Raw genomic sequence first — 60948 nt, forward strand, 5'->3', positions numbered from 1 at the left:
TTTCCTTCAGGCTTGGAAACTACTTTCATGTAGCAAGTATTGAGCAACAGAAAGCTGCATCGGGAATTTGCTAGGGTTGTCTACAATTTGCGCATTCACGCTTTTGCTCGGAATGGAATGTTTCAGAAGTTTATTAATTAATAAAAAAACTAGTTATGCAATTAGGCGAAATACAAAAATAGTCTGACGGCAAACAATACTACCTTGGGTCTGTCCAGCTATGTGACACTCGCATATTTTAAAATTTTTGCACAAGTAACGTGGGGCTCATGGTATATATATCCGGCCCTCCGTCCTCGCAGATGGTCACGTTACTTCGATTTTTTTACAGCGAAGCTGTATATGGCTAGTTTCCAGCGGATTGATGTTTGGAGATCAAAAACCGTGAGTCGATCCCGAAGCTAGCGCAATACTGGGCCGATCCGCGGCGGAGGTGAAGCAGGTTTCAAGCACTCCGACAACTTGCAAAAATAAGTTCAATATCTTGGGTCTAAATACAACCCGTATCAGATATTAAGCCGATAAAAACAGGTGCTACACTTCGAATCAGCGTTACTTCGAACCGCGTCGGGCAGGTCTACGTTCGCACCGCCCTCTCTTTGTCGGCGTTCCAAGCACTTGCGTATCTCCTTTCCTTCCGCTCTCCCGTGGTGGCGGTGCCGTCGAAACGTCACGCGTGTTTAGTTTCCTCTGGCTCCTCGGGGCGGCGGTCTCGTTGTCCACGCGAATGTATATAAAATTTACGGTAAATGAGTCCGTACCTATGTTGAAAATTCTGTGCCACTTCTGTGTCGTATGCTAAACAGCTTCGCTGGTCATCCACCTTCATAGAGTGGAATGACTCATGATTTTTTTAGCTAACGTTGCGACATAAATCTGAGTAATATCTGGTGATTTAGTACTTTGTTGTGGCAAGGCAGATTCAGTTAAATCGAGACAAAAAGCAATGTAAGGTATAATTTATCCATTTCTACGAAAAACACTCTCTTACCGCAAGGAGAGGCTTGGCAAGCCATAAAAGACGGGCGGTGACGCCCATTTGAAGACCCCACGTATACCAGCTCGACGTGACGTCATTGATTCTGACGGCGTCTGTCCCCGGTCTAGTTAACTTTACATCGGCAACAATGGATTACGGTGCATTCTATAAGAGAGCCAGAGACTGCATTTGGCAACTTCTGAGAACTTTCGCTCTGTGGTCACAACCGCCGAAGCATGAAAATATATTTTGAAATCAGTGACGTCAAACTGACACCGGTACAGGGGTTCCGGCTCGAATTAATTAAAATTAAATTTTTGATATTTTGATTTTACATTATAATAATGGACATCTCACCGCGACATTAACGAAGATATACTTTTGAAAGAATACTCTATCAGTTTAAAATGAGTTGGTGTTTCTTTTTGTTGCTTCTTTAAGTGATGACTTCCTCCTAGCGTGTGCGGGAAATGACGATGTCCGATAGCAAAACTGTATCAGTTCTAAGGTGAAGTTTCCGCCTGAATCTGAAGAGATTCAAATGTACTGTTTATTCTCATAACGTCATCTACTAGCTACCCGCTCTAGACCTCAGCTAAGGTTACTAAGTCATCACATCGGTATTAACCTTACTTTCTACAGAATGTGTATGTGTCACTTCTCTGATGAGTTGTTTGTAGTCTTCATGATTATTTTTCAGTATTTCTCTACAGAAAAAGAATAACTGTCTAATTTTACACCTGCATTAAAGTGAAGTAATATTTCGGAAACTTACGTTAATCTCACATGTATATTATGAAGCACAGAAATCAGTTAACTTACAGTAGTCTTACACACTACTCACATAATGCATGCGTCAGTGCTCTTTTTTTAATGCAGAGGCAAGCACAATATGTCTTGTTTCTATTCTACATGTTTTTTTTTCCAGTCCTCCTAACAGAAAAAACGAATAGCTGATTATACCCATGCAATGAACTGATGTGCCTTTCAATTAATCTTGCAATCAATCGCAGATGTATTTAGGGATGTACGCAAATACCAGCTGATTTAAAGTCTTTGGCGCTACACGTATTGGAGTTGCTTCTAGTTCTAACAGAAGGAAGTTCTACCTCTGGCAGAAGAAAGCAGAAAAGACTCGTAATTAGCGTGTTTTATACTTGATCGTTTACCATGGTCTCTTCTGAATGAAAAGTGTCCCTTTTGCCCGCCTTGAGTACAAGAAAGAAAGCCGCTAAACTCCCACGAAATGTCCAGTTTTGTCTTTCTAAACAACCTTGCACCAGAATGGGGTGGGCAAGCATACTTGTGTGTTTTCGATTGTAAGAATGCTACTCATTAGAGAGGTTGAATGCAGGTCGAAATTTGAGTCGAGTTCTTCAGACGCTTTGCCTGGCAACTTTTCTTTGTTTTTTGCTAAAGATGTCTTTAGAAGTGCCCCACTTGTGTTTGGCAGCTTCATCTCCCTTTCCGGTGGCTCAATAAGGTAACTAGCAAAGTTTGCAAATAAAACTATTCGGGACGCATCCTCAGCCTATGTCTGAATTTTTATTGCAGACATGCATTTGCATATAAATAGCGGCAGAGAAGGAGAGAAAAGGCCGCTATATAGTGGTTTGAGGGTACTCCCTTCCCCAAGGTATACACCGGTATGGCGGTACGCACCAAACAATCAGTACAGACCCAAGCGAAATGCCATATTACGAAACAGCTAAATCATAAAAAAAATACACATTGTATCAACTGAAAATAAGGTAGTAATATCGCCATGACATGTTTTCAATACAAATTAAAGAAGAGTGCAGGGCAGCACACAACAAAAATAAAAACGAACGAAAAAATTTCGCGGAACCAATCTCCCGATGACACAACGCAGTGCCACCGTGGAAACGAGTTATGTACGCGGTGTGCGCTGATTCCACTTTCGCGCTGCCCTAAGAACACTGGGCGCCATCTATCGCAGCCGCCGCGAAGCCCGTGCGTCGCCTCCGAGACGAGCAGCGTCGCGTGGCGGTCCTTGCGAACGCTGAGAACAGTTCGCTCGCTTGCCGCACACTCGGTGGCGAAAACTCAGTGATCAAGTTGGCGAGAGGTTCGCTGAAGAGCGGCACATGCCCAGTGAAGTTCATGGCGCAGCTCGCTAAAGCGTTGGCGTGAAAGCCGTTCGCTGAAAAGCGGCAGACACCCCGTGCATTTGTGGCGCAGTCTGCTAAAGCGTCGGGTTGCTTGTGACGTGAGTTCCATTCCGCTCAGCATCGGAGAAATTGTAGCGATTTTTTCGTCATTGTAGAGCGGCCCATTCTTAGTGGCACATACCTGTTTATCTAAGTTGGCGTCCAAGACATTCATTGAACAGCAGCACATGCCTGCAGGCACATACCCAGTGCTCCAAGTCAGCGCCGAATAGTTTCCTCGAGCAGCGGTGCCTACACAGTCTCGCATCGTAAGGTGACTCACGTCGGCGTGAAAGAAGTTCGTTGAAGAGCGGCACGTACGTACCCATTGCCACATACTCAGTGAACCATGTTGGTACGATGGTTGGCTTAGAACCCTGCTTTGACCCTAGTAAGCGGGAAAACGGTTGGATACAAACGTACATAGATACAAACATAGATAGTCGACCCCCAAAAAGTGCGTAAAGTATACTCTAAGAACGCTAGCGCATTAAAAAGTTTTTAAGCGTGTAAGTTAGTGAGTGAGAGATAAGAATGAAGGCATGGATGTTAATCAGTCAGGAGTCTGATTGGCAACCCTACGCTGGGGGAAGGAGAAAGTGATAGATCCTGGGGTTTTACTTGCCAAAACTGCGATATGATTATGAGGCACGCCCAGTGGCGTAGCTAGGTCGTCTGGCACCCGGGGCCCATAGGTCTTCTGTCACCCCTCCCCCCCTGATGTAGTCGAGGAAGGCGAGGATGTCGACAATTTCCACTTTTTTAGCACCAGCACAGCCGCCTTGGATACCGCGCACGTTCCCCGGGTCCCCCTCTCCTTTGCTTTCTTTTCCAGAGATCGCGAATGCCGCAAATATACACGCTGTCTTTCCTGCGCCAAATAACACAGGGTGGTGCACTGATAACGTGTCATAAGCCCATGTGCACATCTTCTGTCAGACTGTAAGGCTTGGCAGCCAATACAAATGCGGCATCGTGGAAAATATGGCTCACGTCACAATAACAAAAATATCTTTATAATAAAGTTTTAATTACCAACTTTAGCGGCAATATTGTATTTGCAAAATTGAAGCCCGACATTCATATCTTGCCCAACAACAACTTCACAAAAATCGTCGTAGGTACTGTGGCACGCAGTATTTTGTCTGTGGGCAGCACTGAACGAAAACGAAAATTAAATTGTTTGTCAGTGACGCTGGTCACCCTATTGGAAAACGCTACCTGCCTCCCCGCTGCGCGGGCGCCAATGTTGTGACAATTACGAGTTCTTTTCATTCTGATCAATAAAGCCTTGTTTTCATTTGCTGCTATACGGAAAAACGCGATTATCCGAGCTGCGGTGCCACCGCAAGATTGGGAACAGAATACAGCACGCTTCGCGTCGATTCTTGGCGTCACCATAAAAAAAGAAAGAAAAGGCCGCGATGAAGCCCGTGCCAGCGAAAGCCTGCACTACTGTTGGTCTGCACTCGCAATAGAGAGGATTAAGGGATCAACGTCACTGGTCCACTATTCCATATTTCTTTCGCTGCTGCCATATACTGGGCGCCGCCCGCAGTGCCAAAGTACTGTAGGTTGTAGCATCCAAAACTATTTTGTTTAATAAGTTTTTGTTGAGTTAATAATATGAGTTTGAGTCCTCAATTCTCGAATTGAAGTGCTTCCTCTATAAGTACTAATTACAGGATTATTAAGGACATGGTTATTACTTATCTGCCATACCTTTCGCGCTACCGAGTTCCTAGTAATCACAAAAAGACATAACTTCATAGAATCTCGATCGGAAAATATCCTTTGCAAAATTCAACTTTTTTTAAAATAAAATTCTGTGCAGCTGATACAGGCATTGTACTTGTAACATGAAGTCACCCAAGAACAACAGTTTTCTGAAACTGTCGAGGTTAAGAAGGAAAGCGTGAAACATAACGGCAGGTTTCGCAACGGCTTCTCGGAGCGAGCGGGAGAAGGGAAGTAAAAGCGAGCCGGACATCGCGGTGGGCCCGCGACTACAGCCTGTCGAGTCATACGGCGCCAAACTCTTCGGCCGAACCGAGTCTGAAGACGATCCAGAGAATCCCATTCGCGACTTTTGACGGCCCCACTTATGCAACGTCGTTCTCAACGAACTCTTCGCCGTAAACGCGAGCGCCGGGGGCGCTGTTTGAACGCCCTCTTGCTGCTGTCTTTGTTCGTCTTCGCTGCGCCTTCTGAACGGAAGAGGGACCCAAGAGCCCCAACGCCTTACAACGCCTCACTGTATGTTTCGCGACTCCTGCTCCCAGCATGAACGCACAGCACGAGCGCACCCCACATGAAACGTTCCGCTAAGGCGAGTATTTTAGCGACCATTTCGCGATTTAAATTTTTTTAGCCCTCACATTCGTGCAATTATTTCGTGGGGCGTTGATAGAGCTGCAGCCGACAATTCTGCGGCGCAACGCATCGGGTGCATGAGCTCGGGCTACTGGATACCGGAGCATTCTTTGCAATTTGCGCCCAGTCAAGCCGGCGGAAAGAGGGGTGTCTTCAGGCGTATATGACACCCCCCCCCCCCCCCCCCCACTGGCCCCTTGCACCCGGGGCCCACGGCCCCCCGGCCCCCCCGTTGCTACGCCACTGGGCACGCCGTAGTGGGGGACTACGGATTATTTTTGACCACGTGTGGTTCTTTAACGTGCTCCTAATTCACGGGACACGGGCGTTCTTGGATTTCGCCACAATCTAAATGCGGCTGCCGCGGAAGTATTCGATTCCGTGACCTTGTACTTAGCAGCGCAACACCATAGCCTCTAAGCCACACCGGCGGGTGGGGAAGGAAAAAGGGGGATAGAAGAAGGAATGGAGTGAACTGTGAGAGATTTCAGGGATCTAGGTGTGACATTATCCAAAAATGTTTAGTACGGAAGGCCATTTATATTTTAGAGTTAGAAAACCATATTTTTTTTTGTGGAGGAGGAGGATGTTGTAGGCTGTAGGCGGATTTAGCCTCGCGAGGCATGAGCATGGCACATATACCAGTATTCATGGTGTCTGTCTTGATGTGCAGTAGATTTTGTTGGTGTGTAGGTGCGCAATGTCGGATAAGGATGATGTACCACGTATGCGATCTTGCATAGTTGTAAAAGGCGAAAATCGTACTAGTGAATAAGTGCACGATGCGATAAACCGAAAACACAAGTAGAGAGGCCGTTGCGAAAAGTGAGATTGCAACTGCTTTAAGCAGAACCAAGAGTTTTGTGACGTCTGTTTGGCTAGTACTGACCCTCGCCGAAGCACCGTACTTGTGACTCAAAGAGTGAGTGGCAGAACGTAAGTTTTGTTTTACAGCGAAGCTGCTATGGCTAAGATCCCAGGACTTCTCCGTGGCGTAACGTCGGCAGAAAACTATGATCATCTATGGTTTATACCCCCAAATGCAATGGCTTATACCCCCGTAAAGCAGAGGCTACAAGCACTCAGCAAAGTGAAGCGAACAGTGCATACATTCTTAGGAATCCCGCATTCAACATACAGAACAGCATACGTTTAAATAAAGAACAAGCTCAAAACAAGCATCCGAACTACACAATTGATCATAGGCACTCCTGCGCCTGCATACATTGCGAAGCACGTAGCGCTTCCCGCATACGTTTCCCGGTAAAAATTACTGTTGCGCAAGCTGCCGTGGCGACGGCAGCTTGACTGTAGCATACGAAACAGGGAGCGACGTAACTACGCTTTCGCACGTAAAAGAAGAACCCGCCTGGCCACTGATTTGTGCTGTGACAGTGCTATGGGAAGTCCACGTATAGTGAGGACTGCTGAAGAGCAGCGTGCAACGAGGCGCGGCAAATTTCCCTTCTCTCTGGTACACTCTTTGTAGGTGCCCGAAGCAGCGGCGCAAGCGAAGTCGCAGGTCGTCGAAACGCCTTAGGCTAATAATTAGGTAAAGTGCATGTGAATGTCGCAACGTGAACAATTTCAACCTACGCCGCAATGGGTACTCGTTCTAGTCATCGCTAACAGCTTCGCTGTCGAACCACCTTCACAGCGTGGTTTGGAGACCGTTTTTTTATAGGCAATGAATAAAATTTTCTGAGCGTACCGATCCCGCTGGCAAACTTACATTGGAGATGGTAGGCATGGGCGTCCCAATCTGTGTTCATTGAAATATACCGCTAACGTTTTGACTGTGTGGGAATCTGTATTGCATTTCCTCCGAAGATAAAATCAACGTTGGGAGAATAATATTTGTTCCTAGCTCACGAAAATGTGGCTTTAGATTTGTTACAGCTTATAACGAGAGCATTTTTAACAGACCACGGATGCAACTTATCCAGCACAATAGTTTCCTTAGCGACCAAATCGTCCGCATCAGTTCCTGACAAAAATGAACTCCTGTCTTCTCCGTACATCACGTATTCGACATCAGTATCTACTTCTATTAAATCATTTATATATACGATGAATAGCAAGGGACCTAGTAGACTACCGAGGAACGCCGTGTTTAACAGAAAATAGTTTCACATGAATATGTGATTGTCACCAATAGTGACATATTTAACACGATCGCGCATGTAGCCATAGGAGGAGGAGGAGGAGGAGAAACATATATTAAAAAAAAGAAAGAACAAGCAGGTGTCTATAGATTAAATCTAATAAAATACCCTGCACACCATATGCTGGAAGCTTGAAAGTAAGCGTTTTATGGTTGATTCTTTCGAAAGCCTTTCGAGAAGCCTGAATATTCCTGAAATGATCATGTTACTTCCTAAACTAAAAAAAAATAAGTTCTTTTTGTTTTAGTAATGCAACTTCAGTGGATAACTTTTTTATGAAGATAAATTGTTTATTGGTTATTGGATTATACTTTACAAAAAACATTTTTACGGACGCACAAAATTATTCGTTCAGCTCCTTTGGAAAAAATTATTAAAATGGATATAAGTCCACCATTACGAATAATATAACCGCCCTTATTAATAATAATCCCTTTCACCTTTCTCATTTCGAATGGAAAGATAGACGAATGCAGAGGCAACTTATAAATATACATTAGGATCGGGCAGACAGCATTTATAGCAAGCAACACAGGTTGCATTGCATCGTGGAGCCTCCTTCTACGAAGTTCCACATTCCCGCGCTGATTTATACCTTTTTGCCATCGATGACGTGGGACTGCGTCTTTGGAATGTCACCCATCGTGAGAATGGCCGTCACGAACGCGAAATTTATGCGCCAGTTTCCTGTTGAGACGAAGAATCGCTATATCATGCGCCGCACGGAGATACTGGTAGTGCGGAGCCTAAAAGATGACTTGGTATTTCTCGCGTCCTGTAGCCACTCGTACAGCCAGGCACACGTCAGGTTGGCGTGGTGAACGCATGCACGTTGAAAGCACAGTCGGGAACGGATAGCGCGACAACTTTTTACGTAGACTGTCAAAATCGCACGTGGCAACAGTTGACGGCAACTGACATGCTAGTGAAGCCTGCTGAGACGGCCGCGCCACAAACGTCGCCGGCATGGCGGCTGACTTCGGTCCTGTAAACGTTCTTTGTTACAGCGCGCCGCGGCACGGCACGAAAGACACTCCTCACAAAAGAAGCAGAGTATTGGCCTCGAGCTCCACCACTGGCGCCACCGTCGGAGTGCGTACTAGGAGGGATCACGTGGACATAGCGGCCGAGTCGGCTGCTTCGGGCGCGCCGAAGGGAGCTGAAAACGAGTTTAAATTCCCTCGAACGCTGCGGTCCTCATTAAGAGGCGAAATTTTCCCGCTTCGAGTGTCTCCTTTACAACGCTTGAAAGCACTAAAATAGGTAGTGGCTGCCTTTGAAGGCGCGCAACATGGTAGGCTACTGCTCGGTGCCGCAGGGCCGGACGCACGTAACGGAGGCCGGTGTCAGCCTTATTCACACGTAGCCGCAGGACAAGAAGCTGCGTGAAGCTTGGCTCGCGAAACATAAAACCGGCAAACAGTCATCGGCTGCAACTCGGGTATGCAGCAAGCACAGAAGCGAGGAAGATTTCTGCTACGGCGCGCGGCCTGCGATGTTCTGAAAACGCGCACTGAGACGCTCGCCCGAGTCCACTGCCCGACTAATGTCATGACGGTTTGGTGTATGAACTTGTCGATGCTATAGATACTGGCAAGTTCAGTGGAGTGGAAAGGCAGCGGCAAGATAGCACATTAAAAAAAAGCATGGCATATGGTCATGTTTGTGTTATGAATTAATGTACTGGATTACAAAAAAGGAGCAGAGGGAAATTGCACGCTGAGAGCACCGATAAACATGCAGTGCGACGCAACTCGAGAAATAGTATTGAAAGGTCAAAGAATTTAGAAGAAAAAAAAGATTGAATCGTCGCGACGGCACATCACAGTCCCCGTAGGCGTCGAAGTCTCTACAATGAAATTATTTTTGAACAGCTCTGATAGCGCCCATGCAAGAATGGTTGCTTGTATACTGTCAAATGCTCATATTCTGCGGCCTAAAGCTCATGGCACGGTGCGAAAACGCGCGCGTGGTGAAAGCGAAACAGCGCGCGGACAAGCATGCTGACGCGCACTCGGTCGCTGCGAATTTGCGCGATCGCTGCATTGAGGCTTCGTTCTATTACACTCCATTTAGTTATACAAACACTATAAGAACATATTTCACATAGTTTGCTCTCAGCATTTGCCTACCTTGCACGCAAGAAGCCGGTTCGGGAGACTCCATCGCGGCGACCGCGCGCAGTGGCGTTCACTGTACGTATTCGGTAAAGAGATAGCGTCTGTAAACAAGTGTGTGCTTTCAGTTTGCCCAAGATTATTATTTACACAGTAAGAAACTTCTCTCGTTTTGAAAGTACTTACAGAAATGTACGGGAGAGCTCACGCGTGGTGTTTTCAGTGAGCGCTGACAGCAAAACCTATGAGGAGCGCGCCACGTGATCCCTCATACTACGCCAGCGAGGCGCTTTCGATAGATGGCGACTCCGTAACTCCTCGCCTCCAATACGTAATAAATAAATCATTATTGCTGTGGCTGCTATTCTGAAGGAAAACTTGGCGTCAGCTGCTGTTTTGTTGGATTTGCCAGCGTGCAGCCGACAGTGCTCCGTTTAAAAAGTGGGGAGAAATGGTAGGAAATGGAAACTTCGCGCTACTCGGATTAACATGGCTTAGCATACTGACGCATTTTTGTCATGGCAACGACACAGTGATTGGAGGCAACTAAAAGGGCGGGAGTGAAATGCATAAACTCCAACGTGTTTAAATTTAAATGCACCGCCATACGATATCCGTAAAGCTCAAACAAACGTTCTAGGACGATAACCTTGGTAATCAGAGCTCTCTGACGATGAACTCTACAATGTTACGCGTCCGGTTCGCCAATAACAGGAGCTGACAACAGAGAAACGATTCCACACACACACACACAGAGAAAGCGAGAGAGAGAGAGAGAGAGAGAGGAAAGAAGTAGTGGAAGAAAAGAAAAGAAAAAGAAAGAAAGAAAGAAAGAAAGAAAGAAAGAAAGAAAGAAAGAAAGAAAGACTGCAAAATCAAAACAGAAGAGCTGTGACGCTTCTTTTTCAACATGCCCAGAGGGCGAGGGAATATGCATACGAGGACGGCGTGCCAGCAACGACATGACTCTTATTAGCGTGCCCATAGAACATGGAGCGTGCTACGCGATGGCCGTTGCCCTTTACTAGTTCGGTAAATGACAGCCAAGCAGCCGGTCGCATACTCTGAAGCCGATACAGTATTGTTGTTCTCAGGTGAAGATTTTACTGACGCTGTGGCGCTCTCCGGCATGCTACGACGCGCTATACATCACAAAAGAATAATTTTAGTGGGCACACAGACGGTCCGAGCCATCTCGCTCGGAATGGACACGCGCGTCATGTCGCGAGACGGAGGCTTTTTGACGCATTCGGGATAAACGACAATGCGTCCCTCCATAGCCCCAATACCAGCGACTTCACGGATGAATGAACCTTAATTAGCGTCCTGTCATGTTGCTTCTGTGCTTTGTGTGTTTTAGGTTGCATACGACTTTGAACAGCCACTCGAGTAATGCGCGCCCTACATAGCAGCAAGCGGCAGAGAACATTCCAGAGCAAGTGGGCCAACCAGCTGTGAGGTCGCTGAGGCGGCAGTTCTGGCTTAAAAGCCGCCTTCTGCTGCTCAGTTCTCGCGAGGACAGTATAGACTTGGCGTTTCGACTCCTTCGCGTTGATAAATTTCCTGGCATTCACCGTAGAGTTCGTAAAAAGCACCAATCTGCTATTCGCTTCTCATTTCGCCATTACGTTACCCGGGATGGTAGTCGAAGCCTTTTCACAGCGAGATGTACATGGTTTCAAAGATGATGAGGCGGATGTTTCTTTGAAAATTGACAATGGTGTTGTGGGGTCATACGTTGAAGGGGTAGCCCTTCCGGACATCAACTTTTCAGCTTTCTTTGGCGATGTTTTTGCCAGACGCAAAAACGAGACTGCCCTGGTGAGTAACTTTTCGTTCTTTAAATCGGTTTACTTGCCGATTTGATCTTAAGCAATTGTACCATGGCATACCACTGAGTACCCGCGCAATCTTTGACAATGCATTCGGATGTCCGTCATAATGGTGCAGAACGGGACCGTATTCTAGGTCTCAGTTGTAGCGCGAAGCGTAAGGTGAAATACAGTCGGCAATACATTTCACTGTCGCGACGATTTTACTGACAGCTTTTGCCAAATTAGGGCGTCCTGTTAAATCTAGCAATCGCGCAAATATAGTATATGCACGAACATAAAAGCGTCGTTTCCTGTTTCTCTGCGACATGGCTTCGCGTTACAATCGTATATATATATATATTTTTCGTATAATATATATATATATATATATTTTTCGTTAAGCTCGCCGACATAAGACAAGGTCTATTGAAGATTTAGTTCGTCTACCCTTCCTTACCGCTCGACGACGAATCGCGCGGAGCCGTTCATACTCAATATCAATTATCGTTCTTGACGTAAGTGCGCTGATAAACTTTGTTGTCCTGTGCACTGACGATAAAATAATGTCTTCTAGATCAGATGGTGAAGTGATTTATGTCTCTAGAATACTCTTCGACAAATGTATGGAATGTGGACACTCAGTACAGCGTACAGCAGACGTAGTTGATTGCACAAACCACAGGAATTTCATGCTATCCATAGTTTACTAAACTGTTTTGTGTGTTCCACATACTATTGTGTTTCGAGAATGAAAAATTATATTCTGGGGTGTTACGTGCCATACCGACGATCGATCTCATTATGAGGCACACCGTAAGGGTGGGGGGGGGGGATGGCTCTGGGTTAATTTTAACCACCTGGGGTTTTTAACATGCACCCAACGAACGGTACACGAGAGTTTTTGCATTGCACCCCCATAGGAATGCGGCCGCCGCAGCTGTGATTAAACCATTGACCTCAAGCTTAGCGATGCAAAATTTACAGCGCAGTTCTTTATGCGAACCCCATCGGACTTCGCTAAAGAGAGGCCATTTGAATTTAATTATGGTGTTTTACGTGTCAAAACCACTTTCTGATTATGAGGCACGCCGTAGTAGAGGACTCCGGAAATTTCGACCACCTGGGGTTCTTTATCGTGCACCTAAATCTAAGTACACGGGTGTTTTAGCATAAAAAGAGGCCATGTGACCTGTGTGAGGAAAAGAAGAGCTCAACAGGGGGAAAGGGTTTGGAGTGACCCCTTTTCCCCTGCGAGAATCGTATCTTATACGCGAATCTTAGAGGGTTGTCACATGGTGCATTTTCAGTGATCGAGCCAGATCGGCATTGAATTTATCGACGATTGATTCCACCCTGCCTCGAAAGAAACAAATGTTATGCTGACGGTTTGCGGCCAACGAGCGGTTCCCAGCGATTGAAACGCGATGCTAGGAGCGCGTGTCTGCCGGCACTTATTGAGCCAGCAAGAAGTGCCGGCAGCCACGTCAATCGTCAAACAAATTCAACCAATCATCAAAACAATTACAGCGCCCGCATCTCCAGTGGTGGGCTATGCGCCCAATATACGGAGCTTTGGATTAGTGGTTCCGCATATTCCATCCCAGCTACAATTATGGGAAGACCACAAGTAGTGCGTACTCCTGAGGAAAAAGCTGCATACCGCGCGCGTCAGCGCAAGAAAGGGGTGGAGCAACTTGCACGCGAAAAAAAAGCACGGCAAAACACACACACACACACACACACACACACACACACACACACACACACACACACACACACACACACACACACACACACACACACACACACACACACACACACACGCACACACGCACGCACGCACGCACATATGCAAACACGCACACGCACGCACATATGCAAGCACACACAAACACACACACACACACACACGCACACACGCACGCACACACGCACGCACGCCTCACGTGCAAAAAAATAAATAAATAAAATAAAAACACTGGGAGAACCACACACGAAAAAAAAACTCCTAAATCATGTTCACCGGGCGAAGCACGCGAAAGCGAAAATGATGTGAAAGAATGGTGAAGCAAAAGATCTACAGCATAGACTGCTTGCGTAGTTTGACTTGCATGGTGTAACACTCGGCGTAACTAACACAGCTTCACTGTTCGACCATCTTCACGGACTGTAAGGGGCGGTGATATTTTGCAAAAGAAAACAGAGCGTCTATTTGAGACCAAAAATCGCTTTCCTCGCCGGGCTAGAGAGCGTGGAGTACATATAACTGATTATTTTAGATTTATGGTATTAGACATGCTGGCAACATGTGCCATCGACCTCTCCCCAACAATTGGTTGTCACATGAAGAAGAATTGACGTTATATTGAAAAAGTGAAGACCATTTTAGCAGTGACACATTGGGTGCAATACTAACATATAGAGTTTTTTTTTGCACTAACTATATGGGTTCGAACAGGAAATGTAAGAAAACGACCCGTAAGGTACATGGTGTATACGTACAAGCTTGGACCCACTGCAATAACAAGACTACCACTATTCGCAGTAATAAAACAACAAAAAAGAAAGAAATAGGTATGCAACAAAGTCAGTGCCACTAATTAGAACCAATGCCACTATTGTTGCAAAATAATCGAATCCGCCAGACTTCGCTGTGCTTGAGGCTGGGTTAGTCAACATTCAGTGCTGTCCACGCGACAGGCCGCAGTAACAAAGGTAAAGACGCATGGCTTGAGCGACGGCTGAAACTATACTTTCGAGTGACGCGAATATAGTGGCTTTTGTGTAATGTTTAGATTGAATTGATTTCCCATCCTGTTATGTCTGTCAGTAGAATCAGGAGTACGAGCGCGTGGAGCAGTAGATGGGTGGTTGACCTCATTCTGCCTTCTTTAATGTTGCCTTTCAATGTCGATCGAGCGATTACCTGCGTTAATGCATTGTCTAAAAAGAGCAATGGAGGTCTCTGTTGTTCGCTTGTCTGCCAAACACTTCAGATGCTTCGGTCTTTCGCGGTGCAGGAGGAAAGCCGAAAACTTTTTTGCGAAACGAAAAGCAAACTCACAAATAACGGCATCGCCAGCAGCAAAGCAATAGTTATTTGAGGTGACAGTCGCACTGCTTCCCAAAGCTTCAGCATACTGTACACGGCACCTTTGGTTCTGAAGATCACTCTGTGAATACGCCCTCGTATATTAGACACTAAATAGTCTAGTGCCTGCCAACTATGAAAAATCAAATTATGGGGTTTTAAGCGCCAAAACTATTATCTGATTAAGAGGCAAGCTGTATTGAGGGACTCTGGAATAATTTAGACCACCTGGGGTACATTAAGATGCGCTTAAATCTAAGTGCAGGGGCGTTTTTCGCATTTAGCCCACATCGAAATGCGGTCGCAATAGCCGGGACTCGATCCCGCGACCTCGTGCTTAGCAGCTTAACGCCATAGCAACTAAGCAAACACAGTGGGTCCTGCCAACGATGCCGAAGCTTGCATAACTACCCAGGAATTTCGGACATTGTTCCTGCGGCCATCTGTCGAACTTGACCGCAAATGCGCCAGCGTAACTTATTGGCATAATTTAAAACAATAATATTGACACGTGTACTTATCTTTTTCGGGTGACCGCTCTTCACCGCCTAACAAATGTTATCGCTCAACTTTGGATGCGCCCGCACGTATCGGAAGTTTGCTCGAACGTTATCGATGGTTCTCTTTGCTGTCTGTTGTGATCGAACCTTGTGTAATCTGATTTCATGTATGCGCTACGCAAATGGCGTAGAACATTTTGGAAGACACGCGTGCACCAGCGATTTCTCTGGAAACTTCTATGACTGATGTATAAAAGCCGACGCGCTTGACCCGCTGATCAAATTTTCGACAATCGCCGACTGTGTTCGCCGCTGTCGCCGTTCTTTGAATGTAGCCTGTTTTTGAGGGCATAAGTTTGCCTAATAAAACGCTAGTTTCGTCATTTCCAGTTGCGCTGCTTTCTCCACTGTCATTACTAGTGACAGTATGCGTATTTGCGGCACTTATTTGTAACTTTACTGGTGCGTTATAGCAGCGTTTTATTCCTGACCAAGAACATGCTATAACGCAGCAAGGACATTACGACTAAGTGTCGTAAATACGCATGCTAATAAAAGGGCGTACCCTCTCGACGTTGATAACTGCAAGTTGTTGAAATTCCGATGGCCTTGTGAAATAGAATTTTCTGAAAATTCTGCCTATTGAATTACTCTGGTACGCTATGGGGAAGGCTGACAGATAATCAAAGGGGCAATGTTTTAAATTCCTGGATTTGATTGCAGTATCAGTCCAGGAGATTACGCCCAGAGCTCATGCAATCCATCAAAATACTACAGTTAAAACAAAAAGTGATATTCGCACAGAATACTACTTTTATCGCTATGTCGAAGAGGAAGATCTTATTTTTCTTCAGCGTAGATTTGCTGTTTCAGTTATGGTAGAACTATAGCCCGCAGAAAGAACGAAGGACACAGGAAGTTTACAAACAAATGCTGTGTCGTCGTGTCCTTAGATTTATGTGCGTGCTGTAGTTTTACCATGAATAATCACTAACTTGTTCAGCTTTCAGTGCTGCTGTTTCAGTTTCACTATTCAGGCGTTTCACTCCTTATTTCGTCCCGGTTTCAACTCGCACGGCGTGCTGCCACCGCTCCTTGTCATTATGAAGGCGCTGCCTTTCTGTGATGCTCCGAGGAACATCAGTAGGCTGTCCGGCGACCCATCCCGCTGATAGATATTTATCCTCGTCTTCATTGTCACCTCCGTCATCGATGGGCTGAACACGCGCCTTCTTAGGTTTTTTCTTTCGTGCGTACGCCCTTCTTGATTTTGAATGAAAAAGCATCAAATGGCTCACTGAGTGAAAAAGCCGGCGTCCATCGTGTGGAGCAGCGAGACAGTACCTGAATTACCATTGGCTGCGACGCCACGTCTTGAGCGGGCGAAAGGGGACAGAACGGCCAAAAGGGGACACCTGCTGCCCCGCTAGCGCGCAAGGTGTTGCGTGACAGAAGAGGGCACCACCGTGACGCCAGGTCCTCCTCGCTCTCGCGCTCGGCACGAGTGCGCCTCCACGGAGCAAAACGGGCAAAAAGGTTCCCCTATTGCTCCATTGGCGTGCTGGGTGTTGCGTGAGGGGAGAGGCTCTGGTCGCGAAGGACACCGCGGTGGCATGCATGCGGCATTTGCACCGCAGGCTGCTGCTGCTGCTGCTGCTGCTGCATGCTGGCTCGGGCACCGCCCCTACCGCTATGGTACACTACTCGCAGCGCAAAACTCGGGCTGCTCAGCGACGTTCAATTGGACATAAAAGCTTTCGCATTTACAGCTCATAAGATGTGCTTCGGTGTCCTCAGATTTTTTTCTTCCGCGGTGGCTGGGCGCTTTCATCCCTTATCTGTGGCTCAAGTGGAACTAAAGCCGAGATTGATAGCACTGCAATATCGTCACTCCAGTCACTATAGACGCATCGCTTTCCGAGTTGTCCGGTGTGCTGAATAACACCTGTGAGCCCTCTTCAGCAGTGAGCTTTCGGCAGTGAGCGGAAAACAGCCATTCTGGGAGAGTTTGCATGTGTTACAAAGGAGCGGGCAACACGCGGCAACCCTTCCGGAATGCTTTCCACAGCTGCCGGCAGGTAGTGACAAAGTTACATGTTAGCGCAGCCTTGGCAGCAGCTAACTTGCTTTTAGACGAATACAACTTGGCTATTTATTCTTAAAACCCAGGCTAACAACTGTGCTAAGTGTTATATTGAATGATCTGAACCATAAAAGGCGATATTTTTGGGTAATTTGAGCAAGAACAGAGCAGTGGTAAGCGCAAGACGTTTCTTCTGCGATTTTCAGCTTTAAACGCACATTGCCGGTACAATGACATCAAGTATACAAATTTACTCGTGTGCTCCTGACATCTTTATAAGCATGAAGAACACAAGATGCATCTTACCTGGCATTCTGGAACAAGAATATTGTCCTGAGAAAGTCGAGTACTGAGAGCTCGGTCCTTTGAAACTAAAATCATACCGAGCTGAACTGTACTGCGCTTGTAACCGTACCCTTTGTAACGGGAGAGTGATACACTCAGGCCGAAGGCACTTTGGACATGATTTGTGGCGTTAATGCGATTAGTCTTATGATGGGTGCGTAATTGGGCGATGTTATGTTTTACATGTTATAACGACTATTATGATCTACGCCCGTTTCGGCACGCGGTGTTGGCGGTTGGTCGCCCGCATTTGCTCCAAGCGAATGGCCCGCGCCTCCACGGGCTCCTCCGCAGAGCGGCGTCGAAAGACATCGGCGTGTCCGCGTTTGCGTTCATCAAACTCCTGCGCGGCAAGAAGCTTCTTTGGGCGAGGCTCAGCCAAGGAAGCTCACCGCTGTAAGATGACTCACCGAACCAGGCACGAGGAGGGGCATCATGTATGAAGCGTGTACTGCAGTCGGGTTCCTTTCTCGCGCTTTCCTCTGGACACCCTGCGCCATCTAGCCCTGCTCGACGCAGATGCATCAATTGTGGGGTATTGGCTAAGAATGGGCATTTTGCACTGTGTAGCCGCAGGAATCGCTGTTTGTATGCGGCATAGCTTGTGAACTGTGTAATACATTGATATTGCATGAGGTTAGACATTGCAAAGGATGAAAATGAACACAACTTTAGGCATCAAATTTAGTTGTACAGCATTTAATTAACCGCTTAAGTAAAGCATCGCTTCATGTAAATTCCAACATGTGTGTGGGATCTGAATATTTATTTATCCATTTATTCTATAATGAATACTGCACAAATGTCGTGGCTCCTTCGCTAACGGTGACAGGAGCTATCACCTGACTATAGACCGTTAGAGCTACCAAGCGCAACACAAAAGTCTTAGCTACCGACAAAATTTTTAGTACAGTAACTAGTAGAAACTGCAATACAAAACAGTAACTCAGCTCGACATCAGCATGTTCGTACTACGAATAAACGAGAGAACGCAGCAGCGAGAACGCATACGCTATCAACACAAGTGCTGGCAAGTACATTCGTATGCTAATACACGAGGAGAGAAAGGAGAGAAGACGAGAAGAACACAAGGGAAGGTTTTAAAGATCACTCAGAAGCTGACATTGCTTTTACAGAGGAATATTTTTAGACTCCTTCTCAATGCAAACATAGAATTTGTTTGGTCCATAAGTTTGTTATGTTCAGCAGGTTGAGTATTGAACATATTAATAGTTGCCAGCCGTAATTAGTTATAATTCCTGGCATAAAAAGTTGGTGCGAATAAACTGACGTAAGCACACTAAAATTCCTCGTGGTTGCTTTTAATTCGCGGAAATATTTCTGACAAGCGGTGCTTGCGTAACTTCTGAATAAACAATATACGGTGGCGCTTAAATTATGCTAATGTGTGGTAACACCTTGGGCGATTCTGAGGGGACCCAGCGTATTTATTTTGGTTTAAAACGCAGACATTAAGGTTAGATGAGGACGTCACACCCACATACTAGTAAGAAGCAATTTAGGTATGCGTGAATTGTACTAAAATAATACTGCCGCGTTATTTCAGCTACCGAAATATGTTTATTAAGCCAATTGACTGAGCAGCTTTACGCCTGACGTAAGTTATGTACGATTACCACCTAGCGTTCTCGTGAAACTGTGCTAAAAATTTACATTCGAAAATGCGTTCCACGGATTGCGGTTTGAAAAATATGGTTTCCGCAAGGTTGTTTGGTTTGTTAATAGTAGAGATATTATATACACACATTTGTTTACATTTAAAATAAGAAGTTCATTAACTTAGACTGTTCTGACAAGTTTCTAAGCCATGAAATTGCAGCTAAGGTGAGCGATGGTAAATCAGGAAATGAGAAAAATAATTTCTCTCATATGAAAAAAAAAGCACTATACCGGGAGTGCGAGGAATGGAAATAATGTCATTCGCATATAAGCGAAGTAGCATTGGTCTTAATATAGATCCTTGAGGTACACCACAAATAATTTCCCTTTCATCTGATACCACGTTATTGAATATAACAAATTGCGACCAGTTATACAGGTGACTTCGGAGGAGGTTAAACTCTACATTATCTAGTAATATTACAGTAATTTATTGAAAAAGTATGCGTTATGTCCACAGAAGAGAAGCCTGATAATTTCGAGCCGTTAAAGCTTCTGGATCCTCTGGCTGGTCTCTAGCTAGGTAGTGCGCCAATTTCATGGATCGAGGGCACATTCTTTCACCGCCGTTGAATAATTTTTGTTGTTTTATTTTGGTTTTGTTAAAGGGAATACATGGTAAAACTTGCGAGCAAAAATTACGCTGCGAGCTACTCCCGTCCTTCAACAACGTTACATTTGCTACATGCACGTGGCACGCAGTGGGATAAAAATCCAGTAAAACAAATTAAGCAGACATGCAAAGACGCACAGTAAAGGAGTACATTGGCTCGAAAAACGGTAATCGTCTTGTCGTTTCAGTGGCACCAAACGCCTCATATGGAGGCTACGCAGAGCCCCACGCCTGCGTTGCACTCTGCACTTTATATTGTAGAGGCCTGTCGTGGAGCTCTGTGGCAAGCTGTCAGTTGAGTGTAGAGCAAGTGTCAGAGACTTTGAAACATGGCCTTTTTGACGCTATTTCATTAATGATTTCTAAATGCTTTGAAAAGATGTCGTTCTTTTTTTATTTAACTCGTAGCCAGGCTGCTTTTTCTTTAAAATGGGATAACAGTTATTAGAACACACCAGGCGAATTTTTGCCGCCGTAGTCTTCGCCGCGACGTTCCGTATGAAGTTTAACTGCGATAAGATCCTACCACTCTCCGCACGCCGTATGCTGTGGGTGCGAGAGAAATTGTGCCAGCGTGAGCCGAGAAGGATACTGGCTTGATGTGCGCCGTTCTCCCGCGCGCCACCCATGAACCTATGAACCGGTTCGAATCACATTTCTTGCTTTGAAAAGAAAACACTGTGATGTCGTGACCGAGGGCTGGCAACTTTCCTTTTTTATGTCCTCATTTTTTAGCGAGAGTTACAGAAAATCGGTTAATGTCTTAATAATAGGAAGAAAGAATGAAACAGAAGGATAACTCTGCAACCGTGCAGGAAACAAACATAACTCGCGAATTGTTTTAGTTACGTTGCTTACTCAAGTATTACAGAAGTTGCGCTCCCATGTTACTGGTGTATTCTTTAGCCCCAATATACTATCTGTTTATTATCTTTAGTTTATTTCGAACCGATATAGAAATAAAAAATTCGCCTGCGGCAGACTCTGCTGTTCCCCATTTTCAGGTGCACTTCTGAAAGGGCGGGCATCACCTGCGCGAAAATCGTACTGTGCACCAAGAAAACTTAGAAACTTAACTAATCTTTAAATTATGCACGTTATAGTGGATGTTGCAATATTAGAAGAGTATGCTGCGTGATAATGAAGTCTTAGCCACCGAGCACAAATTCCAAGACTATAGCATCAATTTCGAGATGTACGTCTCCAAAATCTCTGAATAGACGCATTGATATTGCAGTTAATATCGTAGAGGGAGGTCTTTGGGAAACTGTTTGGACGCAAGGACGTCGGCTTTGCTTGACGGCCATGTTGGGGGGGGGGGGGGAGGGGGTAAAGGGAAGGAAATGGTCACCGTACAGCCCACTACTGTGCTGCCTGACGGTGTATATATACACAGGGTCTCCCAACTATCATGCACCAATATTTGAAAGTATGCAAATGCCACATAGCTGGACTGTTGTTTTCCGTTGCTTGGAGATACTCAGACTATTCTTGCATTTCGCCTTATTACATAATTAGTCTTAATTAATTAATAAAAGTGTCTTTCAGAGCGCGAAAGAAGCCCGCGAATAAATAAAGCTTTTACAAACTTTTCTATTCCAATTCTGCAATCAGCCATCTGCGATTGGTTAAAAACATTTTTGGGCCACCCCACTTCGCCTGTCTGTCACGTCACGAAAACCGCAATAGCTCCCCATCTGATATGACGTGTACACACTGATTATGCATGAATGGACTCAGCAAAAGAAAAATAGTTATTTCTGATTCGACGCCTTTTCGCCATTAGCCTTCGGCTATTGGTCAAGAGTTTTCGGGCAGCACCCACTTCACCTGCCTATCACGCGACGTCACAAAACGGGGAAAACTCACCCAGTCAAAGTTATGTGTACGCGTTAAAGATGCATTAATATGCCAAACAAAACTGAACTTTTTTCTGAATAGCCGCAGGCTGCCGCGTTCCGAGAGGAATAAAAGATGGCTGCCCACCAATTGCTCTGGTACTAGCTACTCACACCATGTGTATGGCGCTCTTTGGCCATATCTGGCCCTTGCGCCATAAAACCTCATACATCAATCAATCAATCCTGCCGGAGAGCATGGGCTTATTCACGTATAATAAAATTTCTGCGTGGCCATGTACCGTTTTCGAGCACTTTCGGCACGTTTACGACCTCACTCTGCCAACTCTTACTTGCTGAGGAGTTTTAGCGGCATTCTTAACCTTCCGTGACATGCCGCCTCGATTTTCGATCAGCCACCACAAGCTAAGTAAGGGAAGCGGACCAATCTCAGGCGCCGGCATCAGCCTTTTCGTCCGGTTATCTATGTTCAGTGCGCTGGCTCGGCCCCATCAAAACCCTCCCCACTTGAGCGTGCTCCTCGCCTCCTGGCAGCCAATTACAAACGAAAAACCGCTCAATGTAGGCAATATTATTCGTTTTGAAATCAAAGAATAGTGAGCAGCTGCTATAAAATAAGAGAGCATTTTATTGAGCTGTTTAGGCAACGCTGCGGGTCACCGCCCGATGCTTGCGTCGGCGGTTGTGCAAATTTGACGTCAGGAGATTGGAATAAAAACATGGGCCCTATAACGTAACACTATTTCAATGTGTTTTTATTCCAATCTCTTGACGTCAAATGTGCGTAACCGCCGACGCAAGCATCGGGCGGTGACCCGTAAGGTTGTCTGAAAAGGCCAATCAAACGCTCTCTTCATTTATAGGAGGCAACTTTTGTTTGCTTTAAAAACGAATAGCGTCGCCAAAACAGAGCGGCTTGTATTATCTAATTGTCTGACAAGAGGCGAGGCTCAAGTGGAGGGGGATTCGATGGGGCCGAGCCACTGCACTGAAAATCGATAACTGGATGAAGAGGGTGGAGTCGGCCTCTGCGATAGGTCCGCTTTCCCTTACTTAGCTTGCGGTGGCTGGTCGAAAATCGAGGCGGCATGCAACGGAAGGTTAAAAATGCCGCTAAAACGCATCCTCAGCGAAGAAGAGTTGACAAAGCAAGGTTGTAAACGTGCCGAGAGTGCTGGAAAACGTTACACTGCCACACAAAAAGTTTTATTGCACGCAAAGAAACCCAAGCTCTCCGGCAGGTGCGAGGAGCCCGTGCCTGAGCGATCCGCTGCAGCCATCTTGGATTCCTTTCGGAACGGGGCAGCCTGCGGCTATTAAGAAAATAGAATTAGTTTTGTTCTGCATATTAATGCATCTTTAACACGTACACGTCAGTTTGACACGGTGAGGTTTCGCGGTTTTGTGACGTCGTGTGACAGGCAGGTGAAGTGGGTGCAGCCCGAAAACTTTTGACCAATAGCCGAGGGCTAATGGCGAAAAGGCGTCGAATCAGAAATAACTATTTTTCTTTTGTTGAGTCCGATCATGCATAATCAGTGTGTACACGTCATATCAGATGGCGAGCTATCGCGGTTTTTGTGACGTGACAGACAGGCGAAGTGGGGGTGGTCCCAAAAAAGTTTTTGACCAATCACGGAGGGCTGATTGCAGAATTGGAATAGAAAAGTTTGGAATAGCTTTACGTTATAGCGCGCCATATTGAAATAGTTTTACGTTCCCCTCATCGTGCTCCTGGTTAGTTTTCATTTTTCTTTTGTTATCGAAACAGAGATAACTAGAAAGGTGCTACAGACGGCACTGACATTTTTGCGAATGAAGAAATCCTTCAAATACGTGACTTTGGTCGGATCCACAGGAGTGTACGGATGCCCTGGCCAATGTTGCCTGCGGCTGGCTGTTTGCTTGACAATCATTCACGTGGGTTTTAAAACGGACTTTCTGATTTAGAGGAAACGTATTTATTAGTGTGTGACCACGGCACATTTCCAAAGTAGCAAACATTTGACGTATACAGAGGCTTCCGGCGCTTCCATATAGCTTCACCATAGGTTAATCGAACGGCTGAGGCATTCCGCAGCTGCACACATGATCGCGGATTTGGCTAGGAAGATAATGATTGGAGCAACTATATTGGGCAAAGAAAACAGGGCTTCATGAGACAAGGGCTGCTACGCACATTTGCTGCCGCCTCTGGCAGTGCCAGCGATCGTGACGGTGACAACTGAGTGAAAGTGATGTGGAGCCTATGGACGCTGTTCTAATTCCGATGTCAAAGAAGCGGTAACGGAGACGATGGCGAAAACAACGAAGTGGAAAATGAAACCATGTGACAGGGAGTTCGTGTCTGTTTGTGTTAATGAACTACTTAATTGAAAGCTGTCATGAAAGTCTAATTCTACGTCAGTACGAAGGCCTAAATCCTCATACTGACGTGCAATGCACGGATAGACAGCAAACAGCTGTTGCAGTTCTGGCAGCGATGGGCATAAGGTCCTTGTTTTCTTTATTAGAATAGGTACCGTGATAGTCTTGGCACAACGCACAGCGGTGACACAGTGGATTTTATGGTTATGGCATTTTGCTACTGAATACGAGGTCACGGATTTGATCAGCTGCATCGCGGGACTACAAAACAGGAACATCGAGGTCAAGGAACGTAGTTTTCTTTCGATAAAGTTTAAGGTTATTGCAGAGAGAAGTTATTTGGCACGATGAAAGCATGTCAAGAACAGAAGTGCGGTAAACATCCGCAAAAAATAGTTATGCTTGAACATAATGAGATAGCTCATTACATGCACCTAACTTTCAGTTTGTGACCGAGGAATATTAATTCGACTAAACTTTGGTTGAGGTGAGAAAAAACATTTTCGATATCCACAACCAATCTCACCGGTATAGGCCCTCCCGAACTGTGTCTTCACTGGGGAACACGTATGCGCCGCCGGCTGTCTTTCTGGCACGCATACGCACTGTGGCTATCGTCCAGCGAATGTGTGCTGTGTCACTTGCCACCAGTGCAAATATATCGGAAACGGCATATGTTCGGCAGTTTACCACTTATAATTTTGTGGGGCTCGGTATATATGGTTGCGTGTAGGCGAACACGGCATAAATGCAACATTTTTATAGAGAAAGCCTTACATGCCCATGAAGTGAAAAATCCGGCCTCCGTCCGGTGTTATCTTATGATGGTAGCAAAACCATCGTGACCAAGTGATGACGTCACATTCCCAGCGCTGGACCTGCTGCGGCTCGCACTGTGAAATCCCACGGTTAATAGTCACGGCGTCGGACGGACGCCGTCGCCCACACCCCCCAAAATTGACTTGACGCACTTTAAAAACCGACTAGACCCACTTTCGGAATGGACTCTGATACACCCCCCCCCCCTCAAAAAAAAAAAAATTTGGTGGCCCACCCCTAAAACTGACTTTGCCCAATTCGAGCGCATGACCAAGGGAAAAGTATCGCGCGGAAGACTCATACTGCTCTCGCATTCAATGCACATAAGGAGACTTAAGTGCCCCGGCAACGTTTGCAGTGGTAGATAGTGGCTAAGTTAAGCTCACGCTCTGTTACGTGGCGGTAGAATAATCCCACAGTAATTTCTTCCTTGCTGCTTCACACCAGAACGAAAACGGCGCTTGACCAAGCCCGCGGTCACTCACAGCAGATTACAGCCTGCAAACTAGACATTTCTTGACATATCTCTCCTACACCATGGTTGGCGCGGAGCTTTGATGATTCAGTTTCTTGCATAATTCTGTAATCTGATCTGCAGTACTTACAAAAAATTGAATCAGCGCCGTACACAATATATGATCCGGTCCTGAGGACGACCTCGAATCAGTCATGGTTTACGTTCATCGCACAAATATATTATCGTAAAACGTTGTTGCACGGAAATCAGCATTAGAACAGCGTAAACGGGTATACCTTACTGCCCTTTACCACGCGTAAAAAACATGCGCTCATATTTTGTGTATACAGACTTCATAAGCGAGGCAAGAATTGAACTGTGGCCCGCACGTATTTTGCAGTGAAGACACAGTTACCATCTGAACCATCTACCAGTTCAGTAGTGCCTACTCGAATTATAACTTCTAGATCATAAGCTGAAAGGCTGGTGCAAATAATGAGCTACCTCACGCATTTTTATCAAAAGGGCCTGAATGCTTAATTTAGGTCAGAACATCGTCAAAAAGGGACTTTTTGGCAAACTCGGAAGTAATACTATGGAAAAATACTTAATTTGATTGTCTAGCATAATTTTTAGCAGAGACTATAACTACTTGAAGAAGCAGTAACAAATTATTGTGGCTACGACAGTGTTGAGTAGTTGAGCGACTTGGATTGATGTGGACCATAAAATGGCACTTCAAACCAAACTCTTCTAGCACAGACTAAGTGAACCATTTCTTGTCTGGTTATGAAATGCCCACAATGAAGCCTCTAACGGTGATCACAGGGGTAATGTCACCACGGTTAACCGATGCGAAGTACGTGTTCATGAACTTTTCGATATCACACTTGCGTGTGCCAGGAGATATATACACAGTTATGGGGACTCGCTGGATCAACTTTTCAAATTGTACACGGAGTTCTGTGTCGTAGATTAGAAAATAGCAAATAGAGAGAAATAACAGCTACAGACAAATAAAAGGAATATACGGCTGCATTAGTGCAGCCGTATATTTCGGTGTGGAGACCACAAGTTGCAGATTTTGATTGAGCGCTGCTGCGCCTCTTGAAGGCCAAGGAATTGTGCGACTTCTGACAGTGTGCACCAAATCGCCTGTCGGTTCTTACCCCTGTCTTACTCCAAGGTATTCAGCCATGAGAGATTATTGTGATGGACTTCATCGCGTTTTCTTCCCTCGTCCGCTTTCTCTTGATTCCTGATACGTTGCTCTCACTGTTTTTAATACAGAGACTAGCAAGGGGTTTCGAAAGAGGGGATCGCATGACATGCTGACATGTGGTCCTGTCTTTCGAAATTGACGTGTTTGGGGAGACTTGTATTTTCATAGCAAGAACTAATTTATTTTCTAATCACCTCGTATGTATTCGTTATGTATTCGTGCATGACTTCTAAACCACGCAGCTAACATACGTCTCTACTGTTAAAATCAGCAGATAATAGAGAGGTTACATGCAACAACCTGCTACAGAGATAATAGGCCACAGAACATGTATGTTCTTGTGAGAAAAATCGTAACAATACTTGTAATGTTGCTAAGACTTCAAATGAAGTTTTTAGTGACTAGGAACGCAAGTGGATGAGGGTGGGGGGCAGAGTCCAGCAACTTGGTTCCTCCAAGGTGAATAATATTTTGCGGTCGCTGGCATTCGCACCCAGCTGCACAAGTTCAATTTGGTCGTCCCCATGCTGTCCTCAGCCACCACATAGCCAAGGTTAACGATAGCTCAGCGCTTCGCCATATGACGACTTCAAAGCTGCGCTGCTCCAGCACACTACTCCGTCGTGACGCAGTCGTCTACAGCAGCTGCTTTCTGTAGAAGAAATCGGAGGCTGTCGGCCTCAGCAACTTTTTCGGCACTTGCGTTCGCTGCAGGGCCAACCACGGCTACCATACACGACTCACTTCTGCGTGATTTGTTGCTGCAGCGTGATACGATCACGACCGGGTGACGTGGGTCTTAACCGCAAGAATCAGGAAACGACGATGAAGCCGGGCATCGTGGCGATGAAAAAAAGCAGAAAAGATTGCATTCACTTCATTGGTTGTGGCTCTTATCCGAGTCTTGAGCGGTTCTGATTTAATACGGGGGCCAGGAAGGTCTTAAATAACCTCTCTTTCCCTCGTTGAGGGAATCCACTGGCCAGTCACAAACGCCGAATTGTTCACCATCTCTGTCGCCCCTCACTGGTCTCCCCTGTGCTGCTCGTGCATGGTGCTCATGTCTTCTACGTGCTGCTCGTTGTGCTCCCGTCTTCTATGCGCTGCCCGTTGTGTTCCTGTCTTCTATGCGCTGCTCGTTGTGCTTCAACGTGGCGCATCTGTCTCCGACGTGGCACAAAAGGAGGCAACCACCTGTCGTCGACGCTTTCTCCCTGGAGTTCTCGACGAGGGCCCTTTCACCGATAAGTGGCTACTTTGTGACGGTCAGGAGGGCGACGGTCCTGTGTTGAAGCGAAGTGAATGATGAGGCGTTAACATCAACCGTGAGAGATGCGGTTGCTGGTGGAGCATCACCCCGTCGCCAGATGTGGTAGTCGATGGCTTCTTGGAATACTTAGGTCAATCATAACAAGCGCCTGCCAAAGAGCGTGCAGGTTGTCCTTGCTCCTCTCGGTAACGTTATCGAACCTGCCAGACCTCCTTACTTTGACCGACAATGTGATGGAAATCACTACATCGTCACTCTCGTCTCTGACCTACTCTAATGACCCCATTTCGGCGAGCCGCCAGTCGACGTCGGCCTGTCCCGCCTCTCCATCACCGCTGGCCAACCTCTGTGACCACCTTGGGCCAGTCATCTGTGTCGCAGAACGTTAGCGCCTTTCGCTTTCTTAAGGCCAAACAACACGTACGCTTGCCGGCGCGCAACACCTCGTGCCGGCGCGCCTTGCGTTCGCCGCGCCTCGCGAGGAATGGCTGTTTTGCCCCTACATGAGACGCGTGCCAGAGCGCGGCCGCTTGGCTCACTCATAGACGTTTTGACATACATTGTCTTTTTTTCAAGTTTCAAGTTCATTTCCTCCAAAGTTAGTACAAATTGTGTGCAAACACTGTATGGCCCCTTAGCCCGAGGCTAGTAGTGGGGCCATTTACAAATATATAATTGGTAGTAAGCTTGTCTGTGACACATAAATGCACAGTACTATAAATATAACGAACACATAGAGCATATAGAAAAACAGTATAAAATGAAAGGAACACTTGATTAGTACGAAAAAGAACCTCGTTTGCAACTTAGCATAAACACATATTTGTATATAAGTACGTACTATTCGTCGCGTTCATGGGAGGTGCATATTCAGACAGGTTCCGCGGATATTTATTGAAGACAGTATTTTTAACTATTGTGATACATTTTTGCAGCACAAATATCTTTCTGTTACATATATCCGCGCTTTCGTAATTTGTTATTGACAGTGTTTCGAAATGCTGAAATATTGATAAACAAATTTGTGTTATTTTTAGAGTCGTTAAATCGACGCAAAAGCTAAAGAAAACGCATATTCTCGCATTGCATAAATCTGCCTCACTGAGTGTTGATTGTACCATGACGTAGCTGCTCAGCCATGCGCGTGGAAACGGGAGGCAGTCAAGCACAAGTACCTTTCTGGAACATATATCCGTGCTTGCGCCGTGCTTGAACGCGTACGTTCGCATGCGTAGGAGCACCGGCGCGAGCTTTCGCCCTCCGGCAAGCGTACGTATAGTTTGAATGGTACGCGTGTCGGTGGCGCACCAGCATTTCTCGGTGCACACCTTCCACGCTCGCCGTCTCAACCCGGTTTGTGCTGGTACCATAGCCGTTTCGAAGAGACTGCGCGCTACTGTACGCTCCTCTGCTTGTACTAGGAAAACTGTCCGGCCTACTTCTAGAGGGGAGAACTCGTCCGGCCCACGGTGAAAGTCGCCTGTTCCTCGTGCGCGACCATGCCAAGGGTCAGCAGTTCCTGGTTTACTTGGGCGATGACGTAAGTATGGTCCTGACGCAACACTCCGATCGTAAAAGGCCGCCAACCGTGAGTAAGTCAGTCGACATAAGGCCCAAGAATTCGCGCCTACACATCGCAATCGCTCACCCTGAATCTGGGCTTACGCCGAGCTTCCCGGTGGGTTTCCCTTGTTGCCGACGTTCGCCGTGCCATCATCTTTACTAAATTCCTGACGAATCATGGCCTGCTGGTCGAGGTCAAGGGCGGACGGCTGCTCGACAGCGCCACTCATATGTCCGCCGCAGGCTCAGCCTCTGCCAATGTGCTTCTGGTCGAGCGACTGACTATACTGTTCCCAACAGCCATTTCGCCGCTATGCTTCAAGAATTTCAGAGCCATACACGACAACTTTATTGGACGCAAGCTGTATGGTACGACGTCATCCACCATGTCGTAGGAAGCGGTTCTCCTGCACACATGCGTCCACGTCATCTGGTGCTAGAAAAACTCAAGATCTATCGAGCAGAGTTCGAGCATATGCTCGACATCGGCATTGTAGGACCATGTAAGCGACTGGGCATCTACATTGCGCATAGTTCGCAAGAAGACCGGGGACTGACGACCTTGCGGCGCCTACCATGGATTTAACAGAATCACCAGTTCCCGAAAGGTCTCCTCTCTGAAACATTAAAAACTTGACATTAGTCCTTCCCGGTGCGACGATTTTCTCGAAGATCGACCTGTTCCATGCCTACCACTAGCTACCTGTAGCGGAAGAGGACATTTCGATGACCACCTTAACTACCCCATTTGGCCTCTTCGAATTTGTTCGGATGACTATCGGCCTTCGCAATGCTGCCAGTCGTTCTAAAGATTTATAGACTCGGTCATTCGAGGGCTACTTTTCATATTTACTTACGTGGACGACCTGCTCATTGCCACCTCCTCTACTAACGAGGATATAGGGCACCTCAGAATGCAGTTCTCTCGGCTTTCAAGCCATGGCGTCGTGATAAATGCGTTGAAAGGTCTAGTTGGCAAGCAGCAACTCGACCGCCTGAGACATCTGGTCGATGCGTCTGGTATAAATCAGTTACCAGCTAACGTTCGTGTTATCGAAAAATTTCCTCTCCCCACGTCCGTCACCAAGTTGCGTCAGTTTCTAGGTTTCATAAATTTCTACCGCCATTTCATCCTAAAATGCACTCAACTAGTCACTCCTCTTGACGCCATGCTCTTAAAAAAGATGATTCGACATCGCAGTTGACTGAAGAGGCCCTGAGGCCTTCAGTGAAGTGAAGATCACGCTAGCCAAGGCCGCACTGCTTGTACACCCCAAGCTTGACGCGCCAAAACCTTTATGACTGACGCGTCGAGAGTGCAGTACACTAACGGAACATGAAATGGATGGAAAGAACTTTATTTTAAATCTGGCAAAGTTTAACGACCCGGGCTAAGGACTCCCATGAGGGGACTTCGAGGCCTTGCCTCGTCGCCGCTTCTCGGGTTTGCTGGACTGCCCACTCTTTTGTCTTGAGGTTGGAGCTGCGCAGAGCGGCGGCCCACTTCGACGCAAGAACCTTCGGAGCTACTGCCATTTTATCTGATTTAACAGGGCACTACCACAAGATGTGTGAGAGCATCGCTGGAAGCCCCTCGCCCATTGCTAAGAAAACAGACTGAAGCCGGCACAAACATGGTACAACGTCTTTTGGCAGGAGCTCCTTGCTACCTACCTCGTTGTAAGGAAACTTGAACACTTCGTCGAGGGTCGGCACTTTGTGTTCCTGACTGACCCCAAATCACTCGTCTATGCGGACAACTGGTCAGCATCTAGCTACACTCGCATACAAATATGCCAGCTTCCTTTTAACGCGGAGTTTATGACCGATTTCCAGCACGTCAAGGTTACAGAAAACATTCGTACTGGCGGTGGTGGTACCAGTGGACTGAGTCACGTGGACGCCATTTTCAGTCTCTCCAATGCCGCACTGCCCTTGGAAGCAGAATTTTCAACTCGCCAGCAATGCGATGACTCGGAGATTGGCCTCCTCCGTCAGTCGTGAACGCCACTGCGACAAGACGACCTTGGTTTTCCCGGCGATTTCACCACAACCTGTGACTTATCTACCGGCTCACTTTGACCATTTATGCCTCTTCACCTACGTCCTCGGCTTTTCGAAGATGTTCCCAAACAGTCTCATCCCCGCAATTAGGCTGCGCAGAGACTTCTTTCTAGCCGCTTTGTCTGGCATCAACTTAACGCTTATGTACGGGACTGCAGGTGCGTTCATGTCTACCGTGCCAATGATCTAAGGTCCACCATCACTCGTCCCTCCTTCAAAGACCTTCCTTTCACCTTCCACCTGATGCTGAATGCGACACGATTAATTTGGACATTGTCGGCCTACTTCTTCCCTGCTAAGGTCATCGCTACCTCCTTATCTGCATCGACATGTATACACGATGGTCAAAAGCTACGCCAATCCGGGACATTGACTGCCTACCAGCGCGGCCGCTTCCTTGTCCACTTGGGTTTCCCTCGTCGGCTGTCCATCTACCATAGTAATAGACCGAGGTCGCCGATTTGAGGCCAGCTATATCGAACTGCTCCATCGTCTTAGCACCACGCGACTCCATACCGCCTACCACCCACACTCCAACGGCTTCGTCGAGCGTTTCCACAGTCAATTGAAAACTGCGCTCACGGCTCAAGACTCACCGTCAAAGTGAGTTCACCACGTTCCCGTCATCCTTTCTGACATATGGACGGCGTTGAAGGCTGACTTGGGATGCTCGAGTGCCGAGCTTGTGCCGATGTGCGGGCTCGGGCTGCATGCGTTTGCTCTGGAGTTCGCCGGCGCTCCTGGCACCTGTTGACGCAACCAGAACCAACCTGGTTCGCTAGGGCCTGACGTTTTATCTATACGCTTCGCTCCATTCAAGACCCCACGGAACCAAACACACAACCTGTAAAGTTTGAGAACTTTTCTGTGCCAAGAGGCGAAACAACGCGTTGAAATACGTGACGTTACACTGACGCATCGACGCTGAGGTTTCGGCGCGCTAATCATGGAAACATAATTTTCGCCTTAATTGCCTCCGCACACCCAACAGTCCTCTCGCAGCACTTTTATACAGCCTCGAAATAAACATGGGCAATTCATTACCGAAACTGACATCGTTTCTTACGCGCACCTAATTTACCCAGACACTTGTAACTTTGCTCACGGGTCACCCCTGTCATCCACCAGATTGCCCCCAATTTACAGTATACTTCGACGTTTCGTTCCTCAAATAGGTGAGCGCTTGCAGTTACTCGTTGGTGTTCCGCGTCTCTCATTTACGGGTTTACGTTTACGCTTATACGCATCTGCATACACGCTCACGTTTTCGAACGCTTCTAGCCGCAACAGCAACTCATCTGCAAAATATAAGACGTTCGTGCACCCGTGCACTCACAAACACCGAAAAATATAGGTGACGCTTAATAAAAGGAAAGTCGATAGTACGTATGAAAGCCCATTCGAATCGACTTTTAGCAACAGGAACCTGTCCGGAATTTTGTGCTGATTCTTTCACCGCTGACTGATGCGCACCTGTTGTACTCTTCTACGACGGACTTATGGTGCCGTCGCTATAGATACCTCTCCGAGATCCATGACTGAGTGCCCGCGCACGTGTGTTCGCAGGTGGACGCCAGGACGGGCGCGCAGTACACCTTCGGCGAGCTGCACGATGCTTCTCTGCGGGTGGCCGCCGGTCTGCGCCGGCTAGGCCTGCGCACGGGCGACATCGTCTGCTTCCACGCCGCCAACGGGGCTGACCTCGTGATCGCCATGTGTGGAACGTTCTTCGCGGGCGGCACGGCCGCCATGGCAAAGACTAACCTGACCGAAAGTTCGTGGTCTCTCTCTCTCTCTTCTCTTCTGACTTGCCCCAATGTTCCACGTGAGAAGCCGGGCGCGGCGCTTTTCGACCAGAGGGATTCTACAGGAAAAGATCAAGAATCAAGAAAAGTCAGGACGGAATATTACACCCCGCAGCCTGCAATAGCAAAATAATAGGCAACTCTAACTGAGAGAAGAGATGTAGTACACCGAATTAAGGTGAGGTAAAAGGGGTGGATGACTGGGGAATGCATTGTGACCTTCGGGTTGCCAAAGCACTTCCCTATGGCGTAACACATCATGGAAACAAGTGGCCGAAGCTAGTTAATTGCTCATCGTACAAAACACAAAAGAAATACTCTGCATTGAAAAAAAAGACCCTCTAGAAGCTTTTATGGACGTTCTCTTTAGAAAAGGAAAAGCAACGGTCACTGTCGCGTTTAGGACGAATTCAAACGAGACAGTTCAATTCTTCTGGGGTCGTTATCTTCCTGCCAAAAAAAAAAGAAAAGCTGGAAGGATGTTACTATTTCGTCCGAATGTTGGTCAGTCCCCATAACAGGTATGCGCCACCAGAAAAGAGAAACGAAGCCAGCGTTCAGACAGCGCCCTTATTTTATATAAATTTTATTCATAGGAAAGAGAGAGAGGATTACACGCAGCGTTCGGCTCAGCATCGCTTAGAGCGTATTCAGTTCAGCGAAGTGAACCATAGCTTTACAGACGAAAGGGAATCTGAAAACCGGGGTATCGGCAGGACATCAGAGCTGCAAGTGTCGCTGTGGGTTCGTACCAACATCGTGAACGCGTAGATGACACCGATAAGTCATCTATAGCTTCACGGCGTCCTTGCCCTCATTGATTTCTGAATGGCTTCCAGGTCAATTCTCCTCAGTGAATACTCTCGTTTGTTTTCTGCGGGATAACTAGCTAAAGAGGATGACAAACTTTAGGCACACGGCTGCGTTGTTGACAGTGGAGTCTGCATTAGTGAGAGCACCAGAGGTCACTTAAAGACTTGGTGCTAGCTGTAATCGGCTGATATCTATCTGCTCGTAGTAGCGACACCATGCTCGCGCATCAATCACGTCTCGCGCCGTGTTGCTCTGTTTTGTTTTTGAATTTTAAGCACCATCTTCGCTGCTGCCCGGCTGCTTTCTAATTTGCAAATTTACCAGGAGGGGTTAGTCAGCATTTCTGGCGCGCGTAGGTCAACTACTGTAACGGACTTATCTGAAATGTTATGGACACACAGTGTGATGAAACGGAGTATGCAGTTTCACACTCGCGCACGTGTGCGGATACGTACATAGTCGAACAATTAAATGCATGCGTGCATTGCCTATGCATGCATAGGTTACGCACGCACGCGCGCTCACCTGTTTTGACTGACTGGCGCATGTTCGCCGGTCACTGAAGACAGCTGTCGTGTCGGCATTCTGAAATACGTGCCGGAGACTTACAATTAACTTCAGTCGCTGCTTTATTGAGTCGAAGCCATGATCTTTGGTGTTTATTAAGGCGAAGTTAATTAAGGCACTCGAACCCACGATCCAACCCGATGATATGAGCGAACCGGGCGCGTATTTCCAATTGCTAGTAGGTACAGCGGGGCGTGGTACTTGCGGAGACGACGGATGTTTGCGCGCATGCGCGAGTAAGAGCGGGTGCGAGAGGAAATGTGGAGACTTTTGCTCCTTGAATATACGACTCTGCCTAGGCACTACGGAGGAGTTTCTTAGCGCGTGTTGTATGCGTTTGTCCCTAGGCGTGCCGACAGAAGTCGCGGGGCGCGGTAGTGCTGAACTTAGCATCGCAAGTTGGCGGTTGGATGCAATTATATTTATTCAATCGTGTTTTTTTACAAATTAAAACAACGTGTAATTATTTCGCATAACTGGTGGCGCCTCCAGGACACCAAAGCGGCAACGGGGACATCAAAGCTAGAACCCGGACTGGTCCGTAGGTTGGGTCTCGCAGAGGCCTGAGCATGGCAGGGGAGTATAAGATCGTCTGTCCGCTATCGCGGACAGCCACTTTTTTTACGTGAGCACCCCTGGGCACGCTTCGGCCTCCTCGGCCCCAACCCACGGGCCGCTCTGCTTCCAGATTTGATCCGCCGGTGACCGCTTGGGTGCCCAGGACATCCCGCGCCGCCTGCTTTAATATAACCTCAGGTGCTCTCCTGAGGCCTCTGTTGGCCGGTTACATGTGCCCTCGTGGAGCAGTGCTTGTAAAAAATGCAATCTATCGTCGCGACTAAAAAAGCGACCCGCCACTTATACAACACCTACCAGAACCTTGCCCCTTCAGACACAGCGATCGCCAAATGGGGCGTCCGTGCCCGCTGCCTCACTGCGCGGGCAGCCAGCGGCGGAGCGTAAACAAACTGGACCGCACTCCGCAATACCAGCATGCCTAGGGGAGAAACGCATACAACACGCGTTAAAAAAGCTCCTCTGTTGTGCCTAGGCAGACTCAGATATTCAAGGAGCAAAGGCCCTAGATTATCTCTCTCGCACCCGCTCATACTCGCGCCTGCGCAGAAACATCGAGCGCCGTGAAAAGCGCCACGCCCCACTGTACCTACTAGTAATTGTAAAACAGCGAACCGGCCTCTCCAAGTTGGATTCCAATTGACATCGTGAAGGTCGAGAGTCGAACCCAATACCTGTGGTGTTAATCAAGGCGAAGTGATTTAAGGCACGGTTAATTAAGATAATGTTAATTAAGACACTCGAAGCCACGACCTTTGGTGAGAGTCGAACGCACTTCGAGATACGGACGAACCGGCCATATCTCCAAGTTAGATTCTAATTGATATCGTGAAGATCGAGAGTCGAACCCACGATCTTTGGTGGGAGTCGAACGCACGACCTTTTTAGTTAATTAAGGCAGTCGAACCCACGACCCAACATGTAGATGTGGGCGAATAGATTTCTCCAAGTTGGTTTCTAATTGACATTGTCAAGGTCGAGAGTCGAACCCACGACCTTTGATGGGACACTTCAAATTCTACCATGGCAAGGAAAATCGCGATAGAGCATTGACCGGCAAGTTCCAAAGGTTTAACAAACATGGTCTACAGGCCATTACCAAGGCATATAGTGAACTGGCAAGTCAAGTACCCATAGTAGTGCCATGCGTCAACGTGCGATCTCTGCCAACACATCGACAAGACATACGCATGACATCAACCTAATGAATGTACACATTCTGTACTTGACAGAACGGGGATGGGATCAGCATGTCTCAGAAAGTTGTCTGGGTATCGCTACGTGTGTGGCGCACAGCGTCATGACAACAGGGCAGCAGGCGTAGCCATCTACGTTAACGACACAGTACAAGCAAGGCTTGTGGATCTGCACGTTCAACCCGACATCGGCGAAATCTGGACAGTATGATAGTCGACGGGTTTAATTGTCGTCTGCGCTTACTTGGCACCAAATTTGTCAGAAAAAGCAGCAGGAAACTTCACCATCCAAAACATGCCATCCGACGTTCTTCACCGCCCAATGATTATAGCCGGTAATTTCAACCAGAACGCTCAGACAAATGCAGCATTTCTCAAGCGCATGGAAACTGTTCGAGGTCTCGACCTTGCCACGCCAAAACAAGTCTTGTCAACGATTCGAGAAACGTCCATCGACTTGGTATTCCACCATGAATATTCCATAAAGGATATCAAGTTTGTCGGATGGTACTTTACTGATGACAAGGCCATTGTAATGCCCGTGTACCTACCACCGCGGCGGCCAAGTGACGGAGTTTGGTTAGAAGATATATATTTTCAGGTGAACCTGCGTAGCTGTCTTAATGGTCTTCATAGACTTGCCACCTTCGTTCTAACGTCCCAGAAATCACGCAGAACAAGTGATACTTTCTAGGCCACCGAGAAAGAGAACAAGTAAAGATAAAGACTAGTAAATAAAAAAGAAGTAATAGGAATTGACAATGCAATCAAATGGGAATTTCAAAGTAATTCAATAAACATCTCGGGAGCGCGCAGGCTTTGGCCTTCATACTCTTTCTCTCTCTCATACTCTTTAGTGTATACGTAAGCGACTGTTAACTTTTTTATTGCCTGCAAGACCATCGTACTGCCGGTTGGCTGTCTTGCAAGTGCGTTCCTGTTTTCCGCTTACTTTTTTTTTCAGGGGAGATTCGTTACCAGTTTCAGGACAGTCGTCCGAAGTTTGTCATCACCGACCTATGCGACGCCGGGAGGGCGGTGAAGGCTTACGAAAGTATCACATCAGTAGAGGTAAAGTTCTGTACAAATGTATCAGTTCTTGCTTTTTTAAGATACTGTATAGTTCGGAATGACATTACTACTTGGCCATTGTGCTTGTATCACTGAAAAAAAGTCAATAAGTGCACTTCTAAGGTAAACTTACACCGACAGTGGTCTCACCCTACTGACAGCTTGTACGTCTATCCTGGGCACAAATCGCCATACGTTTCCTTAGACCGTCAGCATTAGCTGTACTCGCAACAGCGCTGCTAGACAGCCGTGGTAAAGAGCAAGATTATGGGTTCGATTCCTGTGTAGCGTCGGCCGCATTCCGATGGGAATGATATGCAAGAGCCGTCATGTATCTGAATTTAGGTGCACATTAAGGACAGACTGCTGATGCACATTATTCCGCATCGTTCCGCAAAGGCATACCGCATATCCGTTATTTAAGATTCAGGATGTCGGTTTACATCATTTGTTTAATGTATTTCCAGGAGCGTTTGCAAAATAAATGTCTCCGGCTTCTCCACAGCTTTAAATTTATCAATGAATGAAAAGGTAACGTGAGGTGAAATGAATTTTTACAGCAATTCAAAGCTTAGAGGACACACGCGAATCGGTCATTTGCGTAATAAAAAAAACCATCACAACAAAGGATAGCAATATAGCTGCGAGGAAAAGGCAAACAGAAACATAGCTTTCATCGCACGAAATTCAACTCGGTCTACCCAAACTAGTTTAATTTAAAATTCAGTCGACGGACTCGCAGATGTGGTCAGTGTGCTTAACGTTATCAAAGACTTGCCGTACGTTCTATGCAAGTGCTGCCGGTACTCGTCAGAATGACAGTCTCTAAGGGCCGCACTTGACTCGAGCTTGCAGCTTCGGGAGCTTCAGGTGGCGCTGCAGCTCTACATACCCCTCCCCCCCCTCCCCGCTTCCATTCTTCAAACACACACACATGGATGCACAATGAGCGTTAAACAGTCGTGGTTATAATTACACGTTTCCTACCCAGTGTCTGGGATGGGGATTACTGCCTGATGTGTTTCCGTAGCCTTACAACCGAAACAGTCAGCCGAATGCTGTAGCTTCTACGTGCGGAGAAAGTGGCATAAAAATACAGCTAAATAGTACGTGCCTCAAAGCCTGTTTTGATTGTACAGAAGTGCTCATGACACATGCCAAAGTGGAGCACCTTAGGAAAGAAGGATTTAGAAGTTTTGACTCTTGTAACAAAGCTCACAGAAATGCCCACGGCTTACGTAAACAGGCTGCTCGAGTAATGCGCGTTTTACGACCGTTTCACAGAAAGCTATAACCCGTTGTGATGGCTGCATGTGGAACTTAAGTATTTTCGAGGGCAACCAAGACCCTCAAGATGTCAACGTGCTTTTTGCTGGTTTCACTTCAATGACATCCAGTCTCTCCTATCTGATAAAGAAAAAGGTAACTTTGGTACCAATATTTGCATCCGCTAATGAGATGCCCTTGTTTCCAGGCTGTCATAGTTACCACGGGCTCTTACGAAGGGACGCTGAGCCTCTCGCAACTTGTTAAAACTTCTCTCGATAACACTGATGCTCCTGCGGAGGTCGGTCCGGATTCCGTGTTGGCGATAATATATTCAAGCGGCTCTACCGGATTACCAAAGGGTGTACAACTCACACACCGCAACATAATCGCCCAGGTGCTATCATATGGGTAAGACATTCGTAGTTTTTTCTCTTTCGTTTTATTGTACGAATGACTCGGAGGTTTGTTATCCATTTAGTGTTCGCTGCTTTACGCTGAAGTTCAATTTACGCCTTTTTGTGGTTAACGACAGCCCGATATTGGAAGAAGGGGGCGTAGCTGCGAATACAGCGCACTTTACATCTGCATTAGGAATTCATTATACGATACTGACCTATTTTTGACGGGTACTCAATAGTGTACATCGAAGCACTCGTGTGCTCTATTAAGGGCGGTAGTACCCAATTACAACTGCATAGCAGACATGGTGCCCCGTAACGTAAAACTATTGCAATCTGTTTTTATTACAATTTTCTGACGTCGAATTTACGTAACCACTGACGCAAGGATCGGGCGGTAACCCGCAGTGTTGTTTAAAAAGCCAAATCAAACGCGCTTCTCGTTTGTAGGATGTGACTTTCTTTTGCTTTCACAGCGAAAAGCGTTGCCTACATTGAACAGTTTTTCTTATCTAATTGGTTGAGAAGAGGCGAAGAGCGCGCTCAAGAAAAGAGAGTTTCGATGAGGTTGAACCAGCACAGTGAAAGTAGATAGCCGGATGAGGAGTATGGCGCCGGCATCCACGATTGGTCCGCTTCCCCTTACTTAGCTTGCGGTGGCGGGTAGAAAATCATGGCGGCGCGCAACGGAAGGTTAAACATGCCGTTAAAACGGATCCTTGTCAAAGTAAAGTTGGCAGAGTGATGTACGCGGGCCGAAAGGTCTCAATAACCTTATACTGCCCCGCAAAATCATTTATTATACGCAAATAAATTCATGCTCCCCGGCAGCTCCGAGTAGCCAGTGCCACAGCGATCGGCGGGCAGCCATCTTCTATTCCTCTTGGAACGGGGCCATCTCCGGCTATTCAGAAAAACTTTCAGTTTTGTTCGGCATATTGATGCGTCTTTAACGCGTACACGTCACTTGGAGCTGGGGATTTTTAGTGGTTTTGTGACAGTCGCGTGAAAGACATGTAAAGTGGGCGTAGCCCGAGAGCGTTTTACCAATAGGAATCGGTCAAACGACGCCTCTTTCGCTAATAGGGAAACATGAGTCGAATCAGAAATTATTATTTTCTTTTCGTTTGGTCTAATCATGCTTAATCGGTGTGCACATTTCATATCACATGGGGCGTTTTCCTGGTTTTTGTGACGTCGTGTGACAGACAGCAGCAGTCGGTGGTGGTTCGAAATTTTTTTTTGAGCAATCGTGGAGGGCTTATTGCAGAATTGGAATAGAAAGGTTTGGAATAGCTTTACGTTATAGCGCCTATGCATACGTATAATACCACCAGATATCTTTCTTGTATACTTAAATTTGTTAAGGACTTGCTTAAGGACTTGCTAACATACATAATTAGTTAGGGACGTCTATGCAGTGCCTGCAGTTGCTTGATGCAGTCTAATATTCCCTATCGCGTAACAACTAGGCTGGCGGAAGAAGTAAGGCTGATCTGAAGTGAAGGCGTGACAACGACGGTGGACGAAGAGGGAACACACACACATACACAAAACACATCAAAAAGTAAGGTTGGTTCCTAATTACTTGTACATCCAAGGAATATAAATAACTGAGAGCGAGTATTAAACTAAGGAGAGACAATGATATTAGCCAGATCGTATTTAAGGTAGGCCACTGTGCACTGGAGGAAGGCAATAAAGAATATAAAAATAAAGAATAGAAAAGACACAAGAATAATCTCACATGTTGCTATCAAAAAGTTTCCAGGCTGGCTCTGTTATGAACAAAGTAATTTACACGCATTCAAACAGTGTTACCTTTGAAATAGTCCCCTTGCGCAACAATACAACGCTCTCAGCATTCCTGCCTCTTTGAGAATATGTCCTGGACATCTTCTTTTCGGAAGAAGTGGAGCACCATTCTGCGATTCGAGCCTGATAAAGACACTCGTACCAAAATTGCAATTTTTGAGCTGGGTTTCTAACTTTTGGAAAACCGAATAAGCGGGAGCCAATTCAGACGAATAGGGCAGAGCCCGTGTTTCCGGCAAGAAACTCGCGTGTGCGGGGTGAACTGTGACAGGCTGCACTGCCGTCCTCCAGTATCCGGCTCCTCGTACGTCCTTGAACGAACCGGTTATTCCAAACGGCCTCCCTCAGACGCTTTAAAACATGGCAGCAAAACTCGCTGTTCATAGTCTGGCCATTCGGGACGAATTCCTGATGCACAATACAGTGAATACCGTGAATCCTGAAAAAACACGATGAACATGCACTTTGTTGTGCTGCGGACATGCCTGGCCCCTTTTTTGGCCGTGGAGACGTTGAACTTTTCCGCTGCGATGACTGCTGCTTCGTCTGAGTCGTATTCGTAAAACTGAGATTCGTCCCTATAGGGACGAATCTTGGTTGTACGAATTCGACATCGAGGGTCAGCCCTATAGCGATGACCCTCAATGTGAAAGACTGATTCGAATGGATTTGCTCCCGCTTTTTTTCGCTCTCTTCCAAAAATTAAAAACCTACCTCGAAGATCGCCATTCTGACAAAATTTATTAAATCAAGCTCGAATCGCAGAGGGTGCCCGACTCATTGCGAAAGAGAGACTTCCAGGACATAATCGCAAATTGGCAGGAACGCTGGCAGCGCTGTATTGCTGCGCAAGGGGACCATTTTAATGGTGACGGTATTTGAATAATAATAATAATAATAATAATAATAATAATAATAATAATAATAATAATAATAATAATAATAATAATAATAATAATAATAATAATAATAATAATAATAATAATAATAATAATAATCAGCATATCTTTATGTCGAATGCAAGACGAAGGCCTCTCCCAGCGATTTCCAATTACCCCTGTCTTGCACTCGCTGATTTCGACTTGCGCCTGAAAATTTCCTAATTTCACCACGTCACGTAATTTTCTGCCGTCCTCGACTACGCTTCCTTTCCCTTGGTACCCATTCTGTAACTCTATTGGCTCGCTGATTATCTACCCTACGGATTACATGGCATTCCGAGCCACATTTCTTTCTCTTAATGTCAACTAGAATCTCGGCTATCCCTGTTTGCTCCCTTATCCCCACCATTCTCTTCCTGTCTCTTAAAGTTACGCCTAACATTCTTCGTTACATCGCTCTTTGCTCTGTCTTTAATTTGTTGTCGAGTTCCTTTATCAGCCTCAAATTTCTGCCCCATATTCTAGCATCGGTAGAATGCCATGATTGTACATATTACGTTTTAACAGTAGTGGTAAGCTCCCATACAGGATCTGGTAATGCCTGCCTTATTGCACTCCAGCCCACTTTTATTCTTCTGGAAATTTTCTTCTCATGATCAGGGTTCCCTGTGAGTAATTGATCTAGATAAACGTACTCATGTACAGACTCTGAAGGCTTACTGGCAATCATGAACTCTTGTTTCTTTGCCAGGCTATTGAACAGTACCTTTGTTTTGCGCATATTAATCTCCAACACCAATCTTGCACTTTCTCGGTTAAGGTCCTCCATCATTTGTTGCCATTCGTCCCAAATGTTGCTGAACAGGAGAATGTCATCTGCAAACCGAATGTTGCTGAGATATTCGCCGTTGATAATCTATCCTAAGCTTTCACAGTTTAATAGCTTGAATACTTCCTCTAAGGATGCAGTGAAATGAATGCATTGGAGAGATTGTGTCTCCTTGCCTGACCACTTTCTTGATAGGTAATTTTTTACTTTTCCTGTGGAAAACCAAGGTAGCTCTGGAATCTCTGTAGATATTTCCCATGATATTCGAGTATGCCTCCTGTATTCCCTGATTACGCAATGCCTCCATGACTACTGGTATATCTACTTAATCAAATCCCTTTTCGTAATCTATGAAAGACATATATTGATGCTGATTGTGCTCCGGAGATTTCTCAATTACCTGATTGATGACATGGATGTGATCCATTGCGGAATATTCCTTTCTGAAGCCAGCCTGTTCTCTTAGTCGATTGAAGCCAACTATTGCCATGATCCTTGTGGAAGTTACCTTGGTGAATATTTTGCACAATACTGAAAGCAAGCTAATGGACCTATAATTCTTTAATTCTTTAACGTTTCCCTTTTTATGGATTAGCATAATGTTGGCATTCTTCCAGCTGTCTAGCACACTTGAAGTCGTGACGCTTTGCGTTTCAAGTGTTTCAAGCAAATATTTACTCCATATTTGATTAAATCGACTGTTATTCCATCTTCTCTTGCCGCTTTTCTGTGGGATATGTGTTGCAAGGCTATTCTAACCACAGCGCTAGCTATATAAGGAGCCTCTTGTTCATGAGTACTTCGAATGAAGGTAGCCTGGGTACTCTGGGTACTCTAAAGTACAGAGTACAAAGTACAAAGTATCTAACGTATAGAACGGTTTCATTACTCTAAAGTATAGTTACGGTTTCATTTATTACATCCATGTTATCTTCACCTTCCTGTCCTAAAGCAGCATATTTGTTTGCGAGCACCAACCTGAATTCCTCTGCTTTTCCCCTTACTGCGTCTTGGTAGGCCTGTTTCTTCTTGACTAACTTGACTCTTTCTCTTTTCAAACTGAGAGAAGTCCTAGACTTCACGAACCTATGGTCACTGCCATTTTCCTCACCTAACACTTCTACATCCTGCACTGTGATGAGCATCAATTCTATTTCGTTTTGGCTCTCCATAAGGGCTTTTTCAGGTCCACTTTCTGTTACTTCGCTTCTTGAAGAAGGTATTCATTATTCGGAGTTTATTCCTTTGCGCGAATTCTACCAATATCTCTCCTCTAGTGTTCCTAGAATCGATGCCGTAGTTGCCAATGGCTTGTATCCCAGCCTGCTCTTTCCCCACTTTTGCATTGAAGTCACCCATGACCACAGCATACTGAGTTTGCACCTTTCTCATTGCTAGTTCCACATCTTCATAAAACTGATCTATTCCTTCATCGTCATGAGTGGAGGTTGAGCGTAGGCTTGTGCTACGTTTAATCTATATAATTTATTTGGTTTTGTTATGACAGCTGCTACCCTCTCGTTAATGCTGTAGAATTCATCAATGTTGCCGGATATGTCCTTATGGATTAGATATCCTATCCTGTATTCTCTCTTGTCTGGAAGACCTCTGTAGCAGAGGACGTGGCCGTTAGTCAGCACTGTACAAGAATCACCAGTTTTTCTAGCTTCACGTAGGCCAATAATATATCAGGCAATACCTGGTAATTCCTCAAAGAGCCCTGCTGAGCTAGCCTCAATCGAGAGGCGTTGCGTGTTAAACGTTGCAAGGGTCAGTTTCCAACGGCGGCCTGTCCGGATCCAGAGATTCTTAGCACCCTCTGCCACGACGCGGGTCTGACCAGCGCCTTGGTGAGGTGCTTCGTAGCTGCTGCGGACTGAGGGCCATGGGTTAATTGAAAGTGTCATGAGGGGGATAACGGCCGAATGCCGCACCAAGGAGGCCAGTCCCTGTTATGGTGAGGGAGTGTCTTTTGTAGAAGCTTAGTGGGCCTGAGTTAGTATAGTATAGTATAGAGTTAGTATAGCCCCACTGGCTCTCGGCATTTTTTGCCGGTGTCAGGCACCACTCCAAGCCTGGAGATGTAGTGTACTGGAGGTGAGTTGGAGCTTACCACCTTCAGATTAGAAGTCAGACGTTCTAGGGAAAAAAACCCCGAGGATTTGAACTTCTCCCTATAGTAACCGAGCAACGGAGATAACTAAGTCAGATAACCCTGTAGGCGGCGAGGTCATCTTATGGCGAAGACCAGCCCAGAGGATCCTACTTGTACGAACGTTTTATGGTGCATGAAAATAGGGAGAAGAAACGATGGTTCAGGTGATTATTTGCAACGCTTATAACTGGACCAGGAACGTAAAAATATTGTCAGACATGGCCCTTATCATCATCCCCCCTCCCATTGCCACGAAATACAAAATGTGTTGTAACCTACAGCTATGTCGGGAAAATGGGAAGCGTATCTGACAGCGGCCGTATCACACGTCCTAAAACTTCAATAACACATTTTGTGTTTTTCAAAAGCTATGTTTGAACCAACTCGTGCAACTCCGCAAATAGATTTTTCATAGCGTTCCACCCATCTTCGCTTAATTCGACCTCGGTGGCATTTGCAGTTATGCCAAGGAAACGGGATAAATTCTGTCCCGTTCCTTACACATACTCATAACACTCTAGAGCGTTATGATCTACCGTTATCAGCTTCCGACCTTCAGGTTAGAAGCAAGGTGTTCTAGCTGTGCTCCACGTCACTTGTGAATATAAATAAATCACTTTCTTCGAAACAACGCCAGCCTCGAAAGGTTTTGATACCACCTCGTACAAGGAGGCGCGTTATAGCAATAAAAAAAAAACACTCGCACGAGCCTCACGCACTGGAAAAGATCGCCACGTACTTTGGCAATTAATACACGCACGAATTAATGCAGCCCAGGAGACGCCTGCCTTGCGGCATGACGTCAGGTGGTGTTGTCCACTTGCTGTGTGCGAAACGGTCACCACCAGCATCATTCCGCGAGCATATAGAGCGTATACAGATCTGTGGAGTTTCTCCCTGCTTTCTTCAGTTTTTCCGCAGTATCACCTTGGGCTGAGTTTCTCAGAACGGGGACAGCACAGTTCTGTGCAGTTCATTATCACCGGTGACATTGATGACACGAGTTAAAGCCGCCCTGCAATACTTGTCAAAAATGTTGCAGCATGCCTTGGATATTGAAGGGCACATTCTCGGGAATTACTTTACCCCTCAAAAATTTTTGCAAACTGCTCTGTGACAGGACTCCCAAAAGAAGATGGAAAAGAAACGGAGGAGATAAGAAGAGAAGGAAAATCAGCTGTACTAACATATAGTCCACATGATATGCTTATGTCTAGGGAATGAGACCAAGTGTTTGGTAGCGAGCTCAAAGTTTCTACTAATTTCTGCGCCTTATTTACGCAGGTACCTGGACGTATCGATTTTTCAAAAGGGGGACATATTTCTTGGTTCAGCGTCACTTATGCATGTCGGCGGCTTTTCGCTCACTATGTGCCATCTTGGCCATGGCTGTCAGGTCGTCATGGTCCACACTCCGGATTTTAACATCATTCTGCCTGCGATAGAAAAGTACAAGGCGAGTAATCGTTTTTCTAACATAATATCCGTGAGATCTGGAAATGTTATAGGTAAGACATTCGCGGAAACAAAACCAGCATCAAACTTCTCTCTTCATTCTCTCGTCAACTCGTTTAGGCCATTTGACTTTCGAGGAAGAAAACAGTAGGCAAGTTAGACGAGCAAACTATAGTTAAGACTCCGATATTAGAATCTGTGACAAAACAAGTGTCACATTAAAGTAAGTATGTTGACAGTGACATAAACAGCAACAAGAAAAAAACATGAACTGAAGAGTGGACTAGGGCACATGTAGCGAATATGTGCTCATGATTTCAGCAGTGGCATCAAATGACTTTAAAGAAAATCAAAGAAAACTAAAATGAACGATAGATTAGAAGGTGATAGCGATAACATGTGAAGTGCTCACAATAAAATGCGAATTAACTCATTTCATTGCGGTGATATGTAGGAGAGTGCGAGCGTGTAAGGCGTAATAGTCCATCTCGTTCTTTTTCTGGCGTATTAGAAAGACTATAATGGTCCCGTTCCGTCCCTTTTCATTTTTTTTCACGCTCTTATTTTGGCCAAGCTTTTCTTCCCGTCTTTACTTCCCCTTTCCCTTCCCCTAGTGCAAGGTAGCAAACCAGCGGTTTTAACTCTGTTTAACCTCCCTGCATTTCTCTCATTTGCATCTCTCTTTCTCGTTCTTTTTGTGTCCGTGTTCTGTACGCCCGCCTTGCTCAGATTTCTGTCGTGGTCAGGAAAATATATCTACGTACGCACCCTCACGTAGAAACACGCACACATACGAACACGCCCGCGCGTTGGCGATCCATGCCACTATTAATCGATGCACAATTGCGCATGACAGCTGCAGACGTCGCTCCGCAGCATATTTCTCCATGCGCCTGTCGGATTGTATAAACTGCGGCGTAGAATTAACTGAAAGCTGCTCTTTACTTATACGAATATGCCTTCGGTGTGTATGAGTGCACGGTGTATTTAACACGCACCACGAACAGCCCCCAGCAGACTTGTCTACAGCACGGGAAACGATGTGCTGCAGAGTGCGTTTGCGCCGTTTGTCGAATGTAGGTGATTCGAGACAACCAAGACTTCGAGCTTCTCTCTAAGCTTTCCTTGAACGACAGGCCGACAGTAGCATCGCTCTCCTTCTTGCAGCCAATATGCAAATGCTTTTAGCAATGTGGACAAGAGATGGGATAAGCCACGTCATCGCTTTGCAGCTTTTGCCTGGCGTCTTTAGTTGCGAAGCCGTTTCTCCTTCAGGAATCACAGCTGTTTTCTTTCTAGCCGCCGCCTTTCTCCGGATTCAGCTTCCTAATATTTAAAATAAATCTGCTTTGTCATAGTTCAAATGCGCGCCGACATTCGTCAGCTTTTTTCCTCTGGTGAGGCGCAGTTATTAAACACGTTAAGGGCACACGAGAAATTTAAGCTCAAGAAGCAAGATAAGGATATTACTCGAACCTTGCTTTCTTTTCTTTATTTTTTACGCAGGCGACATCGATACTGCTGTACCCAACGTTCGCCCAAAGGTTAAGCGTGTATCCGCTTCTAAGCCAGTCGGACACTAGGAGCCTTACAAAAGTGATGATTGCTGGAAACACTGTAACCAGCACGATACTGCAAAGCATAACCAGGAAGCTCCGACTGAAAGGAGTCATACAAGGTACCCTGCAAAGAAGTTTTTTGTTTTTAAAGTAGCGATGCTTAAACGAACACGATCCCGCAAACAGCAATTGGAATGCGTAGTTATAACAAGATTCGCGAAAAAAAAAGTGCAACCGATGGAAAGTTCGACGTTTCTCATGTAATCTCCAGCACTCAGTGCGTAACCCCTTGAAATGCGCTCACGGCTAAGATAGAGGAAAAAATAAGTAAATCGTGCGCACCTTCACTTGATCTGGAACTCAAAGGGTTTACACATAAGCGGTATATAATAATACCCGGCGTGGTAGCTCAGTGGATATGGAGTTGAGTTGCTGACCACGAGTGCGCGGGTTCGATCCCGGCAGCGGCGATGGCGTTCAGATGGAGGCGGAATGTAAGAGAAACGCTCGTTTACCTTGCATTGGGTGCACGTTTAAGAGGTGGACAAAATTAATCCAGAGCCGTGTATGAAGCAGGTGTACTGCTTATTCCTGAGGCAAAATAATAAGCTAATATGGGGCAGAATTCACTAAGCGAACTTACAAATTTAGGCGTAAGAGAAGTCTTATGAAAAAAGCGTATTCACAAAGCTAAAACTGTTCGTAAGATCAGCAAGCTTGCGATACCCGCAGCTGAAAAGACGGTCGTTGTAAGTTGAAAAAAAAAAGGCGTGTAAGCAACGGTATCACCGGTGCGAACTTCAGTACTTGCGCCAATAGTAAAAGTAAGTCGATGCAGAAAGCTTAAACAGCCGTAGCAGCTGCCGACGCGAGAAGGAATTTCTACGATAGGTTGGATATATGGCAGCAGTCTTAAGAACATAATTATGCCTATCTGCGCCGCTCGGGCTGACGCGGGTAAGCGTTGGAACGCGCTGCTGCGGTCGATTGGCTATGAGGTCCCGACCGATAGTAGAGGATGGCGCGTGCTTATATCTTTATGGCGCGCTCTCGTTTATCATCTCAAAGCGCATTAATCAATTTGGTGCATAATTTTATTGGTCGTGCGCTGCTGTAGAACGCAGTAACATTAATGCGGTCCTGCGAACTTGTGCCTTGTCAGATAGGCTATGTTTCTCAATGCGCGCAATAGCCTGACTTTTCATATTCGTCATGACACTCTATTCTGTGGCAGCGAATAGAAGTGTGGTGTCCGTTCCTGCCAACTGTCAAGTTTGTCGTTGACGTATTTGGAGCACTGCTATGTTTTTTTTTCTGTGTTGAGCTTTACCTCGCTCAAGGGCTGCGGATGATTATTTTTCCAGACGTTTTTGAGGACTTAATTGTCCATGCGAGGTGAAACGAGGAAAAAAAGCCTAAACGCCTAATGATCAAAACTTTCTGATGTTGGAGAATTCGCTGTGGTCTTCCATGAGGTTGGCCTCAGCCTTCTATTATATTATTGCTCACAGTTTCAATTCAGCACAAAGTCGAAGCGACGTAATGTCTGCAGTGCCCACGGTGTTGCTCATCCTGTAGCATACGGTGTAAGCGAACGCATACGTACGACGGATGGAAATCCTCGCTATGAAATGAAGCGGGACGTCAATACGATGACATATAAAACATAAATGGCAAATAAAATCACGCAGTACCATTGATACGAAAATCATGTCGACTGGTTAAACAAGCGTGATGCTGTAATATGAAATACACCTCCTTAACGAAGCGAATAAGCGTCGCGTGAATCCTCTTGTAACCAATCTTGTTAACGGAAAGAGTACAAGGGCTCTTCTCTGTGGATAACAATTTTTGCGCTAACAAACACTGTCAGAGTGGTCTACATCTCTCGATTCTAATGGTTTACAAAGTTACATGCCACCATGAAGCGTCGTGTATAATGTCAGCAGGGCGTGGTCGAAAGCGGCCTGCAATCCAATTAGTAGAACGTTACGTGACGCCAACCGTTCATTGAACCAAATTGTTAACACGCGTTCGGTGCAAAAAAATTACACCCTATAGCGTACCACCTCATACAGCGGTACTTGCATGCACAAGTCAGTAAAAGGCAACAGGCCATGGGAAGATCTAACGACAAAAGCTACGGTAGACGACAGCCGACATCGTCTTATGATTCGCTGGTGATGCTTATTCTAAACCCCAGACTAGCATCAGTCCTGGGCAAAATGTCGTCACTCACGTCTTTTAGTCGCTTGGTGCGGTGTTCTTTCTATTTTTTTCTCCTGTCACACAAGAAAGAATTCATACGCTTTTGTGAATTCAGTGCAAGAATTTTTTTTTGCAGCCGGCGACGGTCTTACGGTGCTCCACGCCTGCTGCGTAGTAGTGAACTAATGATGGCATGAAGAATCTAGCCAGAGGGGCCTGGTATCGCGAAGTGAACAATGCGAATCGCACACGACGCTGAGCCTGGTCACTAAAATGCGTCGCATCAGCAAGGTCACAATTTGCGCCACTCGAATTATGCTGTCTTGTGCGCTCTCACGGCGGCGCACAGTTCGATTCCTTAATTCAGTGCGTTTGGATGAAGCTACGACAGTTGTGCGTAATTAGCGGTGTAATTGCATATAGTATGGATTGTGCTGAAGAACTGAGAGAACTTCTCAGCAAGGCCGTGGTGCTTGCAGCCATTCGGCTGACAATTCGAAAATTCTTTCGATTATGTGGAACTGCCATATTTACGTTCAGCTGCTGTGCACTTATCTGCAGCACACCAGACTCGCTTCGACTCTGCCTCAGTGATAGTTCCGGCTTCAGATGTTCTAATTAACTACAAGAAAGCTGGAAATATACTTATCAGAAATGGCGTCATCCAGGAGACACAGTCTCTGCAATTATATTGATTGCATGCTTAGAAGCATGACGCTATTAGATGGGGAAGGATCAGGAGTGCGGATCAACGGACAATATCTGAACAAGCTTCAGCTTGCCGATGACATTGTCCTATTCAGCAACGCTGGGTACACATTGCAACAATTTTTGAACTTGTCAAGCGAACAGGAATTCATGATCTGAAGTAAATCTCTCGAATATGCGCAGGAGTACGTTTATCTAGGTCAGTTACACACTGGAGACCCTGATCATGAGAAGTAAATTGACAGAGGAATGAGAATGGGTCAAAAGGCATATGGCCTGCATTATCAAATCATAACCGGGAGCTCACAGCTGTGGTTGAAAAGAAAAAGGTTACAATCATTGCATTCTGCCAGTACGAAGAAAGAGAGAGGGTAAGCACTGAGTGCGCGTGGGATGCTGCACAGGGACTGGGAGAGCCTGGGAGAGGCCTTCATCCTGCAGCGGACATAAATATATGCTGATGACATTTTACAAGATCCGAAATTCCTCCAAAATTTTAGCGCACTGTTGCCCTTAAACCGTATTTCGCTTTGTACTGCGAGGCAGCATTTGCATGTTTACAGAATAGTGTCTTGCTACAGGCGGGATTAGCCTGGCAGGCCTGGCAGTCAACTGCTCCGCCAGAGCATTTCTTTCTGCGCCAAGTATGTCACCATGTGTGCATCAGTTCCTTTTCTCACAGAAATGTAAAAAGAATGCATGACACTTGCACTGACATTCTTCTGACGGCGGTGCGGTGAACGGGCGAGCGCGGTTGCGCTTGTCAGCGTTGTAGCAGACGCCCGGAAAAGGAACCTGTCGGAAAGGGCTGCGCAGTGATTTGCAGTGAGAATATAGCCTCAACTACAGATGCATGATGTGCGATCTTGCTATCAGTTCACCGCGCTTCTTTAATTCCTTGTCGTTGAATCCGAGCTTTGCTTCCTCCTTGCTCTCATACGGCGCCGCAAGTTAAATGCTCTGCCACTTCGATTGCACCTTTATCTTAGCTCAATAACTTTTTGGCTAAGAAATTGCGTAGGAACGGCACAGCTCAGTGAATTCCGCCCATGATTTTTAGCCGCGCAAAGGCATTGAAGAGTATTTCTTTTTTTTAAAGTCACAGTTACCTGGTAAATTCTGAAGTCTGAATACACATCTCTCAGCACAGACCTCGGTGAAAGGCCGAGATAAAAAGAGGCAGAAGAGCACTCTAAGAAAAGTTTACACCCTTTGAGTCGTATCTTGCCACACAACGATAAACGTCATTGGTCTTGTCCGCATTTCCTTTCTTTAACGCTGTGAGCCCGGCACTTTCCAGTAACGAACCGCATATGTGCGCGTTATCAGCATGACATAACATTGCCGACAGGAAAGTAGCGGGCACGGCGTTTTCAAGAAAGGAAACTCAAGCAAGGCAGATGACGATTATTGTTGTGTGGCAGATAAAAACCCAAAGGGTGTAAACTTTTTTAGAGTGAGGCTTGCCTATCTACGCTGAGTTTGGAGGGAAAAAATAGAAATTTACTATGCTGAACCCGAAAGGCGATGTTCAATACCCACCATTTTGTTATCAACATCTCTGTAACCTTCTAGAAAAAAAATGCACTGTTTTAATTAATTGCTACAAACTCTCCAATTGTCCGTTTTCAAAGCGCCTTACCACTTGATGCCGAATGTGAACCGCACCTTCAGGACATAAATAAGCAGTTTGTCTGATCCATAACAAGGACTATATATGAGACAACAAGTCCTTAAGCTAATTCGGCCAGTGTCCTTTTTTCCTGCAGCCTATGGTATGACTGAGTTGGCGGGATGCTTTACGTTTTCCCTACCACAACTCGATGACTTCAAGAGCGTCGGGAAACCTGCTCCATTCGTAGAAATGAAGGTGAGTGAATCATCTGATTCAGTGAAGTTCATGTATATCTGCGGCGTACCGCTATGTGTGATGTTTCATTATTCTTTAATTTTGTGGTGATATCTAGATGCACGATTGACGTTGTCATGCTCAGTTGCAAGACGCACCCATAGAATAGCCTGAGTGTTCGTTACGATGCTTCTCATGTTTTCTAGAATTATCGCGATAACCAGACAATTTGAGTGTGTCATGACATGTCTAAATCGCGGCACAGTGCCCATAGAAGGTAGCAATTGCGACGTCCTATTTGTGGGCGGACGTTTTCAATCCAAATCGCGTAGAGGCGGTAATGTGAAGCCGAGAAACGATGCTCATTGACTTGCCGGTATCTCTTTGATGGTTTACTAGGTTTCAGCCCGCTAATTTGACGTAAAAGCTGAGTGCTGTCAAGCCCTTGCTGGTTTGCAACATCCCAATTCCCCATTTATTGAGTTTCAGAGACTTCACAAACCTCTCCGTTCGGAGGACCACCTTTGTCTACCACCTCCGCTAACTATATGTCCGTTGTCATGATATGCCTGCGCCTATTCTTGTGTATGAACTGCACGGACATACCGTGCACAAAAAATTACCGTTATAACGTGTGTAATCTAAAAATAATATATAAATTTTTTAATTTGTATGCTTCGTGTGTGCGTTATGTTTTATAGTTGTAGATAATCATATCTTATGGCAAGTTAATTTTGATTCTTGTCTAGCGCTTGTACTGCAAGATATTCCTCCTCAGCTGTGGCACCCAAATCAGCTAATTTCTCATTCTGAGGCAGGGCGTTGAGCATGAAGACATGCCTCAGAATTACAAAACTCGTAGCGCATCGCACGAGTTCGAAACCGCAACGCAGCTGATAACAGCTGCGCTGTCGCTGCTGTCTGGCGAAAAGAAAAGATAACGGCGCGACGAATTGCATCGCGGCAACTTCGCTCGCACATCCCCGCCTCAGATTGCGAAAGAATACGTGCTTCATGGAAAAATCAAGCAAAATGAACTCACTTAAGACGACTGGCCTTAAGTGACCCATAAAACTTCATACGCAAAATTTAAGAAAATAAATGATGAATTTAGTTCGTTATATCCGTTCTAATAATAATGTACCGCTCCTAGCGTGTCCGAGAAGGAGCACAGGACACCTGTGGAAGCCGCAGTGACTAAATTATGGGTTTTACTGTCCCAAAACTTCACGGTTGGTTATAAGGCACGCCGTATAGTGGGGGACTCCGGATTCATTTTGGCCACCTGGGATCTTTAACGTGCCCCCAAAGCTAGGTACTACGCGATTGTTTTTGCATTCAGTCCCCATCTGAGTGACGCCTCCGCGGCCGGCAAACGAACCCGCTACCTCGTGCTCAGCTGCGGAACATCATAGCCACTGAGCGCACCGCGGCAAGGTAAATAAAGTGACTGAAAGCGCAACATTCTGTTAAATTCGGCATCACGGACGTCCATATTCTAAGAACATTTACACGCTGGTGTGGCAGTTCAAGTCACGTGCCCGATGATGTTATTTTCGTTAAATATAGGCATGCGCACGTTCACGTGAGCATAGGACCTTTCTAAGAGCAGCTTTTTATGCGTGAAATGGCTGTTTCCACCAATAATTTATGAAGAAAAATGGCTGCGAGATGCTTCTTTTTGCATTACAGAAAAACAGCTTTGCTCGAACTTTCACAGATGCCGAATCGTAATCTTCACGAAGCACGGCGTTATAACGAAATTCTTACCCAATAACTGTGTGACGTATAGAGTGTTTGCGGGCGGCATGTGGAGGTAGGATGGAGGTCGTTAAGGAGGGCTGAGAAAACGAACTCGCGGAACAGTAGTGCTTCTTCACAGGTTTTTTTTTTTTCTGGTGCAAATTTGCGAAGCCACGTGACATCCGCATCACAAATAAACTGCAAATGTCAAAGTAAAGGTTATGTTATAATAAATTACCGAGACACGTTGGCGCAGAGACCATCCCCCCTGTTGTTTTAGATGAATTATTTAGATGGAGGGATTATTTGTAGATAGACGATTATTAAAAATTTAGAGAGATTACAAACGAAGGGCAGTTCCTCATTAGGCCGGATTCCACTGCACAAAAAAAATCGTGAACTTACTTAAATATCTTATGTCTACGTAAAGTATGTATTCGTAATAACGCTTGCCATCATGATTGTCCGTTGTGCAAGTGTGCCATATTATTAACCTTTACTTGTTTTCGTTTACTCCGCTGCACAGGTAGTAGACACGCATTCTCAAAAGAACCTTGGACCTCTTGAAAAAGGGGAAATCTTTGTGAAGGGTCCTGGTTCTTTTAAGGGTTATCTTGGGCGGCCGGAGGAAACGGCTCGCCTCTATGAAGACGGCTTCATTCGCACAGGTATGAGACACTTTTTTTAAAATCTGCGAGTTTGTGCTCCTATGTGCGTCCGCGTGGATAAATATCGAGGGAAAGAAAAAAAAAATATTCAGTATAGAAATAACTAGTCTGAGGCTATGGCGGCATCGAGTTGAGATACGCCTGAAAACTGATCACAAGGGCTACTTTTTCTAGCAATGGTGCATGTGTTGTATACAGTGCCCGCAATACAGTGCCCGCACTGTTTTGCACGAAACAGACAAAATTCCCTATTTTTATTTTGCGAACATCCGTATTTTTGCGTGGAGTACTATACACGCTGTCTGAATGAGCGCTCGTACTCACAAAGTTTCATCTAACAAGTTTTTTTGGGACACGCAAACTGTGCGCCTTATGAAGATATGTACAAAATGTGAGAGTTAGCTTTTTACCAAAAGCTGCAATAACAGATCGTATAAATATATATAGGCATCCTCTATTCCGGTCGCACATACGGGCCTTGCAACGCTGATCATATTGGCATTCCACTCCAGACGTTAAGTATTCGTCGTTCTGTTGCTCTTTTATGCATAATACACAAATATATTCACGGCGTAACGCCATCCCCACTGCCACTTGAAAAACCATTATGTACATCCAGGCGCCGCCGCCATCATCATCATCGTCATCGTGTCCACTGCAGGACGAAGGCCTCTCCTCGCGACCTCCAATTACCCCTGTCCTGCGCCAACCGATTCTAACTTGCACCCGCAAATTTCCTAATTTCGTCGCACCATCTAGTCTTCTGCCGTCCTCTGCTGCGCTTCCCTTCTCTTGGCACCCATTCTGTCACCCTAATGGTCCAACGGTTATCTAGTCTGCGCATTACATGAGCTGCCCAGCGTCATTTCTTTCTCTTAATATCTATTAAAATATTGTCTATACCCGTTTGCTCTCTGACCCAAACCCCTCGCTTTCTGTCTCTTAAAGTTATGCCTATAGCATTACTCGTTCCATTGCTCTTTGCGCGGTCCTAAACTTGTTCTCAAGTTTCTTTGTCAGCCTCCAAGTCTCTGCGCCGTATGTCAGCACCGGTAAAATGCACTGATTGTATACTTTCCTTTTCAATGATAACGGTAAGCTCCCAGTCAGGAGCACATGATCTCTGCCGTATGCAATCCTACCCATTTTTATTCTTCTGTGAATTTACTTCTCATGGTCAGAGTTCCCTGTGATTGGTTGACCTAGGTCAACTAATCACCTCAGCGTCATCTCATTCAATCACCTCAGCATCAAACGCATATTTGGTAAAACTAAAGCTTTCAATTCATCAGCTTTGCCACAAGCCATCGCACTTTGGAATGATCTTCCAGATGCCATTGTTTCCATCACTAACCGCGAACGTTTCCGCGAGCGCTTGTACGCACATTTTACGAACTGAGTCTGTATAATGATGCATTCTTTTGTTCTGCTTATTGTTAATTTTCTTTGTTCTTGTTCATGCTCATCACGTATTTTGTTGTATAATCCCCCATCATTCAATGCTCCGACCGGAGCCTCTGATGTACTACCTTTAAATAAATAAATAAATAAATAAATAAATAAATAAATAAATAAATAAATAAATAAGCAAGCAAGCAAGCAAGCAAACAGACAGACAGACAGACAGACAGACAGACAGACAGACAGACAGACAGACAGACAGACGGACGGACGGACGGACGGACGGACGGACGGACGGACGGACGGACGGACGGACGGACGGACGGACGGACGGACAGACAGACAGACAGACAGACAGACAGACAGACAGACAGACAGACAGACAGACAGACAGACAGACAGACAGACAGACAGACGGACGGACGGACGGACAGACAGACAGACAGACAGACAGACAGACAGACAGACAGACGGACGGACAGACGGACGGACGGACGGACGGACGGACGGAGGGACGGGCGGGCGGGCGGGCGGGCGGGCGGACAGGCAGACAGACAGACAGACAGACAGACAGACAGACAGACAGACGGACGGACGGACGGACGGACGGATGGACAGACAGACAGACAGACAGCCAGACAGATAGATAGATAGATAAATAAATAAATGCGTTTTTCCTAGGGGCGGGCGATTGCTTGAAGTTTCGAATACGAATCGAATACTCCACATTAAGTATTCGTACTCGTATTCGAAAATGAATGACTTCATTTTGAATGAATGACTTGGTATTTTCGAATATGGAAGCTAACGAAATATTTCGCAATAACCTACTGTTGAATTTCGGTTACTGTTCTCCGCCTGCTAAAACAAAGTACCGCCAGTTCATAAGGGAAACAAGTGGTAAAGTTTTCGGAGCAACATGCAAAAACAAAATGGGTAATGCAAGCTTTGTTTTTGATTTCGCGGCAGAAGCCATCGTTACAACCTTTGATTTTGGCTAGTGGTTTGTAATTTTGTCTTTCTTGTAGTCTATTCATGTAGCAGCTTTATCTTTTACGCTACGAGCAGTGATGTTTCCCTTGCAACGGACCCTTTACGTGTTTATACGGCAGATAGGATTTTTAACAGCTTTTCTTTTTCTCTTCACACAATTGCATATATTTATTTCAACGACTATTTATTTGGACGTTTTTGAAAAGCTGCTCTGCAGCAGCCATATATTGGAAAGCTTGTTTGCAACTAAGCTTTAAACATGTTGAGGTATATTCGTGCAGTTCTTTTAATGAAAATTAGTGCTATTGCGTTTAAACGTGTTCCTAATTGTTCGTGATTAGTTGGCTATCTTTTTCTCCCTACTCAGTACACGCGTGGTACCTAATTTTGCGAAAATAAATATTTATTCTTTAAATATATGCGTCTGCGTTTGACTACTCCATATTCAATTTGATATTCGATTCGTATTCCAAAAAGTTGATATTCGCCCACCTCCGGTTCTTTCTATATTTACGGACCCTCCTCAGCCATCTAGTCTCTTCTTACAACATTCCTTGGTGACAAAATTCACCGCACAGGTATGGTTGAGAAAGCAGTAGTATGGACTCTTTAAGGAGGATACTGTTGAGAGTTATTATACTGGGTGTACGATTCTGTGTACCACAATACAGGGGAAATTGCAGATCGCTTGGAGAGGCTTCCGTCCTGCAGTGAACATAAAGGTCGACTGAGGAATGATGATGATACTGTGTTCTGAAGATAGGCGTACCTCGCCGGCGCAGGTGACACGGGTTTCTACGCGCCAGACGGCCGTTTCTTCGTGTGTGGCAGGCTGAAGGAGCTCATCAAGTGCATGGACCAGCAGGTGGCACCCGCCGAAATCGAGGAGCTGCTGGCGACGGACACTAGCGTGCGACACGTGGTCGTGGCCGGCGTGCCGCACCCGGAGTACGGCGAGGCTCCGCGCGCCTTCGTCGTGCTCGACCGCCTCCCGGGGGACGGCAAGGAGGAGAGCGAGACCGCTGCCAGGCTACAGGCGCTCGTTGCCGGTGGGTGCCTTCTATCAACGCGTGTTGGCTGCGACGACGTCAAGCTGGTCGCCCACACAGATGGGCGCGAACGAGCGCATTCGCTGACTTCATTCGCCTAAGAAACATTCTACCCAGAAAAGTTCCAACTATTTGCCGGAAGTCTTAATAGTAGTAGTATTAATAATAATAATAAAGAAATGGCTGGGGGAGTGCAGATATGAATCGTGCGTTGGGCTCTCTGTAAAGAAAATAAGAGAAAATTAAATTATATGCTTTTGAGTATCACGAGGTGAAATAGTTTTTTCTAACACCTCCTTTTGTACCGCTAGAGACAAATGTAATACTCTTAGTAATTGCATTAACCCAGCCTCTCCATGGAAGCTGCTAGCTTGCCTCTTAGCTTTGTCCCGAACCCTCTAGGAACTCAGTAACTGGCATGTGAGTTTTCTCATTGTTCTGTAGAAGTACCGGAGGGGAGGGAGTGGGGGAGTTTTACCAAGAGGGTTCTCTAAACGTACTAAGGAGGCGGAGGGTCACAATTATTTGTTGCAGCAATTGAGTTAAGGAGCTAAAATAAACACTGAAAAAAAAACTATTCGAAGTGATAAGAATGATGATTACCTGTCATATAGTTTTGCCAGCGCTCTCTCGATTCACGCACCTTTCAGTGTATGCTCTCGGATTTTTTCCACCATGTCCTCGTTTCCGATGAAGTGTGTTCAGTGACAGTTCGTGTGGTATGACATGTCGCTACACTCTCACAGGAGGAGCTTGCACATAGCAATTGCTTATATCTTGGATCTGCCGCATCTACTCACCAAGCGCTTTTCGTCCCACTCTTTTCAGACCAGCTGTCTTTCCACAAGCACTTGCACGGTGGTGTGGAGTTCCTGGAGAGCATTCCGCACACGGATTCCGGCAAAGACTTACGCAGAGCGCTGCAGCAGTCATACATGGAGAAGCTCAAGCAGATCCAGACGCGCTAAAATCGGAAAAGACGTACGGGTGCCGTCTTATCGAATGCAGGGTGTCTGTGGAGGCAACCGATAGGGGCGGACGCTTATTGTGGCTTGTCTCCAATGCTTTGTTCGTGTGGCGAGGTGGTATGATAGTTGGTTATTTAACGCAACATAAGTGCTATCTTTCGTGGCATTCACCGAATGTTATTAAAATGTCAAAATTTAGTTCCGGAGTTGCGAGGCACTACGTATGTCTTTTGTATTCCTTTTCTTTCAGAATCGGCCACCTTTTATTATGCCTGTACCCGTTTTGCATGGTCCCCTGTATCACTGATGCTAAGCAGGTAGTGTGACGTCTACAGGAGACACCGAAGCACCTCCCTGCACGCCTTGTTTTGTGTTTAAATGAAGATCTGTAAACAAAACATCACAATCTAGTCTAAAGTTGACTCCTCGTGTATACGGTGCGCGAAATCACTTTGGACTTCAATAAAATGCATTGTGCAAGAAATTCTCGCATGTTCACCTTGGGGTTCCAGATCATCCGTACGAAAGGACCGTGGGGTTTTTGAGTAATTGCATCACCATCATCATCATCATCATCATCATGGTTACGCCCACTGCAGGGCAAAGGCCTCTCCCATACTTCTCCAACTACCCCGGTCATGTACGAATTGTGGCCGTGTTGTCCCTGCAAACTTCTTAATCTCATCCGCCCACCTAACTTTCTGCCGCCCCCTGCTACGCTTCCCTTCCCTTGGAATCGAGTCCCTAACCCTTAATGACCATCGGTTATCTTCCCTCCTCATTACATGTCCTGCCTATGCCCATTTCTTTTTCTTGATTTCAACTAAGATGTCGTTAACTCGCGTTTGTTCCCTCACCCAATCTGCTCTTTTCTTATTCCTTAACGTTACACCTATCATTATTCTTTCCATAGCTCGTTGCGTCGTCCTCAGTTTAAGCAGAACCCCTTTTGTAAGCCGCCAGGTTTCTGCGCCGTACGTGAGTACTTGCAATATATACGTGCAATATATATACTATATATATATATATTAAACATACTATACGTGCAATACTTGCAGTATATGTACGTGAGTAATTGCAATATATCAATTCGTAATTGCATTTTCTCAAGCCATAGCGCTTGTTAAAGGTTATTTCGTGCTGAACAGCAAAAGAAAAAAAGAAACGTCGGGCAAATTGTATTAGGACCCAGGCCACGTGAAACGTCTTGTCCGTGCCGCAGAGTGTGTATGGCCACTAGGCTACAGAAATAACGTAAGCAAATACAAGGCTTATAATTGTCCAAGCAGTATAAAGCTTACATGCTTAACTTATTCTCCAGCTATAGTGGCTATCTCACGGTCTGATATTTTTTTGTGCTTGCTTGTGGCCCGTTTGTTTTGCAGACGGAAGTCTGGGCATTATAGTCTACCTAAACAAC

General features: G+C 45.9%; 1 protein-coding gene and 1 pseudogene across 1 annotated transcript; one reads left to right on the plus strand and one right to left on the minus strand.

Annotated features, from left to right (window-relative positions):
- Positions 1-379: 379 nt before the first annotated feature.
- Positions 380-554, minus strand: LOC135907881 (U2 spliceosomal RNA; annotated as a pseudogene).
- A 10773-nt stretch (positions 555-11327) lies between these two features.
- On the plus strand, positions 11328-59960 carry LOC135907874 (uncharacterized). The gene is made up of 10 exons (XM_065439634.1): positions 11328-11626; positions 33119-33326; positions 37474-37580; positions 39055-39257; positions 46212-46383; positions 47889-48060; positions 52627-52727; positions 54976-55117; positions 58294-58560; positions 59389-59960. Exons 1-10 carry the CDS (start codon positions 11444-11446, stop codon positions 59526-59528), a joined length of 1695 nt encoding a protein of 564 aa, XP_065295706.1. The 5' UTR covers positions 11328-11443; the 3' UTR covers positions 59529-59960.
- Positions 59961-60948: the final 988 nt, after the last annotated feature.

The sequence above is a fragment of the Dermacentor albipictus genome, chromosome 1, assembly GCF_038994185.2.
Source record: "Dermacentor albipictus isolate Rhodes 1998 colony chromosome 1, USDA_Dalb.pri_finalv2, whole genome shotgun sequence".
NCBI classification, from domain to species: domain Eukaryota; kingdom Metazoa; phylum Arthropoda; class Arachnida; order Ixodida; family Ixodidae; genus Dermacentor; species Dermacentor albipictus.

Excerpts from the sequence above, each read along its gene's own strand:
- LOC135907874 (XM_065439634.1), top strand. The coding sequence starts at position 11,444 with ATGGTAGTCGAAGCCTTTTCACAGCGAGATGTACATGGTTTCAAAGAT. Across the intron at positions 48,061-52,626 it reads ACTGAAAGGAGTCATACAAG|CCTATGGTATGACTGAGTTG; the intron begins GTACCCTGCAAA and ends TTTTTCCTGCAG. Across the intron at positions 58,561-59,388 it reads GCTACAGGCGCTCGTTGCCG|ACCAGCTGTCTTTCCACAAG; the intron begins GTGGGTGCCTTC and ends CACTCTTTTCAG.